Raw genomic sequence first — 72,089 nt, 5'->3', positions numbered from 1 at the left:
TAGAAAGTATAGCATACCTCCTTGATAAGGCATCCCCAACAACATTATACACTTTTCCCTTGTAATTCGAGACAAATGAAATGGATTTTAGAAAGTCAACCCATTCGACATGCCTTGAATTCAATTTGTGTTGCCCATTTATGAACTTCAAAGCTAGGTGATCTAAATGAAGGACAAATTGCTTAGGCCTTAGATAATGACTCCAATGGTCTAAATTCCTCACAATAGCATAAAATTTCTTGTTGTAGGTGTTGTACCTTCTTCTTGAGTTGTTGATCACCTCACTAAAATAGGCTATTGAGCGCTTGGATTGAGTAAGTATAGCCTCAATACCCACCCCACTTGCATCACATTCCACCTCAAACACTTGATTGAAATCAGGTAAGGCTAAAATTGGTGCTTCACAAAGTTTCTTCTTTACCACATCAAAGGCTTCATTGGTTGCCATAGTCCACTCAAAACTACCCTTCTTCATGCACTTGGTGATGGATGCCATGATAGTGCTAAAGTTGGGAACAAACCTCTTATAGAAAGATGCAAGCCCATGGAAACTCCTAACCTCCGTTATAGATGTGAGATGTGACCAACTCCTAATGGCTTCCACCTTTGATTGATCTACCATAATACCATCCTTGGAAACCACATACCTAAGAAAAATCACACTAGGAGAAAAGAACTCACACTTCTCTAATTTGGCAAATAACTTTTTTCCCTCAAAACTCCAAAAACCCGTCGCAAATGCCTTAAATGTTCCCCTTCATCCTTACTATAAACCAATATATCATCAAAGTAAACTACCACAAACCTCCCCAGGAATGGCTTCAATACTTCATAAGCCGCATAAACATACTAGGTGCATTGGACAACCCATACGGCATAACTATCCACTCAAATAACCCTCTTTTGGTGTTAAAAGATGTCTTCCATTGATCACCCTCCCTCATCCTAATCTGATGATATCCACTCCTAAGGTCTTTTTTTGAGAAAATCGTGGAGCCATGCAATTCATCCTACATGTCATCTAATCAGGGAATGTATACCTATACTTGATAGTAATGTTATTGATGGCTTTACCATTCACACACATCCTATAGGTTCCATCTTTCTTAGGTACTAATAATGCCAACACCGAACATGGGCTCATACTCTCCCTCACATACCCACAACTCACTAACTCATCAACTTGCCTTTGCAATTCTTTAGACTCCTCCGAATTATATCTATAGGCTAGCCTATTGGGTAAAGGTGCCACAGGAATAAGGTTTATATGGTGCTCAATACCCCTTAATAGTGGCAATTCGGGTGGCAATTCATTTGGGAAGACATCCTCAAACTCTTTAAGTAAGGGTTAGACTAACAGGCGAGGTTTACTCTAGGATTCACTCTCTTTTCTTTTGGTTATGAGTAGGGCAAGGACTGGTTCATGTTTAAGTAAGGCTCTCTCAATTGTGTGACCACTCAAAAATAAGTTTTCCTTTCGGTTTTCCACTATGGGTTGGGTTTTGTGTATTTGGGATGGTTTTAAGGGTGCTAGGTTATGGTTTTTCCTTTCATCCTAAAAGAATAAATGTTCTTTCTACCATCATGCATAACTCTCCTATCAAATTGTCATGGCCTACCCAACAACATATGATATGCATGTACAGGAATTATATCACAAATCACCTCATCAACATAATTAGAGCCAATAGAGAAAGGAATTACGACCTGTTTTGTGACCTGGAGTGTGCTACCATTGCTTAGCCATTGGAGCTTGTATGGCTTGGCATGACTAAGAGGGGGCAAGCTCAACTTGTCCACAAGCATTGATGATGCCACATTGGTGCAACTCCCGCTGTCAATAATGATTGAACACACCCGGCCCTGATAGTACACCTTGTTTGGAACAAATTTTCTTTTTGTTCCTCACTTGGGCAAATCTGGGAGTGCAAAACTCTCTTCAATACAAGCATATTCCCATTGTCTGCCTTCTTCATGATCTCATCCTCACTTTCGGCTTCATCATCTCGATCATCCTCCTCTTGCAAAGCCTCCTCAATTTCTTAAATCTCTTTAAGCGTCATTACCCGTTGCTTTGGGCAATTAGCTTGAAAGTGGCCATAACTATGGCATTTGAAATATTTCTTGTCCACATGGCTTTGTTTCACAAAATTGGGGGTTGCCTTGGCCGTATCCAACATCTTCTCTTTGCCTTTGTCTTTGTTGAGAGTCTTGGCCTTGTTGAAAGAAGTACCTGCTTTGTAGAATGAATTTCCCATATTAAAGTTTCGGGTTGTTGTAGATTTCATGGCCTTCCTTTGCTTCTCCACCTTGATAGACAGTTTGCACACATCCTCAAATGAACAATAAGGTTGCAATTCCACCATATTAGCAATTTCTTGGTTTAACCCTCCCAAAAATCTAGCTACGGTTTGTTCCTTAGGTTCAGGCAGCTCACTCCTTATCATTAGCCTTTCAAAATCTCTAATGTATTCCCCCACACCCTTATCCCCTTGCTTAAGAGTGTGTAGCTTTAAGTAAAGGTCTTGCTTGTGATCATCAAGCAAGAACCTTTTCTTCATCAACTTCTCCCATGACTTCACCTTATTCTTCCCCTCTTTATCCCTTTTTTTCTAACATTTTCCCACCATAAATAGGTTTAGAAAATGGTTTAGACAATTTAAGTGAAAATTTACAAATAGAAGCATATGCCAATCAAATAGGAGAGGTAAAAAATTGTCTTGCAGAAGTATATTTCCAATATGGAAACAGGTACGGGAACCTGCAAAGAGGCAAAATATCCAGGAAAGTTGCATCAAAAGAAACAAATGAAGACTTCTACTCTTGGAGTGCACTGAATAGACCGAAGAGGACTCGAATCTGAAGCACAGCCTCCTCTTTAGAAGCACCACCACCAACAACAACAACTAATATACTGTCCTCAATGCAATCACAAAGTAATGAGCTTCAAAATTATTTGGCAACCCTTAAAATGTTACCAGCAGATCCACAACAGAGAGCCAACTTTGATGTCTTAGAATATTGGAAAGCCAGAAAATGTATTTTTCTGGTATTATCAAGACTTGCCTTGGATGTTTTCGCTGTTCCTGTCTCAACTGTCTCATCTGAACAAACATTTAGTGCAATTGGAAGAATTTTAAACGAAATGAGGACTAAACTTTCTCCACAAATGATTGAAATCCTCACATGTCTTCGAGATTGGGAATGGTTGCGCCATCAAGATCAATACGAGGTTGTCGACGATACTTTAATAGAATCATTTCAATTTTGTAATGTAGATGATACGAATGAGGGAGGTCCTAGTCAACCACCCCCAAATTAGTTGTTTTGTAAATTGTAACTTGTAAATTAATTGTCAATTATTGCACTCTTTTTTCTTTACCAAGTTTTTGTCCCATTGGGTTTTTCTTGATGAGGTTTTTAACGAGGCAATAATTGTTATAATTTCTTATTTTATTTTTTGATAAATGAATAAATCTAATTTTTCTTATATTACAATTTTATTGTATTAAAATTGAATTAATATTTGAAATGCTAACAAAAAAAAAATTTAATTTAATTGAATTATTGATATTTGGAAAGTTAACTAAAAACAATTACATTTATTCATTTATAAATTGTTAATTATTCATTTGAAAAGTTAACTAAACAAAACAAAATCAAATCAAAAATCAAAAAAAGGGGCTAACCCGGCCAGGCCCGCAGCCTAACCCAGTGGGTTAGGGTTGGCTGGCCGGGCTAGGCTAGCCAATCCCCAAAAAATGGCGGGCCTAACCCGACCTGCCTTTGTTGGTGGGCAATTAGGACTAGCGTGCCAAAATCAGTAACCCGTCGTGGGCCGGGTCGAGTCGGGTCCTGCTGGGCCGGGCCGAGCTTGTTACGTTTCCAACATTGGTAGAGAAGTACACATGTTGAGTGTACGTGGTAACATGTAGTGTCCACTCTACTAATACTGGGAATCACACTTGAGGACGATGGCTAGGCCGTTAGATTGTGTGATTAGCTTGTTGGCTTACTTCACATTTGAGGTTGGTAGTGGGAGCTATCAACTGGTGTGGATTAAGTTTGTTGGCCTACCTAATCAACCCATTTCGGCTTGTTCGCCACAGCAAAGGTTTGAAATGGGCCAGATGGGGTCACAGTCCACTAGGAAAGCCAACGGGCTTTCTCGAGTTAATAGTGAGGGCTATTGGCTTGAGGAAAATAGTGGGAGTGTTTTTTAATAAAAGACCATATTAAGAATAATAAACATTATATTGACTTTACTTTTCTGAATTGTAGATTCACTTAAAAATGAGCATTATGAACTTGCGACCGATAATCGAGAAAGAAAACATGTTAGATGGATCTAATTTCTCAGACTGGTATTGTAATCTTCGGATTATACTTAAGTCCGAAAAGAAATTGTATATCCTTGATAAGCCATACATGGCTGAGCCTGATCTTGATGCCACTCAGAAAGTAAAGGATACTTATCAAAAGTTCATTGATGATGCTGATGGCGTTCAATGCTTGATGTTAGCATCAATGACACCAGTGCTACAAAAGCGGCATGAGAATATGGACGCTGCCGCCATTATTCTACACCTCAAGGAGCTTTACGAAGGGAATGCTCGACATGAGAGGTACAAGGTGTCAAAAGCACAGTTTGGAAATTGTCTGACCGAGGGAGCCCAAGTTGGCCCTCATGTGCTCAAAATGATCGAGCACATGGAGAGGCTTGAGACTTTGGGGTTTGAGTTGGATACAGAATTACAAGTGCATTTAATTCTGCAATCCTTGCTTGACTCTTATGCACTGTTCATAATGAACTTCAATATGAACGCTTGGTGAAAACCCTGTCGAAGCTTTTGAACATGCTAAGGACTGTAGAGCAAGACTTGAAGAAGTCCAAGCCTGTTTTACTAGTAGCTACCAGTAAAGGAAAGGGTAAGGGCAAGGGAAAGGGAAAGGCCAAGGCCAATCCCAAGCCCAAGCCTAAAGGACAGGATGCTCTCAAGCCTGCGGTTGGTGTTGGGAAAGGTAGGACGGTAGTCTGTTTCTATTATAGCAAGCCTAGCCACTAGAGGAAGCACTACAAGGCTTTCCTCGCAAACAAGAAGAAGTCAGATGCTTCAACTTCAAGTATGTCTATGATTGAGATTAACTTCTCTCCTTCAACATCTTGGGTCATTGACACAGGATGTGGTACTCACATTTGTACTAATGTGCAGGGACTAAGGCAGAGTAGATTACTTGCCAAGGGAGAAATGGATCTACGAGTTGGAAATGGAGCACATGTGGCTGCATTAGCTGTAGGGACTTATTGTTTATCTTTGCCTTCGAGCTTATTATTAAAACTCAAAGACTGTTTGTACCTGCAATTTCTAGAAACATTATTTCAGTATCCGCTTTGGATAATATAGGATATCGTTTTGAGATGTTAATGGATTGTTGTCCTTTAGTTTGAATGGTATTCTATTTGGAATTTGCAAGGTTATATAACGGATTATATATTCTTGATTTGAACAATAAGGATATTCTAAACGTTGAAACTAAGAAAGCTAAACATAGCTAACAAAACCATAAATACCTCTGGCATTGTAGATTGGATCATGTTAATTAGACCCGCATTGTAAAACTTCAAAGGGATAGAGTTTTAGACCCTTTTGACTTCCAGTCATTTGAGGTATGCGAGTCATGCCTTTTAGGCAACATGACCAAGTCACTTTTCACAGGACAATGTGAAAAGGCTACTGAATTGTTAGGCATCATCCATAATGATGTATGTGATCCACTAACAGTTAAAGCCAGAGGTGGATATTCCTACTTCATCACATTTACTGAAGATTTCAGTAGATATGGTTATGTCTACCTCATGAAACATAAATCTGAAGTCTTTGATAAGTTCAAAGAATTCAGGAATGAAGTACATAATATGTTAGGCAAAAGTATTAAAGCTCTTCGATCAGATCAAGGAAGTGAATACTTAAGCTCAAGGTTTTCTGAATACCTGAAGGAATGTAGGATAGTATCACAACTCACCCCTCCGTATACACCGCAACACAATGGAGTGTCTGAGAGGAGGAATAGGACCTTACTTGACATGGTTAGGCCCATGATGAGTTTTAGTGATTTACCTGCATTATTTTGGGGTTATGCCCTAGAGACTGCAACTCACATTTTGAACCGTGTGCCATCAAAGTCTATAGACAAGACTCCATTTGAACTATGGAATAGGTGAAAACCCAATTTGTCTTATCTAAGGATTTGGGGTTGCGAAGCTTATGTCAAGAAATTGATTTGAACAAGTTGGGCCCAAAATCCTACAAATGTATATTTGTGGGGTATCCTAAATAGGCCAAAGGATACTATTTCTACCATCCAGAAGAGCGTTAATTTTTTGTTGCTCGTACTGGTGTCTTCCTAGAAAAGGAATTTTTTCTAAGAAGTACTAGTGGGAGAAAAGTACAACTTGATGAAGTTCTAGAGCCGCAAGATATACTAGACAAAGGATGGGAAGATATGCCACAAGCAGAGGTTGAACATCAAGAGGAGGTTATTCCACAACTTGTGGATCAAAGTGAACCACCTCAAGTAGCATAGGAGCTACGTAGATCTGGGAGAGTATGTCATGAGCCTAAGAGATACGATTATCTTGTGACTCAACATGGTGACATACTTGTCTACCAAGACGATGAACCCAGAACCTACGAAGACACTATATCGGATCTAGATTCCATTAAATGAATTGAAGCCATGAAATCTGAGATGCACTCCATATACCAGAACCAAGTATGGTCTCTAGTGGAACCACCTGAAGGGGTAAAACCCATAAGGTGTAAATGCGTCTTCATGAAGAAGACTGACATGGATGGCAAGGTGCACACTTATAAAGCCCGACTGGTTGCCAAAGGTTTCAAGCAAATTCATGGTATTGACTATGAGGAAACCTTTTTGTCGGTTGCCATGATTAAATCCATCTAGATTATGCTTGCGATTGCTACATATCATGATTATGAGATTTGGCAAATGGATATCAAATCCGCTTTCCTGAACGGAAACCTTGAAGAGGATGTGTATATGACACAACCCAATGGTTTTGTTCTTGATGGGCAAGCTGGGAAGGTATGCAAGTTGCAGAGATCCATTTATGGACTCAAGCAAGCTTCAAGGAGCTGGAACATTCGCTTTGATGAAGCCGTAAAAGAATTCGATTTTATCAAGAACGAAGATGAGCCCTATGTTTACAAGAAAGTTAGTGGGAGCGTAGTGGCATTCCTAGTGTTGTATGTCGATGACATACTTCTGATCAGGAATGATATACCGAACTTGCAGTTGGTAAAGACTTGGTTATCCAAGTGCTTCTCCATGAAAGACTTAGGAGAAGCAGCCTAAATCCTCGGAATAAAGATCTATCGAGATAGATCACGTAGGTTACTTGGCCTAAGTCAGAGTACATACATTGACAAGGTACTGAAGAGATTCAGTATGGAAGAATCCAAGAAGGGATTTCTTCTGATGTCACATGGTGTCTATCGCTGTAAGGATATGTGTCCTAAAACACACGATGAGAGAGATAGAATGAAGAGGATCCCATATGCGTCAGCAATTGGATCCATCATGTATGCCATGTTATGTACTCGGATTGATGTCTCATGTGCGTTAAGCACTTGTAGTAGATATCAATCGGATCCAGGTGAGCGTCATTGGATAGCTGTCAAGAACATCTTTAAGTACCTGAAGAGGACTAAGGACATGTTCTTGGTTTATGGAGGGGAAGATGAGCTCACTGTAAAAGGATACAGTGATGCTAGTTTCCAACGGATAAAGATGATTATCGATCGCAATCAAGGTTTGTATTTTGTCTTAATGGGGGTGCAGTGAGCTGGAAGAGCTCCAAGCAAAGCACTGTAGCGGACTCTACAATGGAGGCTGAGTATATTGCATTATCCGATGCAACCAAGGAGGCAGTTTGGATTAAGAAGTTCGTAAACAAACTTGGTGTGGTTTCCACGATTGTTGATCCGATAGATGTCTATTGTGACAATAATGGAGCAATTGCTCAAGCAAAGGAACCACGGTCTCACCAGAAGTCCAAACACATACTCAGACGTTTTCATCTCATCAGAGAAATGGTTGAGAGGAAAGATGTACAAATCAGTAAAGGGCATACTGATAACAATCTCGTCGATCCACTGACGAAGCCTCTATCGCAGCAAAAGTCTGAAATACACTTAAGGTCATTCGGTATTAAATACATGAATGATTGGCTATAGTGCAAGTGGGAGATTGTTAGAGTATGTGCCCTAGAGCCAATCAATTATTGTAAAATTGATTATGTAATAAATGTTTATTTATCAATAAAAGGCATATTCTTCTATATCATGTATGTAATTTATGCGTGTTTCCTACAACATGCAATATGTAGCAAGTATACTAATCGCACAAGTAATAGAGTGATGAGTAGAGTATCGTTCCCACGAGGATAGTGTTACTAAGTACCGATTTCCCTAGTTTCGGTCCTAATTGAAGAAACATTAAATTGGATTGATGGAAAATTAACAACTAAATACAAATTAGCAAAATATAAATCCAACAACTTAACTAATTAAACAATGCTAAAAAAATGCTAGGGTGTTGATTTCACCTAGATACGCTAACCCAAATCATAGAATCCATTACCCAAGTTCTAATTCCTTGATTGAAAATCGAATTCCGTAAGTTGTAAAACATACCTTGTCAGGCTATATTTCCCTACTTATCCCTATTAAGCTTCCGCACCCAACAAATTGAAAATTAATAGTTCAAAGTCCTTTAAGCTTTATGGAATTCTATCTAGATTTCATAGATCGCTAAACCTATCTCTAGCATTTGCTAATCTACGGTATTTATCCCAAGAGGCACAATCACAAATCACTTCTCAGACTCATTATGAACAACAAACATTAGAATGGTGATCAAGCATCCAAAAGTCATTAAGCAAAGAGATAAACACTCAATCATGAAATTAAAACTTAAAGTAAATCAATTCATATAAATTTGAATCATTGTATCAAGATTACATCAAACCCTAGCTAAACAACTCAGTTCATACACAAAAACGAAATAAAATAACAAAAGCCAATTGAATCAAGATTCATCATTGAAAAACAAACAAAAGATGGAGAAATCTTCTCTAATTTGAAGCCCAAATCTTCAATAATCTTCTCCTTCCATGAGCTGGCTCCCAAATGACGAACCAAGACTTTTTTTCTCTTCCTCTTCGCTCTAATTTATACCTCTCTCACTTAAGGACGAAGCCCTAGCAAGCCAAAACGCGTCGTTTTATTTTTAAATCTGACACAAAGCTTCGCCGTGGTGAAGAATTTCAGGCCAAATATGAGCATGATAGAATCTGAATCTGGAAAATTGTTAAACATATGAATTGTAGCCCTTTAAATTATCTTTCCGGTAGTTCAAGAATCAGCACAATCAGAGGTCTACAACTCAATTTATGGCAAAAATACTGAAGTATGTCCAAAGACATTTTTCTTTAGTTCCCAGCGTACTTTTCACGACTTCAAGCCAAGTTTTCACCATTTTCCAGTCAGTAAAACCCAAAACATGAAAGTTGTATCTCTTCTTCTTAGCTTTCCAAAGCTTCTTAATTCAGGTCATTCCGAGTTTCCAAGCTCAAGTTACACAATTTACGCTCAAAACTGTTATTTATGCTCAAAATCATCGTTTAGGCCTGCAAAGACAAATTAATAGAATTAGGTAGCAATTATGGCCCAAATTGTATGAAAAGTATCATAAATCCTATCAAAATTCAATGCAAAATCATAGTATAAAATATGATTATCATTAATGATATATGTCCTTAGAATGGTAGAACCGTGACGAGAGTATCAAGTGTTTCAAATCTTGATAGTGAGAACCCTATGATCACATATGGTGGCCATTCTAGAAACGTATGTGGCCCTAATATTATTCTGACCAAGGACACAGATAATACGATAAGACTATCATAATGTTGAACAACCCTGTTGAAAGGCAGTGACTGATCTCACTTGTCAAGGTTGTTTTTTGACAACCTGGTGTAACGCATGGGTGCTTACTAGAGGCAAGTTCACTGGACAGACTCACCAGAGGATTCCATATGGATGGTAACCGCAGTGCCTATAGAATAAATCCTCTAACAGATGGTGGTGCATGTGATCTTTAGACTTGAGATCACCGGAGCGTTTTGTGCACCAATTGGTGTAGTTTGACACTAGCCCAACGTAGTTCTATTCAGAGCTATCAATACGGTAGTGATTGGCTACATTGAGAGTGTATCAAGACTATGGTGGATCGACAAAGGATTCATCACTCCTGGGTACGGGAGAAGTTATCTCATTGGGTAATTCAGTAAATGGCAATGACACTAAATCTGTGGCCACAATAGGATTGAGTTTATGCTCAATCCAATTTAATATTCCTGTCATTGGTCCATAACTGAATACAAAATGTCGAGGATATCTGAGGTTGACACTATTTCTGTACCTCAATCTCGATGAGATAACAGTTGATGAAAGGATTTGATTGCATGGTAATCATACCGTTGATAAGTTGTGGTTTTGCTGAATCTGAATATATCAGGTGGCCATGATGCCTTGCTAGGGGCCAATCTTGGTCTGTGTGTAGTGAGACAATTAATTGGTGTTAATCGCAATACTACACACTGCCGATATAATGAGGAGCCTACGGGTCACACACTTAGAATATAATTTAAGAATCAATCTGTGAGAAGGGTATTTTCATCTTTCAGGACGAAAGGATATTTTGGTAATCTCACAGTACAATTAAATTTGCTGAGGTTGTTGCCTGTATTTAATTTTAATATTAAAATTAAATTAGAGAGATTATATTTAAATATATCTATGTATATATTTAAACGAATTATTATTATTAATTGAATGTTAATATATTATTATATATTAATTGATTTTAATTATAATAATAATTAATTAATTAAAATACCATAAAAGGTGTGTTTGGTTACAAGGGTGAACTAGGGTAGCGAAATCGATTTCAAAGACATTGAAGGAGCCTCCTACGTTCGTAAGTAAATCTGAATCCTTGTATGGATTTGTTATTATACTGATTTTATAATATATGTAAACACTATAATCTGTACCCAGATTTTTGGGATTATGTAATTGATCAATTTGTTTTTTAAACTCTGATTTTTTTCGCTACGCAAATCTGATCAGTTACTTACAAGTGCAACGGTAACTTTACTGTTTTAAAATAATTTTAGGTAATACTAGGTTGACAAACTCTTCTCACTAACTTTTTCTCACAAATGCAACATGTCAACTTGCAATGGGTCCTGCCTATCCAATAATAGGTCCTGTCTGACCAAATGCAAGCTAACTAATTGCGAACTGTCATGTCGCGTTAGTAAAAGTGTTTGTCAGCCTATCTTTATTCATAATTTTTTAATTTATAACTAAAATGACAAATTAGTAATTTATGTTCACAGATAAAGTTGAGGATATATTCATCAATTCATTATTACAGTGTAGGTATAGTGGTAATTGTCTATGCTGACATTACATTAAACAATTAAAACTAAAAGGTCAAATAGTAAAAGATATTATAGTCTTTTGTTCCCACTATATCCCTGTCAAATAATAAATTCACTAACGAAGGTGGAAAAATAAAAAATGTTAGTTTCTAAAACCAAAGGTGGGAAAATGTATATTCACCAAACTTTGGATTGGAAAATGTCATTCAACCGTTTAAGTAATTAATATTTAATATAAAAGTTACAATCTTAAATTACTTTTTTTTGAAAGTTGGTTATCTTTTTAAAGGTGAAAATCTACACTGCCACTATGATTCAAGGGCATCACAGTGAACTAATCCTCAGCCTTCAAGTTAATGATCAAGTAAGCTTTTAGTAGTCATCTTTATTAGAAATCAAGGTAAATCAAACTCTTGAATAATACCCTCGTAGTAGTTAGTGCCGTCATTTTTTCAAAATTTAGGGACACGTCAACTTTTTTTCTATTAACATAAATACCCTCACTTTTCAAAAGTTGTTCAAAAATTGGAGTGGTGTCCTTGACTTTAATTGATTTCCTAGCATACACAATAGTTTCCTAACTGCTTTACTATTTACTTTACCTTTTTTTTTTTTTTTTTTTTTGCAATGTTCTAAAAACCAGACCGAGCCTTGACCTGGTCAAGGGCCCGATTCTTGGGTTGATCGGTCTGACCTATTGAACCAATCAATCAAATTGGTGACTTCAGTAATTCCAGCATATTTGAAATCCAACAAATATACCCATGCAAAATTACACATTAGTCCCTTCAAGTTTGAATTCCAACAAAAACACCCCTGTAAAATACGCATGTGTTCCTACAGGTTTGAAATCCAACAAATACACCACTTCAATCTAGGCAATCGCACGAAGAGATTAGTGGCCACAACGACAGTCGGCAGTCAATTAGAGTTTAGGATGATGTGGCTTTTAATGTAGAGATGAAGGCGATTCTTATGGTGGTGTCAGGGAGGTCGAATGGTGCCAAAAGCTATGTGAATGAGGGAGGAAGATTGTCAGTCATGTGAACAAAAGGTGGACGATGAGTGACAAACGGAAGGTGCACTGGGATTGAAAATGGTAAGGTTTTGTCATGGAGGTGACGGTGAAGCTAATAGTGGTGTCAGGAAGGTTGAACAATGCCAAAATCAGGCCGAATTGACTTGCGGTTAGACCGGCAATTTGGCACTATTCCACCGATCCAACCGCAAGTCAATCCTGCCTGATTGCTATTAGATTGCTATTACCGGGTTAAGGGTAAAATGGACCGGAGAGGGCGTCAGTTCTCGGTACGACCAACCGATTCAGTCTGGTTTTCAGAACATTATTTTTTTGTGGAGATAACAATAAGGATTATTACCTCACACCTCCCTTGAGGTTTCAATTTTTACTTACACCCCAAAGGTACGAAAAATTACACTGACCCCTTTTACATTTGAAGAATTATTCGATACCTCCCTTCATTGGCCTTAATTGATAGATTTGTTTTGTCTGGTCTACTTCATTTACCTCTTATAAGATCTATTAATATGACACTCATCCATTTCGTTTTAAAAGTATTTAAAACACCCTTGTTGTTAGTGATATGCTATGGTTCCATCCAATTTCTAAATTAAAAGTCTATTTTACCTTTCCATTACTTACTAACTCAACAAAATTCTTAAATCACATTTATATAATACATTTAAAAAAATTTAAGTAAAAACGATTAAATTAAAAAATGATTTTTTTTTTTGTAAAATGAAGTATTTTCCTTAAAAAATAATTAAAATAAAAATTATAAACAAATAATGAATTATTTGATTACGAAATTAATGTTTTATAAAACCAATAAGGTAGGAGAAAGGGAAAGGATAAAATAGACTTCTAATTTTAAAATTTAATGGAACCTTAACATATCTTTAAGGGCAAGGGTGTTTTTAATTCTTTTGAAATAAAATGTAATTAATCTCATAGGATTAAATAAAATAAAGCAAATGAAAGAAATTTATCAATTAAGGCCAATGAGGGAAGGTATTGGTAATCTTCAAATGTGGAACGAGGTCAGGGTAAATTTTTATACCTTTAGGGTGCGTTTGGTTAGGGCTAAAGGAAGATAACACCGGTAATCTATCTTTTATTCTAGACATTCTCATGTTTGGCTATCAAGTAATAAAAGATTTCGGTAATATTGCAAAGCCAACAGTGTTTATTGTAGGTGATATAGGGGGTAATCAGACTACCGTCTCAAGGGGTGTTATTAAAAGATTACCGAGGTAATCTACTATTCATACCAATTTTACCCTTAATTAAAAAACATTTCAAACACAAATGCCCTCATATGTCTACCAAATAACAATTAGCCCAACTATGTAAAATGACTTCTATTACTTCAAAATTAATTTTTTGGACATAAATGCCCCTCACTATTGATATTAATACCACCCAAAAACCCTAGCCGCTGCAAAGGACTATCGGTAGTCAGCCACTACTATCGATCGCCGCTAACATCATCAGAACAATGCACAACCAACTGGATCTGGCCGGTAGTGCATCGATCTATCCGTTTTCGACCAGATCAAAGGTTGAAAACGGCCAGATGGCTGTGTATTTGGCCAAACCAGACCAAATCTATTCTGAACATTAGCGGTCGTGGATTTGGCTGAAAATGGCCACATCGATGCACGACCAGCCAAATCTAGCAGATCGTGCACCATTCTAGTGACTGCGACAACGGCTGACGGTGGTGGCTGGCAACTAGCAATCGTATGTAATGGCTGGGGGTTTTTTTTTTTAATTTAAACTTTTGTTATTGGAGGGTTTTTTAGCTAGATCTTCAAATGTAGGGGGTTCAAAGAATTTTATTAAATAATAATAATAAAAATGAAGGGCAATTCAGTAAAAGCCTCTATCGATAATATTTTATTATTTCCAACCAAACATATTAATATAACATTCTTCTATAATATTTAAGGTAATCTATCTCAGTGATAATCCTACCTTTTTAATAATAAAACATTCCTTGTGCCAAACGCAACCTTAGGGTGTCAATGTTTTAATTGAAACCTCAAGGGAGGTGTGGCATAACCGTCCTAACAAATAATTTAAAAGGCACTCCAACATTAAATTGGATTAACTTTTTCGTATTTGATTGATGTGAATTGGGTGGAATTGGCTCCAATTAAATTCAATACATTCAATCCAGTGTTTGGTGTAACATCAGATTAAATATATAATTATTTATTAAAATAAATATTTGATCATTTGAAAAACTAAGTGATTTAAATATGTTAAAAAAATAAATAAATGGTGATAAATCCTTTTTAAAAATTCTAAAAGTAAAAAAAAAAAAAAAAATAGAACTAGTTGACGGAGATGATCGTCGTCTTTAATCGTACGTGTCAAATTTCGAGTCCAACCAAGTACATATTATCTATTTTGAGGCTAAACCCACATAGGTTTATTTTTGTATTTCATACAAGATTCCTTCACTCAAAACACGTCTACTTAATAACAATGACTCAACCCTTATAAACTAAATCCCAAGCTTATTCGCTAGGCAATGTGGCATGAGACAAACTCCCCACTTTATTGACCTTGCACCTTCATGAGGTCATCATACTCATCCAATCTGGTAGCGAGTCTACTCTGATACTAATTGTCAAATCTCAGGTACAATCAAGTTGATATTACCCACTTTGGGGTCATACACATACGAGTTTGCTTTTGAGCTTCCTAAAAGCATCCTTCATCATAAACACATTTACTTAGTTATGAGGGTTCATGCCTTATAAACTGAATCACATGCTCTGCCAAGCAATATGGAATGTGACAGCGTGTCTTGCAACATTGTCATCACTGTGTGTGATCTACCCTACGATGCAAATAGGGAAACAGCTAGTGACGATTTTTCTTCCAAAAAAGTTGATCATCCATATTATCCAATTTAGAGTCACGAGAGTGGGCTAGTAGGGTGAAAACTTTCATTAATTGGTATCATTTGTATGCAGGATCGTAAAAAGCATGTAAATAACAAAAATCATGTAATGAAATAATTTTAAAATAATTGCAAATAAAATACCAGAATTTTGAATCTAAAGCTTTTAATAGAAATAGTAATAAACTTGAATACTTACAATGAAAGTTTGACGAAGAACACTTTTATTGATCAAAATATTTTACTAGTGTTTGAAGGCTTTTTATTGAACACACTTAGAACAAGTTATTGCTCACTCTGGTGACTCTAAAACTCTAAAAACTCTTTGAACAACTTCTCACCTTTTAAGAGTAGTCATACCATATTGACGGTTAGGATGAAAAACATGTTGGATTTGCGAAAATGAGTTAAATATTATTTATTTTGACATTAAATATATTACCATTGTTTATTGCAGATGTAAAAAATACAAAGCTAACTACCATAACCTTCACTTCGGATACAGAGAGATATAATATTGCTGGTTCTTTTTGTTGTTTTTTGTTTTACCAAGCAAAGTATATCTACGATGGGTAGTCTCTCAAGAAATCAGATTGTTTGGGTTACATAAATTCATTGCCATTGATTCAATGTAATCCAATGGCTTAAAAATTGCTTAATTGGCATTATAAATTAACTAACTTCTCATCCAAATCCATTACATTAAATCAATGACTATGAATTTATGTCACAAATCTGTGTAAAAAAAATTGTGGTAGAATAGCCTAACCCAATTTTAAATTATAGAGTTATCTTTTACTAATTAACTTGTAATGCCTTCGATTGTGTATAAAATATACATATATAATAATTTATACTTAAGATTTTAACTTCCATCACTATTCTTTGTTACAAGTAAGCAATGTTATCATATTCATTCCTTCACAGATCCCCATTACCATCCTCATTCTCATCCCTATGCAATCAACAAAGTAAACACTACCTTTATTCACTTTTTTGTAATTACTTCAATCAATGATAATTATATGTTCCTTCTAACAAAAACACTCTCAAACATCCTACCAATGTAATTCTCTATAAATATACATCTTGAATTAACTTGTACTAAGAGTAAGAGTGAAGTTTTCAATGTTTCAAAACACCTTTAACAGATTCAAATAAAGAGCTTAACCTTTCTTGATAGCTTCTATATTTCCTAGCATCAAAGTGGGGAAAAATTGACCCTACATGCCGCATCCAAGTAATCCTGAAATTCAATTCAGCCGCCAACTTAGCCTATTGCCTGATAGGACCTTGTAGAATTTTCCGATGGAAGTTGTCAAGCATCAATAAATGCTACAGTCTTTCTTTCACCACTGTTCTTATGACATTATTGCTGTTCCAAACTAGAACCAATGACTTCTTGTGCACTGGCTGTCTACGAGCCTCTGACAAACATCTTGCTAACGTCACACTGCTTAAGAAGTACCTGTTAACATACTGTACAGATTTTGGAATGTTAGAATCCAAATCTAATGCATTGCTGAAAGAACATAGGGAAAAAGGCTCGACTCTATATTGTATTCAAAACTGGACACTGTTTGCCTCAAGTGAAGTCTCATTCTGGCTGAAGGGTATAACTAAAACTCGACTAGGATGGAACAGATTAGAGAACATAAGCCAACTAGACGTCGTAAAATTGTTATCTCCAATTCTCAACTGTCAAAAGAAAAAATTCCAAACCTCTAATAGTGAATTATATTCGGTAGGAAAATCGTATATTCTAAATCATGCATATCTTTGTTTGAAGTGTAAAATTGGAGTCTATTACCCAGTGCGTGTACATGATTATATGTGCGCATCATCTTATTTCCTGCCAATAGACTTAAGCAATATGTGAAGCAAAAAAGGAAATAATCCTTTTGTAACTTACATCTGGAATGTCAAAATCACCATCTCTCGCATCACACATATCTAATGAAATTTTCCGCAGCATTGGCATCTGTGGTCATTATAAAAGGAACATCAATTTATAATGATAGTTGAAACTTGCTTCAAGAAAAGAGAAAAGCATAAATGAGCAATTAACATTGGATATATGTACCTACCTTTTCCGAAGCATCAAGAATGAAGTTTCTCGGTATACCTGGGCCCTGTATGTTCAAGTAAGCTACAAATGTCAAAATTTTGAAATGATAGATTAAAATCCAAATTGATTTAAGCATCAAATATTCAGTTTTAGTTTTCCCTAAAAAGAAAAGAGTGAAACAACTAAGATCATAAAACTGAGAATTATTTGAACATCATACCATTGAGGATAATTTATTGTAATTTATGAGTAATATATAAGATAAATATCTCTCTGGAGACTGAATATTAATTTCTTTTAAAGAAATTGTTGATGCAGTGATACCTTGCTGGAAATGCATCAATTCTACAGGTTGCAATTTGAATATTTTTGGCACCAGTTGAAGGTTGTTCTCTGCAGTTGGTCTGTCATGCATGGCTGCAGTGTTGTGATGCAGTTTAGTTGAATGGCTTAGGTGTAATTAAGTCATTAATATGATGTATTTTGAGTATGATTTATTGGTTGTTAGAATTTAAATTCAAATTTGTAAATGTCTGCTGTAGTTGTTGTAGCAGTGGATGATTTGGTTAAGTTTTGTATATATTGTCAGTCTAAATGAAAATGAATTTGCACACTCTTGTTTTTTGCTGCTCCTTTTCTTTTCTTTGCGTTCTCCGGCCAAGAACCATCAGAAATGATATAGACATGAAAAAAAAATCATAGCAAAAAATGTGATGGGTTTAAGCCACAGACGCATAAATGAACAATGCATTTCTAAACAGGGTCCACATAGTTAAATCAAGTCCTCCCTAAAAGAAGCCAATCACAAACAAACTAAACTATGTTCTTCATATTCTACATGGACCTCCCGGTACTTCTTGAACATAGATCATAAGAAAATCATAAAAAGGCTTCCACTGAAGGGCTAGGGAGCCCCTAAAAAGCAATTACTAGAAATTCAAGACATCAGTGTACAATCCTCCATTGTTCTAGCCGTATGTTAATAAATACTTCAACTGATTGTGAATAAAAAAAAATGCATGTAAAACACAAGAGAAAGCAGCAATTGAAGGCTCACATTATGACGCAGTAAGAGATCTTCAAGAGCTATGCAATTTAAAAGAGAAGAAACCCCATCTACCGTTATATCTCCACATTCCTGAGAAAAAAAATGATTATATATGGAAAAAAATACGAGCACTAATGAGTAAGAATAGAAACTAATTGTCAGTTTAGCTTAATGAGTTTGTAACAAGATGAGCAAACTCTTGTGAGGTATAGATCACATATACCCTTACAAAACTCACTTAAATGAGAGTCATCATAAGGCCATTACAATGAGAGTCAAGATCAAGCAAATTATCATCAACTGCACTAACCTGAAAAAACCAAGTCTTCACCGATAGTATACATGTTACGATTTGAAATTTGGCCAAAACAACAATTGATTAATAAGGATTAAAGACAGTCTTTGATTATATCAAACTTTTAAAAGATAAAAAAAACAAGAAAAATGGCTAAAAAAAACTCATATTTAATATGCTGAAGAAATTTTTTACAAAAGATGCCTCCTCAAATGCACACACTTGTCCTTATATAGGTTAAGGGTGGAACTCAAAGAAAGACGTCAAACATAATGAAATAAAAAAATAAGAATCTTAACAAGGTGAACCGGCCCCACCAAACCCAAAAGAAAGACTTGTACACATTAAATACAAATTGGAAAGACCCTTGTGTCCTCGATACCAATGAAGGCAAACCAATCCCAAATAATTCTGCCAACAGAGCGAAAGATAATCATGAACTTTGGGCCTCCATAAAGATCATAATTAGGATCTAACCCATGATCATGTAAAATGGAGTCCATAAAATCAAAAAAAGGCCAAGAGAATTCTAGACTTAATTTCTTCTTGAGAAAGTCATTTCCTCTTTTCTTTGATGATGGAAGAGATATCAAGTATCATTGAATTGGTTTTCTTATCTTCCTCCCTATCAGAATGGCCTTTCTATCCTAATTTAATAAGAGAAGGCCTAAAATTTTACGCTTCAAGGCTAGATCATCAAATTTTGGCCACCAACTTTGATTGCTCTAACGANCTACACGTGAGGGGAGATGATTTATTATCATCTCGATGTTTTTATCTTGATGTAAATATGTTTTGATCTTGTAATTTCTTAAAGTTTGTAAATTATAAGTTTAGATCCTGTCTGATATTTTATATGCATGTTTTGGATATTATTATTATTATCCTTATACAGATTTTTTCTAAATACAACTCGTTCTCCAGACATATATCCACAAGATTCTCATTGAGGGATATTCAGAGGATACCTGACTGGAGGGGGGTTTTACAACGACCAACTGGATCTGGCCGGTAGTGATCGATTTGTCCATTTTCAACCAGATCGAAGGTTGAAAACGGCCAGATGGCCGTGTATTTGGCCGAACCCGACCAAATCTATTCTGGACATTAGCGGTCGTGGATCTGGTTGAAAATGGCCACATCGATGCACGACCGACCAAATATGGCCTGTCGTGCACTATTCTAGTGACTGCAACAATGGCCGACAATGGTGGCTAGTAACTAACAATCGTCTATAATGGTTGGGGGTTTTTTTTTAATTTAAACTTTTGTTGTTGGGGTGTTTTAGCTAAATCTTCAAATGTAGGGGGTTCAAAGTAGTTTTATTTAATAATAATAATAATAATAATAATAATAATATTAATATTATTATTATTATTATTATTAAAAAGGAAAGGTAATTCAGTAAAAGCCTCTGTCAATAATATTTTATTCTTTCCAACCAAATATTTTAATTATTTATACCCATTAATCTAACCAAACATATTAATATAACATTCTTCTGTAATATTCAAGGTAATCTATCTTAGTGATAATCATACCTTTTTAATAATAAAACATTCCTCGTGCCAAATGCNCATCAAATTTTGGCCACCAACTTTGATTGCTCTAACGAGCTTAGAAACAATTGGAGTACTTGGAACTTGCTCATTAATTTCATATTCCCATTTAAAAATCCAAGGAATGTTATATGTAAAAAACGTATTAAGGATGAATATTCACACTGTTTTTTTCCATAGAATAAAAGGATACATATTTATATACACTTGTAGTGTTCTAAGCTAGGTAGGTGATCAATTCCTATTAGGATACAAGATCAATGTGATCCCTATAATCCAGGATATCAATGTGATCCCTATAATCTAGGAAGTTATCTACATATGTAACACTCCCCCTCAAGCTGCAGTATAGATATCAATCATACCCAGCTTGTTACAAAGATAATCAACTCGAATCCCAGTTAGAGCCTTTGTGAAGATATCTCCCAATTGTTCTCCAGTCTTCACGTACGTAGTGGAAATCAGACCTTGCTGTAGTTTCTCACAGACGAAATGGCAATCGATCTCAATGTGTTTTGTTCATTCATGGAACACTGGATTAGATGCAATATGAAAAGCCGCTTGGTTATCACACCATAATTTCGCTGGTACTGAAGTTTCAAGGCCTATTTTAGTCAGGAACTGATATATCCACATTATTTCACAAACAGTTTGTGCCATAGCCCTATATTCTGACTCTGCACTTGATCGTGACACGACATTCTACTTCTTTCTCTTTCATGATATTAAATTTCCTCCGACAAAGAAACAATAGCCTAATGTGGATCTTCAATCTACCTTAGAACCTGCCCAATCTACATCTAAAAAACATTCAATATGTGAGTGACTATGATTGGCATATAATATACCATGTCCAAGGCCTCTTTTCAAATAACACAAGATCTGCTCCAAAGCCGCCCAATGATGAACTGTTGGAGAGGCCATAAACTGACTGACAACACTTACTGAATATGCAATATCTGGACGAGTCACCGTAAGATAGTTTAACTTCCTAACCAATCTTCTATATTTCTCAAGATCTCCAAATAGTTCACCATCTTTCGTAAGCTGCATATTAGGAACCATCGGAGCACTATATGGCTTTGCCCCCAATTTTCCTGTCTCAGTTAATAAGTCGAGCACATATTTCCTCTGAGAGAGGAATATACCTCGTTTGCTCCTTGTAACTTCAACCCCCAAGAAATACTTCAATATCCCTAAGTATTTCGTGTGGAATTGGGTATGGAGAAAAGACTTAAGAGATGTGATGCCCACACTATCACTCCCAGTAATAACAATATCATCCACATACAACTAGAAGAATGATGTCAGTTTCAAACTGTTTGTAGAAAACAGAATGGTCAGTTTTACATTTTAGTATACCAAATCTCTCAACAGCCTGACTAAACTTTCCAAACCAAGCACGAGAACTCTGTTTTAAACCATACAGAGATTTGCAAAGATAACATACTTTCTCATACTCCCCCTGAGCAACAAACCCAGGAGCTTGCTCCATATAAACCTCTTCCTGAAGATCGTCGTGAAGAAAAGCATTATTGATGTCTAGCTGATGCAAAGGCCAATCATAAGTAGCTGCCATAGAGATAAACAGCCGAATGGAGTTGAACTTAGCCACATGGGAAAAAGTATCAGAATAATCAACTCCGTAGGTCTGAGCATATCCTTTAGCAACCAGACGAGCTTTTAGCCGAGCAACTGACCCATCTAGATTAACTTTAACTGTAAACACCCATTTGCCTGTTTAACTGAAGGTAAATCTACCAATTTCCAAGTACCATTGTCATCTAAGGCATTCATTTCCTCTATCATGGCATTACGCCAACCAGGATGAGAAAGGGCTTCATGAACAGTTTTAGGGATATTAATAGAATCAAGGGAAGCAATAAAGGAGCATGATGAATGTGACAAATGATCATAAGAAACACAAGAAGAAACAGGATAAGTACACTATCATTTACCTTTTCGCAATGCAATAGGAAGATCATCACTTGAAACAGGATCGGATGACGAAGAAGTTGGTGCCGGACATGAAGCAGGAGGAGGTGGCCGACGAGAGTAGACTTTGATAGGAGTAGGATCAGAGATAGGAGCCGATGCAGATATCGGTGTAGGGGAAGTGAAGATATAAACTAACAATTCATTATTATCATCATCCTTCTGACGATCTGCAGAAGAAGAGGGAAAGTATGGTGTTTCTTCTAAAAAGGCAACATCAATGGAAACAAGATATTTATTAAGACTTGGACAGTAACACCGATATCCTTTCTGAAGTCAAGAATAACCAAGAAAGAAACATTTTAATGACTGGGGATCTCATTTAGTGACTGACTGTCTAACATCCCGAACAAAGCAAGTGCTACTAAATACCCTAGGTTCAAGAGGAAATAATGTTTTGTTAGGAAAAAGAATACTGTACGGGGTCTCACCATGAAGGACAGAAGACGGCATGCGGTTAATCAAAAAGCAGGCGATGGAAACTGCATCAGCCCATAATGATTTAGGAGCATTCATTTGGAATAATAACGCTCTGGCAGTTTCAAGAAGATGTTTGTTTTTCCGTTCTGCTATTCCATTTTGAGATGGATTATCAACACATGAAGTTTGATGAAGAATGCCATTCTGAGTCATGTAATTTTGAAAAGAAACTGACAGATATTCTTTTACATTATCACTACGCAATATATGAACAGAAACATTGAATTGAGTTTTAATCTCAATACAAAACGCACAGAAATAAGAAAACAAATCAGAACAATTTTTCATTAAGAATAACCAAGCCATACAAGAGTAATCGTCCACAAATGTAACAAAATATCGAAAACTAGTTTTAGACAGAACTGGACAGGGACCCCAAACATCAGAGTGAACTAACTCAAAAGGAGAATTAGCTCTTTTATTGACTATAAGACTAGAACTGACACGATGATGTTTAGCAAACTAACATGACTCACATTCTAATGTAGACACTTTATTAAACTGAGGACACAATCTCTTCAGTGAAAGAAGAGATGGATGGCCCAAACGACAATGTGCTTGAAACGGGGATGCAACGCCAGAACAAGCGACGGGTGTAGATTTTGGTCTGTCAAGAATATATAAACCTCCAAATTCATGTCCTTTACCAATAATCTTCTTCGTCGTAAGATCCTGAAACAAGCAATAATCGGGAAAGAATAAAACACAACAGTTAAGAGCACGAGTAAGTTGGCTAACAGAAATCAAATTGAAAGAAAAATCTGGTAAATGTAAGACATTTGATAAGGGAAGCTGTATGGTAGGGGTAACTGTGCCAGACCCAATGATGTAGGATGGTGACCCATCTGCTAAAGTCACATTCGAAAGGGTTTTTGATTGATAAGTAGCAAAGAGACTAGGATTACCTGACATGTCATCTGTTGCACCAGAGTCGATGACGAATTTGGAGGATGAGGAAAGGAGACATGTATTTGGCTTACCTGAGTCAGCCAAAGCTGTGATAGGAGTAGATAAAGCTTTTAATGATTCCTGGTACAATGAAAACTTGGCAAATTCATCAGCAGAGATAAGAACTGATTAATCAAAAGTATCATTGGTGGATGCAACATGGGCAAAGGTATTTCTATTATTTATGTTATGAAGCTTTCTACAATCACGCTTCATGTGTCTTGGCTTATGGCAATAGTGACACACAATTCCTCCCATATTACTATTTGACCCTCCTCATTCGTTGCCACTTCCAAATTGTGATCGCCCAGATTCATAGTCGTTCTTTTGACTGACAAGAACACCACTAAACTGAACCGGTGAGGTACCTTCTATGCGAAGTACCCTACTAAAGACATCCTGCAACGAAGAAATCTCTAGACTGGCTAGAACCTGCGACTTAGCAGTCTCAAATTCAGAAGAAAGACCTGCAAGAAAACTCATGACTGTCATTTGCTCCCGTTGTTTTTATTGAACTTTGACATCAACACTGAAGGGTAACAACATGTTCAACACTTCATAAGTCTTCTTAAACTCCATAAAATAAGGTGTAAGAGACTTGTCTTGTTTCTCTGCACGGTAGAATGTCTTACACACTTCATAAATATGAGAAACATTCCATTTTCCAAAATACAGAAACTCCAAATAATTCATTAGTTCTTTGATAAACTCACAATGATTAATTATGCCAAGTATCTCACCGTCAATAGAGTTTCCGTATTTGTAGAATCAATCGAGCATCATCCCGGAGCCATGCCTTTTTTGAATCATCCTTAGGTGGATCATCAATCATATGATCATCTTTATCAATACTCCGCAAATACAGTATAACAGTTTTAGGCCAATCATGATAATTAGTTATACCAATGAGCTTATGTTCTGTAATTTTTGACATCATCGGTATCATTTCCATCACTGACTTTGTATCAGACATGTCTTAAACAAACTATAATCCCAATGCACACCAACAAACGGTTAAAACAAAGTAACCAAACTTTAGTGACACACCAAATCAATCAACAACCACCACCAACCAGAGACCAGAGCACAGCAAAAATCCAATAACCAAACAAAAACAAAATTATGAAAAAAAATCACAACCAAATCCGCAGAAATATCCAAATAAAGAACAGCAGTAGCCAGTGAGAGATTACCCAATCCAGCACGAAAATGTGCTGTATAAGTGCCAGCGAAGTAGACGAACAGAACCGGAGGAGAAGTCAACAGTGGACGCGCTCTCACGCGCCGACGCGTGGTACTGTTGACCGAAGTTTCGGGTGGCGCATGGAGCTCACGCGCGGGGATTCTGATGGCTATAACTCGGGGTTTTGCCGATCGACAACTTCTGATTCTCCCTAGGGTGGCGGTGTCAAACAAATCTCACCCTAAACAGGTGTTCCCAATTTGAAACCCAAACCCTAATTATTCCTAATTTGAAACTCAAACCCTAATTACCTTTTAAGGCTTTGATACCATGTAAAAAACGTATTAAGGATGAATATTCACACTGTTTTTTTTTTTCATAGAATAAAAAGATACATATTTATATACACTTGTAGAGTTCTAAGCTAGGTAGGTGATCAATTCCTATTATGATACAAGATCAATGTGATCCCTATAATCCAGGATATCAATGTGATCCCTATAATCTAGAAAGCTATCTACATATGTAACATTATAAAAGGCGAAGAATTGAGCAATAGCTTCATCCTTAGTCGGTATTACCTAGCCATTAAGGTTCTAAAATTTTTGAAACGGAGGCTTGACTTCTAGAGGAAGAATTTCTTGTGAGGCTCCCCAAAAAAAAAATCCATTCCTTAAACCAATTTAGAAACTCATTGTTATGATTTATTAAATCAAATCTGAAAAAACCAAATGAGAGAGTTTTGAATTTTGATACATAAGAAAATACTTTCATGCCTAAATGTAATACTTTCATATTTGATTTAAAAAATCATAACAATGAGTTCCTAAATTGGTTTAAGGAATAGTTCTTTCTCCGGGGAGCCTCGGAAGAAATTCTTCCTCTGAAAGTCAAGCCTCTGCTTCAAAAAATTTGTAACCTTAATGACCAAGTAATACGAACTAAAAATGGGAGTATGAAGTTGATGAGCAAGTTCCAGGTACTTCAATTGTTTCTAAGCTCCTTAGAGCAATCAAAGTTCGTTAGAGGCCAAAATTTGATAATCTAACCTTAAAGCCTAAAAATTTTAGGCCTCGTCTCATTAAATTGGGGCACAACGACCATTTTGAAAGGGAGGAAGAAGAGAATTGATTCCATGATACTTGATAGCTCATCCATTGTCAAAGAAAAGGCGAACGAGCTTTCTCAAGAAGAAATTAAGTCAAGAATTCTCTCAGCCCTTTCTGATGATATGAACTCTTCTTTACATGGTCTTGGGTGAGATCCTGATTGTAATCCTTATGGAAGCCCAATGGCTCGAAGTCCATGATTGTCTCTCTCTCTATTGGCAGAATATTTGGAACCGGTTCAACTCCACCAATATCCACGACACGAGAGGCCCTTTAGTTTGAATTTTATCTATAAAAGTCTTTCTTTTGGGTTTGGTGCTACCGTTAAGATTCTTATCTTTTATTTCGTTATATTTGAAGTGGTGTCTTTCAGTTTTGCCCTTTTTTTCTATATAACAACAAGAGCTAACTTTCGAGGAGACATCTTTTGTTAAAATTTATTTTCAAATATTAAATGTATGCTTCAAGTTTGTTTCTAATAAATGTGAGTTTTCTTTTAGCCATTTTTATTGTTTATTTTATCTTTTACTATTGTTTAAAGTTTGTTACTAAATACAAACATACATATGTATGTATATATATTATTATGATTTGTCAAAATCTATTGAATTATTCCACTGCTCAGTATTTGGTGTCCTATTATAATAACTTTATCAATTTAATGTTGTGTTATACACTATAAAAACTAAAATCTATAATGCCTGTCTCATTAACTGATTATTTATATATCAAAGCCTCTTAGGTCATGCTTAGAATATTTTCACGTGAAGAAATAAAAAAACAGAACTGAAAATGACAAACCTCCAGATGGATAGAAATCAATCCCGGCCATCCTTGTGAGATAATCAGTTGAGAATCTGCAAAAAGAAGACAAAACAATAAGGAACATAAAAAGGGGCAAAAAAAAATCCATCACTTGTGAATATTAGCATCAGTTTACAACTATGTACGAAAAAAAGAGCTGTATTATAAAAATTCATTGCCATCTCTAGCACACAAAAATATTTCTATTTCTTGCCAATAATATAACCCACAAGATAGCTGATGTCTCACAGTTCCACAATACTGGGTTTTTCTACCACCACTGAAAAAAACAAAACTTTTCAAAAAGCAGACTAACACATGATTACCGGAAAACCTAAGACACACAGCAGCCAGAAATTCACGGTGGTGAGAATGAGATCAATATTAAACAACAGACTGGACTTTCCAGGCAGAATCAGAGACACCTGGAACGGCACGAATTCTGGGGTATTCAGCTTTGAAGGTTTTTGGTAATTTTGGAAAGGTTCTTTCAGCACAATTTTAGTTTTTGTGGGAAGTATTCAGAAGTCGTTTTAGTGTTTGAAAGTATTTACCAATGTGAACGAAGTTGGGTTATGATAGTGAACTGATGTAGGACCAATAGGATTGAAATAAGAGACGAAAAATTAAATGAGGGAAATCTAGAAGAACAAGAAACAGGAAAATCAGAAAGTCAAGCGAAAAAGAGATTTGGAGTATTTGTACTTCAATCTTCAATTCAATCAAGCCTACCACAAACAGAAATTTGGCCATATATATAGAGATCAAACCAAATAAAATAAGAACATACATCCCTACGTAAAAAGTTAAAATTAAGCAACCTAACTAAATTCTACTTCAATAACAAAACTAAAAACAACTACAGCTAAGAAATTATCTGAATGAAAAGTTTTAATTGAAGAGCACTAAGTTGTATGTGAGTAGACTAGACAACAAAGATGGAACTAGAGTTAGTCTATCCCTTCATAAAGAAAGGTCCTCTTCCACCCTTACAATCATGTTGTTGAAGTGCACAATTCTATATTAGGATATTAGGATTGTAATCAATTTATATTAGGATTGTAATCGATATATAATAAGAACAAAATCTGTAAAATGGGAAGTTAGATTATTCATTTCCTAGATTAAATTATTTATTTCCTAGATTAGTTCTTTACTTTTCTATACATTGATGTATTATTTTTTATCAATATACAAGTAATAAAAACACACTATTTAGTTCTCTCTGATTTTTACATGGTATCAGTGCCAGGTTGTCAGAAATTTTAAATTTTTTGTTTCGGCGACGATTAGGCGTCTCTCTCCGGTGGTCAAAACCTCCATCTGACCATACACATCTCATCTTCTCCATCTCGCTGGTAGAACCTCACAAAGATCGACGTCATCGGCCGCTACACGCGCCTCCACAGGCAATGTTTCTTTCTGGCATATCCAACTCCGATCTTTTTTTCCGACGAGCATCAATTCTCACCGCCGACACCAGCTTGCTCAGAAGACGATGGCGAGCAAAACCCACTAAGGTTCTACTGCCTTCGACGTCAAACTCCAACAGCTTCACCAGATTCTACCGTTGTCCTCGCCGGATCTTCTGCTAATTTTTTTTTCAAACAACCTGTTATGTCTTCATCTGTTTGTTTGATCCGTGTTACCTCTAGTTCTGGTTTTCGATCAAATTTGCTAGTTATCATGGTTACTTCCAGCTCAAGCTCCACTTCCGGTGGTTTTTCCTTCTTGTCTCTCCCACTAATCACCACTGATAAGTTGATTGGGAGTGCAAATTATTCTTCTTGGACTGCCTCTGTCGAGTTATGGTGTACGGGTCAATATCTAAAGGATCACTTGACCACAAAGGTTGTCGACATCACATCAGATAAGTCTTCTTGTATCAAAACTGATGTTTTATTGTGTAGCCTATTATGGCAGTCAATTGACACTAATCTGCATCTCATTTATAAAACATATAGCACATGTTGTGAGTAAACCTAGCAAAACGGGCAGGTGGGGCGAGTTGGGTCAGGTCAGGTCAATACAGGTATGGGTCTCATAGGTACGGGCCCAATACAAGTCAAATTGTACGAGTCCAAAATATTGGGCCCATACCCAACCCTATGCAGGTACGGGTGGACCCGCGAGTGCCCTTTTTTCTCTCTCCAATTTTCATTTTTTGTATTTTCACCCCCAACATTTTTCAATTATGACAATTACACCCCAAAATTCCTGCATTTTTAATTTTTTACAAAATTCACAATGAGTTCTTTTAGTTGCCTTGAAAAGATCACCCATATCCAAAATTCATCAAGTAGCCAGTTTAAATATATTGACATTAAATTGAAAACTCAAAAGCACTCTATAACAGCTCCGCACTAAAAGATGGGTATGTTCATTCATATAATTTATGCCCTTAATTATTCGTTGTTTTGAGTCTAAATCCAAAAATCTCCATTCTCCAAAAACCCCCTTAATTAGCAGTCAAACCATGATTAATTAACTTAATCTTTTTCTCTTCTTTGGACACACAACAATCAAGTGAATTAACTTGCGTATTATCTCATAGGCAAAGAGTCACAATCAGTCAATCACAAAGCAAAGAGTCACGATCACAAAGGCAATTAAAGTCAAGCTTTTCACTCATAGTCTCATAGGTGTCACAATCACAAAGCCCAAAGGCAATTAAAGTCAGGCAAGTAAAGTTCAAAACTTTATTTCCATTTTAGACTCTTCTGTCAAACCCGAAAGAGGGAAACACAAACACACACAAAGCACTTGCGCTTGCTCGTGCTAGTGGTGGTACTCACAGGAGACAGAGACATTCCGGCAACATTCCAGGGAAGTTGTTTTAGTGACAAAACCAAGAGAAAAACAGAAAAAGAAAAAGACTTTGGGTTGAGGAAGACAGGGGTCAGTGGGTGAGTCATGAGTGTGAGAGTGAGAGACGAGAGTGAGTGAGTTACATACCTTGGATGAGCGGGATTGATTTTGCGAGGTGGAGAGTTTGGAGACTGTCGACAACTGACGTGGAGTTGCGTTAGAGAAGAAGATATACGTTTGCGAGATTGATTTTGGGAGGGGAGTTGCGTTAGAGAAGAATGAATATCAGAAGAAGACGGCTAGGAGAGTGAGTGAGTGAGTGAGTGAGTTAGGGATTTGGAAATGAAGAACAGAATAAGACTAGTCTGGAGTGGGAAACGCGATAACAAAGTTACAAAAGGGGATTTAAAAAAAAAAAAAAAGGGTACCCGCAGGCACCCGCAAGTTAACTCGCATAACCGGTTGGAAATACAGGTAGGGTCAGGTACGAGTCTGACAAAAACGGGTCCAATTTCATGGACCCGTGCCCTATATAATTTTCCCAGGTTTAAGGTCAACCCATAGGTTTAGACCCGTTTTGCCAGGTCAAGTTGTGAGATATGGAGTCAGGCTAAACTACTATATACCAATGATATTCAACGCTTGTATTCCGTTGTGTCCAATCTCCTTCATCTAAAACAACAGAATATGAGTATGTCAGATTTTCTTGGTAAGATGGCCTCCCTCAAGGCAGAGTACAATCTTCTCCTACCAGTTGGTAAATTTGCTGCAGAAGATCTAGCACAACGAGACAAATTCTTCATGGATCTAACCGTTGCTACTATTAGTCCTGATCTCACTCCTATACAAGATCAGATTTTAGCTAGCACTACTATGCCATCTCTTGATGAAATATTTGCTAGGTTACTTCGAGTTTCATCCCTAAGTACTGTCCCCAGTTCTACTATTGTTGACTCTTATGCTCTGGCTTCTTGGTCTCAAACTACTTATAAATTAGAGCAGGGAGATCGTGGTCAAAGCGGACGACCTGAGTGTAGTTACTGTTATCGTTGGGACCATACTAGGGGAAAATGTTACAAATTACATGGTCACCCTACTCGGACCGCTAATGTTGCTCAGGTTGACCTTCGTTCTGACTCTTCTGAAGGACACACGCAACCATCATTAACTCTCATTGGGGCTAATTATGAAGAATACCTTAAGTTTCAGGCAAATAAGCAGTCTTCTTAGTCTATTGCCTCTATCGCTCAATCAGGTAATTCAATTGCATGCCTTACTCAGTCTTCTTCTCTTGGACCTTGGGTTCTTGACTCGAGTGCCTCTGATCACATTTCTAGTAACCCTCAATTACTTTCTCATTTCACTAATGTTGCATCTTTACCATCCGTTACTTTAGCCAATGGCTCCAAAGCTGTTGTTAAAGTTGTAGGTCATGCCAAACCATTTCCATCCTTAGAATTAGACTCTGTTCTCTATATTCCCAATTGTCCATTTAATCTTGTGTCTATCAATAAACTTACCCGCTCTTTAAATTGTTCTATATCTTTTGATACCGACTCTATTGTTATATAAAATCAAGGCACAGGACGGATGATTAACGTAGGACATGAGTCACAAGGCCTCTATCATCTCCATCTACCATCTATAGCATGCACTGTCTCTAAATCACCAACACTCATAATCGTTTGGGTCATACCAGCTTAGTAAAGCTTAAAAAGATGCATCTTGGTCTATCTAATTTATCGTCTTTAAATTGTGAGTCATGTTAGCTTGGAAAACATTCTCGTAGCACCTTTCTAAAGCATGTCAATAAACATGTTGTGTCCCCTCTTGAGTTAGTTCATTCAGATGTGTGGGGACCTTGTCATGTGTCATCTGATTTAGGTTTTCAGTACTTTGTTACCATTATTGATGATTACTCACACTGCACTTGGTTATTCCTAATGAAAACTCATTCCGAGTTATTTTCCATCTTTGAATCTTTTTGTACGGAAATTAAGACTCAATTTAATTCCATTATTCGAGTATTACACAGTGATAATACTCGGCAAGTATTTCTCTAATCCCTTCACTAAATTCATGACTTCTCAGAATCCTTCACTAGTCCTCTTGTGCTTATACCCCACAACAAAATGGGGTTGTTAATCGTAAAAACAGACATCTCATTAAAACTGCTCGTACCCTACTTTTACATAATAAAGTCCCTTTCCGTTTTTGGGAGGATGCTGTTTTGACCGCTTGTTTCTTAATAAATCAGATGTCTTCTTTTGTCCTCAGAGACAAGGTACCTCATTCCATTTTAATTCCTAATCAATCGTTGTATTCTATCCCTCCTCATGTCTTTGGGTGCACATGCTTTGTCCATGTTTTCCCTCCTGGTGAGAACAAACAAGAAGCCAAATCTACTAAGTGCATTTTCTTAGGGTATTCACGTCTTCAGAAAGGATATAAGTGTTATTCTCCATCAACACATCAATATTTTCTCTCTGCTGATGTTACGGTTTTTGAGTCATCTCCATTCTTTTCTCCTTCTACCGTAGATTGTGAGTCAATAACCAAGGTCCTTCCCATACCGTACATTACCAATATTCTTGAGTCTGTCATAGCCCCAAAATCTTCTACTACCTAGTCTCCCATTATAGACCATAGTCTTGTTCCATTTATAGGTACTACTCATGATCCTGCTAGTGTCCCTGAGGCTCCCGTCGATGGCAATCCTGCTCCTGATTCCTCCAATACCACAGTCTTCTCTCCTGATGATCAGTTTCCCATTGCCATTCGTAAAGGTATGTGGTCTACTCGCAACCCTTATCCGATCTATAATTTTTTATGTTATCATCGTTTATCTTCATCATATTATGCATTTGTGTCCACACTTTCATCTGTTTCTGTCCCTTCAAATGTTCATGAGGCAATCTCTAATCCTGGATGGCATCGGGCAATGGTTGATGAGATGACTGTTCTGCAGCATAATCACACATGGGAGTTAGTTCCATTACCTCCAGGACCTTCGACTGTTGGGTGTCGCTAGATTTACACAGTCAAAGTTGGTCATGATGATCAGGTTGATCGCTTAAAGGCCCGATTAGTTGACAAGGGCTACACTCAGATATATGGGATGGATTATTTTAATATTTTTTCCCCGATTGCTAAGATGTCTTCTGTCCGCTTATTCTTAGCAATGGCTGCTATTCAACATTGGCCTCTACATCAATTGGATATTAAGAATGTCTTTCTTCATGGAGAATTTCAGGAAGATATTGATATAGAGCAACCTCTTGGGTTTGTTGCTCAAGGGGAGTCTACCTTGGTATGTGTAAAATAAACACAATGAATATTCACACTTCTCATTCATACCTTAAAAGGATACATATTTATATACACTTGTAGTGTTCTAAACTAGATAGATGATCAATCTAAATTAGGATAGAAGTGATCTCTATAATCAAGGATTTTAATATGATCCCTATCATCTAGGAAGTCATATACATCTGTAACACACCCCCTCAAGCTGGAGTATAGATATCAATCATACCCAACTTGTTACAAAGATAATCAACTCGAATCCTAGTTAGAGCCTTTATAAAGATATCTCCTAATTGTTCTCCAGTCTTCACATACCTAGTGGAAATCAGACCTTGCTGTAGTTTCTCACGGACGAAATGGCAATCGATCTCAATGTATTTTGTTCGTTCATGGAACACTGGATTAGATGCAATATGAAGAGTTGCTTGGTTATCACACCATAATTTCGCTGGTACTGAAGTTTCAAGGCCTATTTCAGTCAAGAACTGATATATCCACATTATTTCACAAACAGCTTGTGCCATAGCCCTATATTCCGACTTTGCACTTGATCGTGACACGACATTCTGCTTCTTGCTCCTCCATGATATTAAATTTCCTCCGACAAAGACACAATAGCCTGATGTGGATTTTCTACCTACCTTGGAACCTGCCCAATCTGCATCTGAGAAACATTCAATATGACAGTGACTATGATTGGCATATAATATACTGCGCCCAGGGGCTCTTTTCAAATAACACAAGATCTGCTCCAAAGTCGCCCAATGATGAACTGTTGGCGAGGCCATAAACTGACTGACAACCCTTACTGAATATGCAATATCTGGACAAGTCACCGTAAGATAGTTCAGCTTCCTGACCAATCTTCTATATTTCTCAGATCTCCAATTAGTTCACCATTTTTCGTAAGCTGCATATTAGGAACCATCAGAACACTACATGGCTTTGCCCCCAATTTCCCTGTCTCAGTTAATAAGTCCAGCACATATTTCCTCTAAGAGAGGAATATACCTCGTTTGCTCCTTGTAACTTCAACCCCCAAGAAATACTTCAATATCCCTAAGTCTTTTGTGTGGAACTGGGTATGGAGAAAAGACTTAAGAGATGTGATGCCCACACTATCACTCTCAGTAATAACAATATCATCCACATACACAACTAGAAGAATGATGTCAGTTTCAGACCGTTTGTAGAAAACAGAATGGTCAGTTTTACATTTCAGCATACCAAATCTCTCAACAGCCTGACTAAACTTTCCAAACCAAGCACGAGGACTTTGTTTTAAACCATACAGAGATTTGCGAAGATAATATACTTTCTCATACTCCCCTTGAGCAACAAACCTAGGAGGTTGCTCCATATATACCTCTTCCTGAAGATCGCCGTGAAGAAAAGTATTCTTGATGTCTAGCTGATGCAAAGGCCAATCATAAGTAGCTGCCATAAAGATAAACAGCCGAATAGAGGTAAACTTAGCCACAAAGGAAAAAGTATCAGAATAATCAACTCCGTAAGTCTGAGCATATCCTTTAGCAACCAGACGAGCTTTTAGTCGAGCAACTGACCCATCTGGATTAACTTTAACTGTAAACACCCATTTGCATCCAATTGCCTGTTTCCCTGAAGGTAAATCTACCAATTTCCAAGTACCATTGTCATCTAAGGCATTCATTTCCTCTATCATTGCATTACGCCAACCAGGATGAGAAAGGGCTTCATGAACAGTTTTAGGGATAGTAATAGAATCAAGGGAAGCAATAAAGGAACATGATGAATGTGACAAATGATCATAAGAAACACAAGAAGAAACAGGATAAGTACACTGTCGTTTACCTTTTCGCAATGCAATAGGAAGATCATCTAGATCGGATGACGAAGAAGTTGGTGCTGGACATGAAACTGGAGGAGCTGGACGATAAGAGTAAACTTTGACAGGAGCAGGAGCAGAATCAGAGATAGGAGCCGATGTAGGAAGCGTAGGAATAGTGACAGGGTCAGAGACAGATGTCAGTTCAGATATCGATGCAGAGGAAGTGAAGGTATAAACTAACAAATCATCATTATCATCATCCTTCGGACGATCTGCAGGAGAAGAGGGAAAGTATGGTGTTTCTTCTAGAAAGGTAACATCAATGGAAACAAGATACTTATTAAGACTTGAACAATAACACTGATATCCTTTCTAAAGTCGAGAATAACCAAGAAAGACACATTTTAATGACTTGGGATCTAATTTAGTGACTGATGGTCGAACATCCCGAACAAAGCAAGTGCTACCAAATACCCTAGGTTCAAGAGGAAATAATGCTTTGTTAGGAAAAAGAATACTGTACGGGGTCTCACCATGAAGGACAGAAGACGGCATGCGATTAATCAAAAAACAGGCAGTGGAAACGGCATCAGCCCATAATGGTTTAGGAACATTCATTTAGAATAATAAGGCTCTAGCAGTTTCAAGAAGATATATGTTTTTCCATTCTGCTATTCTTTTTTGAGATGGAGTATCAACACATGAAGTTTGATGAAGAATGTCATTCTGAGTCATGTAATTTTGAAAAGAAACTGATAGATATTCTTTTGCATTATCACTGCGCAATGTATAAACAGAAACATTGAATTGAGTTTTAATCTCAGTACAAAAACCACATAATTAAGAAAACAAATCAAAATGATTTTTCATTAAGAATAACCAAGTCATACGAGAGTAATCATCCACAAATGTAACAAAATATCTAAAACCAGTTTTAGACAGAACTGGACAGGGACCTTAAACATCAGAGTAAACTAACACAAATGGAGAATTAGCCCTTTTATTGACTCTAGGACTAAAACTGACACGATGATGTTTAGCAAACTGACATGACTCACACTCTAATGTAGACACTTTATTAAACTGCGGACACAATCTCTTCAGTAAAGGAAGAGATGGATGGCCCAAACAACAATGTGCTTGAAACGGGGATGCAACACTAGAACAAGCGAGAGGTGTAGATTTTGGTCTGTCGAGAATGTATAAACCTCCAGATTCATGTCTTTTACCAATAATCTTCTTCGTTGTAAGATCCTGAAACAAGCAATAATCGGGAAAGAATAAAACACAACAGTTAAGAGCACGAGTAAGTTGGCTAACAGAAATCAAATGGAAAGAAAAATCTGGTAAATGTAAGACATTTGACAAGGGAAGCTGTGGAGTAAGGGTAACTGTGCCAGACCCAAGAACGTACGATAGTGACCCATCTGCTAAAGTCACATTCGAAAGGGTTTTTGATTGATAAGTAGCAAAGAGACTGGGATTACCTGACATGTGATCTGTTGCAGCAGAGTCAATGGCGAATTTGGAGGATGAGGAAATGAGACATATATTTGGCTTACCTGAGTCAGTCATAGCCGTGACAAGAGTAGGTGAAGCCTTTAATGATTCCTGGTACAATGAAAACTTGGCAAATTCATCTGCAGAGATAAAAAATGACTGATCCGAAGTATCATTGGTGGATGCAACATGGTCAGAGGGATTTCTTCTATTTCTGTTCTGAAGCTTTCTACAATCACGCTTCATGTGTCCTGGCTTATGGCAATAGTGACACAATTCCTCCCATATTACTATTTGACCATCCTCCTTTGTTGCCACCTCCAAATTGTGATCACCCAGATTCATAGTCATTCTTTTGACTGACAAGAGCACTACTAAACTGAACCGATGGGGTACCTTCTGTGCGAAGTACCCTACTAAAGACATCTTACAATGAAGAGATCTCTGGACTGGCTAGAACCTGAGACTTAGCAGTCTCAAATTCAGAAGGAAGACCTGCAAGAAAACTCATGACTGCCATTTCCTCCCGTTGTTTTTGTTGAACTTTGACATCAACACTGAAGGGTAACAACATGTTCAACACTTCATAAGCCTTTTTAAACTCCATAAAATAAGCTGTAAGATACTTATCTTGTTTCTCTGCACGGTAGAATGTCTTACACACTTCATAAATATGAGAAACATTCCCTTTTCTAGAATACAGAAACTCTAAATAATTCATCAGTTCTTTAATAAACTCACAATGATTAATTAGGCCAAGTACCTTACCGTCAATGGAGTTCCGTATTTGTAGAATCAACCAAGCATCATCCCGGAGCCATGTCTTTTTCGAATCATCCTCAGATGGATCATCAGTCATATGATCATCTTTATCAATACTCCGCAAATACAGTATAATAGTTTTACGTCAATCACGGTAATTAGTTATACCGATAAGCTTATGTTCTGTAATTTTCGACATCGTCGGTATCATTTCCATCACTGGCTTTGTATCAGACATGTCTTAAACAGATGATAATCCCAATGCACACCAACAAACAGTTAAAACAAAGCAAACTAACTAAATTTCAGTGACACACCAAATCAATCAACAGTCACCACCAACCAGAGGCCACAGCAAGCAAAAAACCAATAACCAAACGAAAACAAAGTGCCGAAAGATCACAACTAAGTCCTCAGAAATATCCAAACAAAGAACAGTAGTGAACCAGTAAGAGATTACCCAATCCAACACAAAAATGTGATGTACAAGTACCGACAAAGCAGACGAAGAGAATCGGAGGAGAAGTCAGCTGTGCACGTGCTCTCACGCACCGGCGCATGTTACATTTCACCAGAGTTTCGGGTGGCGCATGCATCTCACGCGCGGTGATTCTGATGGCCGGAACTCAGGGTTTTGCTGATCGGAGGCTTCTGAATCTCCCTTGGGTGGCAGTGTTGAACAAATCTCAACCTAAACAGGTTTTCCCAATTTGAAACCCAAACCCTAATTTCCCAATTTTGAGACCCAAACCCTAATTTCTTTTCTGGCTCTGATACCATGTAAGATAAACGTAATGAATGTTCACCACTTCTCATTCATAGCTTAAAAGGATACATATTTATATACATTTGTAGTGTTCTAAACTAGGTAGGTGATCAATCTAAATTAGGATAGAAGTGATCCTTATAATCAAGGATTTTAATGTGATTCCTATCATCTAGGAAGTCAATACATCTGTAACAGTATGCAAACTTTGTCGTTCTCCGTATGGTTTGAAACAGTCTCCTTGTGTCTGGTTTGGACGATTCAGTACTATTATCCAAGAGTTTGGTATGATTCGATGCAAGTCTGATCATTCTGTCTTTTATAAACATACATCACCAGGGCAATGTACCTATCTGGTTGTCTATGTTGATGATATTGTCATTACAGGAAGTGATCAAGATGGTATTGAACAATTGAAGAAGCATTTATTCAGACACTTTCAGACTAAAGATTTAGGACTTCTTAAATACTTTATTGCTATAGAAGTTGCTCAGTCCAAATCTGGTATGGTTATCTCTCAAAGAAAGTATGCACTAGATATTGTTGAAGAGACAGGAATGTCAGATTACAAACCAATTGACTCTCCTATGGATCCTAATTTAAAACTCTCACCTAAACAAGGGGAGTTGTTGGCTGATCCTAGAAGATACCAAAGACTAGTTGATAAACTTAATTATCTCACTATTATACAACCTGATATTTTCTTTTCTGTTAGTGTTGTAAGTCAGTTCCTATAGTCTCAATGTGATAGTCATTGGATTTTAAGGTATATAAAGGGTTCACCAGGCAAAGGCTTGTTATATGAGAACAAGGGTAATTCGCATATTGTTAAATATTTTGATGCTAATTGGGCAGGGTCTCCATCTGATAGACATTCTACTTCGGGTTTTTGTGTTCTTATTAGAGGAAACCTAGTGACTTGAAAAAGTAAGAAGCAAGTTGTTGTTGCCTGATCAACTGCAGATGCTGAATATTGTGCAATGGCCTTAGCTACTTGAGAGCTTCTTTGGTTAAAGCAACTAATCCAAGAGTTGAAATTTATAGAAGTGTCACAAATGAAGTTACTCTGTGATAATCAAGCTGCTCTCTATATTGCCTCTAATCCAGTATTTCATGAGAGGACTAAGCACATAGAAATTTATTGTCATTTTATTTAGAAAAAGTTTTATCTGGATGTATTACCACTAGTCATATCAGTTCTAACGACCAGTTAGCAGACATCCTCACTAAATCTCTCAAAAGTTCGCGCATTGATTTTATCTGTTGCAAGCTTGATGCATATGACTTATATGCTCCAGCTTGAGGCAGAGTGTTGAAGTGTATAATTCTATATTAGGATATTAAGATTGTAATCAATTTATATTATGATATTAGGATTGTAATCAATTTATATTATGATATTAGGATTGTAATCAATATATATTAAGACAAAATATGTAGCATAGGAAGTTAGATTATTCATTTCCTAAATTAGATTCTTTGCTTCCTAGATTAGTTTTTTATTTTCCTATATATTGATCTATTATTTTTTATCAATATACAAGTAATAAAAACACACTATTTAGTTCTCTCTGATTTTCACACGTCTCTATTCTTTCCACTGCCAGGTTCCAAAACCTAAACCTCTCAAATTTCTACCCAAAGGAAGGGCCAAATGCTTCAACATCGAGGAGCCAACTTCAACCAATTGATTTTGTGAAAGGGATCAAGTTTTGCCAGTAATTTGCTATAGATTCCTACTATCAAAGAAATAAAATAAAAAGCAACTGTTTATGAGCAGAGGAATGAAGCCATCAATAAAGGGTCGCATTCTGCTTTTTATCTTCAAACTGTCTGGGAAATTCAGCCAAAATTTAGAAGGGAAGAAGACATATGTACACGTGGATGGGATGCATTCCAAATGATAATTACTGACCTGCATTAAGAAGAGTACATCCTAGCAATGAAAGCTCAACCAAGTTTGCAAAGTGTTGTATCAAAATAACCAAATCATCATTGGTCATCCAAGGAGTTACCCGATCAAGCCTCAATTTTCTCAGGTTTGGTAGAGAAAACTTGAAGCTTGATATGGACATATCACCAAGACAGTAGCACAAAGATAAAGCTCGCAACTGCTTCAAGGATGTCATGATTCTATCCATGATAGAATCAGATATCACCTGTAAAGAGAGCAGAAGCTCAACATATTTAATTTGAATGACTAAACAATATGATAGTAAACAACATCTAACAGAAAAAGGTAAACACATACAGGAACTGCAGAGGTCACCTCTAAACAGTCTCACCAAGAAAATAAATCCACATTTCATATTTTATTTGCTATTGCAAATGTTAAAATTATCTTATAATTTCTTTGTTCTAAGGATTTAGAAAAAGTGAAAATGGAATCTTAAACAAATAAAAATCATCAAGAAGACAACTCAACCCTCATCTCAATAAATATGTGAGATGCCAAAAGGCAACATATTGCTGGCTGATGGGAGCTAGCACCATCAATTACTTGAAGCTGCCCTTGAAAAATTAGATAGCACGGGGAGGACTAACCAACTCCCTCATTAATGCTATATGAGGCCAAAAACACCTCATATCCGCTCAGCAATTGTGTGGACACTGCAGTATACTTAAAAAATTAAATTTTGCCTCTCCCTAACATCTCAACCTTTTAGAATTTGGTTAACAAAATTTCCAACAAGTGGTGTTAAAGTGGGGAAACAAGTTCACGACTCAAACCAGGGCTAAGGGGAGATCGGTGGCTCATGACCACTAGTATCACCCTAACACTTGAAGCATCTCCGAAAAATAAAGCATGGGAAGGGCTAACCACCTCCACCTGTCGACATAGATGGACCCAGGATTGACCCTCTGAACTTTGCTAATTTTTTGACAAGTTATACCAATTGAACCCCTACTATAAATAAATATTATCAAACCCTAGCCTATTTTGACAGGTTGTGTCTCTATGAAAAATAAAAATGTATTTGATGGTATTGATAATGAGTTGTGATATAACACTTCCAAAATATGAGTACTTGTAAAGAACAATTAGTTACAAAGAACATTATAAATGAATACCAATATTTGGTCCTTGTTATTGAAAAAAAAAAATTTATTCTATTATAGCTATAAATTTAACCCTCGGTATTGGATTTCTGACACCATCTGTATCGTCTATACTATACAGGTAAAACCATGTAGCCCTTCATGTTTGCTTGTCGCTTAGTGTGGGTTCTACACTATCCTAAAGAATTAAATTTTGGCTCTAACTCAAAACCAATTATTTCATAAGAGAAACAAAAAGGCATGATATTTTTGTAGCTTCAAAAATATACTAGAAGTTTCCCACAATGAGCAGTCTCAAAGAGATATCTACGTATGTCAAATTGTTTCAATCATGCGAGAACTTATCATATGTTTATAAAATGTGACTCCGAGACAGAATGCTGCAAACATTTAGTTTAACACTCAAACTCAAAAATTAGAACTTTAATTAATGGAAAAAAAAATCTAAAAGCTCTAAGTTTTGGGACAAGTTCTAGCAGATAAAGGCAAGCCAACCAAAGCATGAAGATGAGTAGCAATGAAAATACCAGAAAGAAAAACCAATGCATGCCATCGAGATGGATTCATCATACATCTGGTAGATCTAGTGGTTTCAAGTTTCAAACAATTCTTCATTAGCTTGAGAACATGGAAGCACATAATTTTGTAGAGTCAATATCAAAGACCAAGTTTAGTTGACCATTTGATTGGGGCAAATAAAAACTCCAAAAGATATCCAAGATAGAGGTTAACAACCAAATTACAAAGTTACCCCTCAAAAGATTTGAAAAACGCTAAAGCTAAATTAGCTATTTCATCTCCTTTGTGAAAGTAGTTATGCAGATTACCTTTCATTAAGAACAATCAATGGATAGCAATTATTAGAAGTTTATACGGTATTCAACCAAATGGATGGAACTCCATAGCTATATATTTCAAATCTAAAAGGAGCTCTTTGAAATCCATTTCAAATAAGCTTCGTTCTTTGATCAATTTTATTGAATTAGAGTTTGGAAATGAGATAACATCTGCTTTTAGTTAGATAATTGGCTAGACGAAGAATGCTTGCAAGATCAATATCTAAACCTTTTCAGATTATGCATTAACAGCTTTACCATTATCCATGATTCCTTGATCATTTCTCAATCAAATTGGAAATAAAATTTAACTTCAAGAAGAATTTGAATTAGAAAAATCTTAAGAGTACTCAACTCTTATAGGGTTGATTGACAATGTGTACATGCTGAGACTTAAGGATGATAGGATATCATGGAAGCTTGATTCCTCAGTCTGCTACACTTATAAATCTTATTTTGAAAATTTGTGTGAAGAAACTTCCAATGAAGATTTCAAGCAATTCAATATGATGTAGAAGGCTCATGTTCCCCGAAATTTAAAATCTTTGGTTTTATAGTGGCTTTGGGAAAAGTCAGCAAAGCAGAAGTTATTCAAAAGGCACCCAACACTTTCCCTTCTTGGTGTGTTAGCGGCAAAAAGGATTAATAGACAATAGATCATCTCTTTTTCCATCGGACAAAAGCTTCACTCTTATTGTAACGCTTAAGAAATGGCCATACTCCCTTGGGGTATTCTGAGATCCTATTCTTCTACTCTAGCTGAACATTATTTTGTACTTAGTAAAGGAAAGAAGGCCAAGACGCTTTGAAAATGTGAGGTGCTAATTTTTTTGGGTTCATTTAGCATGAAGAAATAACAGGACTTCTGAAGATGCAAAGGGAGAAAATTCTGGTTTGCTGTGGGATAAAGTGGTTTTTCTTTTTTTTTTTCCTTTTTTTTTTTTTTTTTTCCACTTAATGTTTGACTCGATTTCAAACACTTCAACTATTCGTACTTTATTCATTTCAAAGAAAATGGGATCTTAGGCTGATTCAGTCTTAATTTTGGGTCAAGATTTGGGGTTGTTTTCATTGCATAGCTCCACTTCAGTCAAATTTCTTTCTGCATAGCCTATAAGGAAATATTCATGACATTTTTTATGTAGTTTTTGTTCTCCAAAGGTGATCCGACTTCTTCAATAGATACCTGATCCACTAGTGTATTTCTCTCTTTCATTAATGAATAAAATTACTTACTCTTTCCTATAAATTTTAAATTAACAAATAAGAGTTAGCTTTCCTCAATCTCCCATGGCAATAAACAACCTTCCAATATGCTTGCATATAGGTTCAAAGTCATAAGGATCTACAAGGTGAGCATAATGATTTCACAAACTTCTATTATTAAACAGTGATCCAAAACTGGAAGGAAGGGTAGATTTTAACCTTCTATATTGCATATATATGAGAAAAGTCATAGGGCATAATATTGGCATTACCCACAAAGTATCTCATATTTATAAGTAATACCTGAAAATGAAGAATAACGAACTCTAGCATAGGACAAGTTGTAGGCAGCAGTCTCAGTGCATCTTCACCCAATGTTCCACCCAAACCCACAGCTATTGACTTAAGTGAAATAATTGCAGGTTTCAGAGCTTCCAGCGAGAAATTAGAGAAACCCCATCCCAAAGCAATGCCTTCTAATTTGCATGTCCTGCCTAATTCAAAAAACAGATCCTTACATGGATGTGAGAAAGAAAATTCTGTCCCTCCAATGTAACTTCCCTGTTGAAACAAATATTTACATCCTCTTGCATGTAAATGCTTCAAACCAGAATTCCCACGAATAATATGAGCTAAAGCAGCTCCAGATATCTGCAATTGTGCAAGCACAATTTAATTTTGTTAGAAAAAATTAAATTATTCACGACTACAGCATACACATTATAGATGAATTCACGACTACAGCATACACCTTAGATGAATGACAATAACAAGGACATTCCACTTTATGCATTTTTCATTTGCCTAATATTGTCGAACACCAAGACCACTTCATCTAAACCCACAAACAAATCCATCTGAAACTTTTAAGTATCTTATCAAATATCATTCATAATTGATTAGATAGATCACTAACACATAGCAAAAACATTTGCGGCAAAATGGAGCAATATTTCACAACTTATACAAGCACGAAATAATCATTTATTTATTTTTTTTAAATCCAATATAAACCTGGTTAACTCTTATTTTAACAAATGAATGTAACCATTAAATTAGACACTTCTTCCACAAGTTAAAATGTAATTGTTCAGAACAGCTATTTAGAAGAATTTACCTGTTTCAAGGCCAAGGCAAATAATAAAAAGTTGTGTTAAAAATGCAAGGGTAGATAAAATTTTCATTGACCATCGTTTGTTACGTTTTTGCTCTTTGAAGGTTCAAACTGGTTAATATCTAAACATTAAAAAGGGAGCAATTTTTTACACATTTGACACTGTCCTTAAGTCTCTTAGGTAAATAGGCACCAAGTTCCAAAAATCCGATGACTAACCATAGTATTAGAAACATCAAGCAACTCCAAGGAAGACCCTGAGAAATTATAAAGTGCTTCATCTACAAGGTGAGTGTCACTCAAGCAAAGACTCTTCAACATTGCTGTTTGACTCATGAGCTCTATGAGAGATGTTTCGTCAACACCTGAAAAAATATGACTGGTCAAATATTTAGTTTCAATTACATCTTATGTGTTATGACTGCTCAATCAATTTTTAAAAACCAAGAAGCATAATAAGAAAGAGCAGCAATCATAAAACTGCAAAAGCTTTTTCAGAAACTCTTTGACTACAGCAGTCTATGAGACAAGTATTCTTATAAAAGCTCCCTGTTCAGTCAAGGTGGTTGTGAAAAACTGAGAACTAATTGTAATTATTATTATATGTATTCATAAATTATAAATCAATATATAGGAAAATAAAGAACTAATCTATGAAACAAATAATTTAATCTAGGAAATGAATAATCTAACTTCCTATTTTACATATTTGTTCTTAATATATACTAATTACAATCCTAATATCCTATTATAGATTTATACACTTAATCATGCAATATCTGTAAGATTTTACATGATTATCTACAACACTCTCCCTCAAGATAGAGCATAGATATTAATGATGCCCAGCTTGTTACAAATATAATCAATCCGAACCCCATTCAAAGCTTTAGTGAAAACATCTCCTAGTTGCTCTTCAGTCTTACATATCCTGTAGAGATTAAACCTTGCTGTATTTTCTCACGAACGAAATGACAGTCAATTTCAATGTGCTTAGTTCGTTCATGAAATACGGGATTAGAAGCCATATGAAGAACGGCTTGGCTATCACACCACAATTTCGCTAGCAAAGATGCCATAAGACCAACTTCAGTCAAAAACTTATATATCCATATTACTTCACACACAGGCTAGGTCATAACCCTATATTCCGATTCTGCACTAGACCGGGACACAACAGTTTGCTTCTTACTTTTCCATGAGACCAAATTTCCATCAACAAAAACACATTAGCCCGTAGTGGATCTCCTATCTATCTTGGAACCCGCCCAATCTGCATCAGAGAAGCACTCAATATTATTATGTCCATGATTTTCGTACAAAATACCACGTCCTGGAACTCCTTTCAGATAACGCAGAATCTGCTCTAACACTGCCGAATGGTCAACCGTAGGAGAAGACATGATTTGACTTACTACACTGACAGAGTATGCAATATCAGGCGAGTGACTGTTAGATAGTTCAACTTTTCAACCAGTCTTCTATACCTCTCAGGATCTTCAAACAGTTCACCATCTTTGGTAAGTTGCGAATTAGGAAACATTGGCGTACTGCATGGCTTAACTCCCAATTTTTCTGTCTCAGTTAATAAGTCAAATACATATTTCCTTTGAGAGAGGAAGATGCCTTTCTAGCTCTTGTTACCTCAACCCCCAAGAAATACTTCAACACTCCTAAATCTTTTGTATGAAACTAGGTGTGAAGAAAGGACTTAAGTAATGAAATCCCTACAGTGTCACTCCAAGTGATGATAATGTCGTCAACATATACGGCAAGAAGAATAATGTCAACTGCCGATTGTTTGAAAAAGACTGAATGATCAGACTTGCTCTTTGTAATTTCGAACTTTTCAACTACCTGACTGAACTTTCCAAACCAAGCACGTGGACTATATTTCAAACCATATAACGATTTGCAAAGATGACAAGCTTTCCCATACTCTCCCTAAGCAACAAACCCAAGTGGTTGCTCCATACAGACTTCTTCCTGAAGGTCACCATGTAAAAAGACATTTTTTATGTCCAACTGATGTAATGGCCAAGAATGAGTAGCCGCCATGGAGATAAATAAGCAAACAGAAGTCAATTTAGCCACAAGGGAAAAAGTGTCAGAATAATCCACTCCATAAGTTTGAACATAGCCTTTAGCTACAAGACGAGCTTTAAGCCTAGCCACTGACCCATCAAGATTTACTTTAACAGGAAACACCCATTTGCATCCAATAGGTCTCTTTCTAATAGGTAAGTCAACCAAGGTCTAGGTACCATTAACATCTAAAGCATTCATCTCTTATATCATAGCATCACGCCAGCCATGATGAGATAAGGCTTCATGAACAGTTGTAGGAAGTGAGACAAGAGTCTAGTGATGCCACAAAAGAAGAAGAAGAAGATGATAGGTGATCATAAGAAACAAATGAAGAGATAGGATAAGTACACTGACGTTTACATTTCCAAAGAGCAATAGGAAGATCAAGATCACTCAAGGCTGGATCCAACGACGAAGAGTCATGGGCAGGACATGAATTCTGAGGGTCTTCCTGACGAGGAACATAGGTATCGAGATCACTGGAGACTGGATCTGACGACGAAGGGACTGGTACAGGAGGTTCCTGTCAACGAGAATAGACAATGCGAATTGGAGGTAGTGGACAGACAGGAGGTGGTGCCAGAAGGAACAGTAGGTGGGGAAGCCTCAGGTGTAGGAGTAACCGATAGGGATGTGGCAGTGTAGATTAGTAAGTCATCGTCCTCCCCCTGACTTTTATAGGTAGACGAAGTAGGAAAAAAATGGGTGTTTTCTAAGAAAGTAACATCAGGTGACACCAGATATCTATTAAGACTAGGACAATAGCATCGATGTCCCTTCTAAAGACAAGAATAACCTAGAAAAACACATTTAAGAGATTTGGGATCTAACTTGGTTACCTGGGGTTAAACATCACGAACAAAACAAGTACTACCAAATATCTTTGGTGCAATAGGAAACAAAGGTTTAAACGAGAAGAGGACACTACAAGGAGTGGAACCATTCAGAATAGATGAAGGCGTGCGTTTAATTAAAAAACAGGTTGTGGAAACTGCATCGGCCCAAAACTGTTTAAGAATTTGCATTTGAAATAATAGGGCTCAAGCAGTTTCAAGAAGTTGCCTATTTTTGCTCTCCGTACTCCATTTTGGGACGGTGTGTCAACACAAGAGGATTGATGAAGAATGACATGTTGACTCATATAAGACTGAAAAGAACTCAAAAATATTATTTGGCATTATCGCTTCTTAATGTCTAGACATAAGTATTAAATTGAGTTTTAACTTTAGCACAAAAGATAGAAAAATGAAAGAACAATTCAGAACAATTTTTCATTAAATAAAGTCAAGTTACACGAGAGTTGTCATCAACAAAGGTAACAAAATATTTAAATCCAGGTTTAGACATAATAGAACACGGACCCCAAACATCTGAATGAACTAATTCAAAAGGGACACTAACCCGTTTATTGACTCTTGGACTTGAAGGAAGACGATGGTGTTTGGTAAATTAACATGACTCAAAATCTAACAAAGATAAATTATTAAAATGAGGACATAATTTCTTTAACAATGGTAAAAAAGGATATCATAACCGAAAATGAGCCTCAAAAGGGATCAAAATACTAGAACATGAAATGGTTCTAGGCACCTGTGTGTCAAGGATGTAGAGTCAGTAAATCACACAAGATGACACCACAAATATAACCAAAGACAAAGAAGGTGCAAATAGCAGACCCAAAAAATTTACACAAATCTTTCTCAAGTTGACTCAAGTCACTGTTTTATCAAGCAAATATCAAAGACTTGAAAGTTGCCACCGCTATAATGTTGCAGAACAAAAATACTATATCCACCGAACAATTGCACTAAACAATTGCACCGGAACACGTAGAGGCCGCCACATTGGACAATTGAATACTGACATAAATGGAATGGACCCCCGTCCATATAATATGGACGGGAGTCCATGTAAGTGAACGGCCGTCCATATTTGATGAACGGCCGTTCACTAGAAAAAAATTTAATAACGTGTCTAGTGTGAGTCACGGGACACGTAGGTCGGTACAAGATTTCAGTGTAAAAACCCTGGTGTCCGTAGCATTGTTGTAATCAGAAACTATTTCCAAGGTCTTTTCTACAGAATTCAAAGTTTTATTTTTTGATTTGGCAATTAATATCCCCAAGTAGGAAAACTACCAGGTGTCTTGAACATCAAAGGAAAATACTTCAAAGGACATAAAAGAAATTTCTCCTCGCTTTCATCCATTGTCACAAGGCTTTGAATTATAGAAAAATTTAAATACAATAAAGGTTCAATCTCAACAAATTTGTAAAATGGAGAAAGTGAAAGTAAGGAAATACTCACCCTTGCAGCAACCCATATGCAGTTTTTGAAGATTAGATGCCCTCTTTCCAAAATGACCAGTAGAATTACCAAATTTAGGAGCAGCAGAGCAAAGAGCCAGAATTGAATTCATACCAAAAGAAGTATCACAAACTACAATAGAATGAAGTTCAATACACCTGCATATGACATTTGATATGCCAACATCTGTTACTGCAATACACCCTTTAATGTTCAGGTAACCTAAAGAAACACAGTATTTTGAGATAAACTCCAGATCCGAATCTGACATAAAAGTTAAAAAAAAAGGTTAGTAGAATGGTTGATGGCTGAAGCCATAATAAGCTCATATGCATGGAGAAAACAAGAGTTTAGTAATATGAATGCAAACATGCAATGAATGTAAAAAGGCACTAAATTGGAGCTTCCATTTTAATCCATCAAAGATTGTACAGAAGAGTGGGTAGTTAAATATCATAATAAAAATTATATCCATAAATCATTCTATTTCACCAAAGTAGCTCATACAAGAGTATATCCCATTCCACAAAAATACCCAGGATAGAAATAATAAGGTGCACTGCTTTTAAATCCTTACCTTCAATAGAATCCTTTAGCAGAACTAATAGTACAATGAACTGGCAAATTAGGACATTCAGGTCAGAAACATGGCCAAGGTAAAGTATCACCGTTTACCAAATAGATTTTCTATACTCCATTAACCTTTATTATGGCAATTTCAAACAGTATGCATGATACCTCTGATTCCATGAAGAAAACTATACTTAGAAGAAATGATAAACTACTTTTACTTAGTCAAGTAAAGGCGCTACAAACAAGTATCTCACCACATATGTCAGTTCAACCCTCAATGGTTAATGTGTGATGGTTGACAGTGATGATCCAGAAGGTCAGATACATAGCAACGGCAAAGTATCCCCATTTCTAAACAGATTTTCTATTATCCATTAAGCCTTATTAAGGCAATTTCAAACAGTATGCATGATGCCTCTAATTCCGTAAAGAGAACCATGCTTCAACGAAATAATAAACTCCTTTTACTAAATACAGTAAAAGCGCTACAAAAAAAATCTTACCGCATATGTCGGTTCGACCCTCAATGGTGAGATATGTGATGTTTGACAGTGATGTTCCTGAATGATAGCACGATGTCACATCCCAACACTTATTTGAAACTAGTGGTAGAGCCAGATTTGAGGAAAGGACTGATACTTGTGTTGGTATGATTGGAGAAATATCAACAGACAAGTCAACTTCAGAGACCAGAGGGCACTTATGCACCAATTTAATGAAACTGGTTGTCTTGATGCTCAAAAGATAAGCTGCTTTTATTGTTTTCAGTGATGGAAATGATCTGGAGAAGCACTCAATGGCATATTCAAGATGCAGCCTATGACATTTGGAAATATTAACCTCCTGTAATGCTTCAAAAGATAAAGTTGGCGGCAAGCACTCGGATATCCGCCAATGATCTTTGTCAGGATGTTCAAGGTTTATCAAATACTTCTTTATAATCTTCCTCAATGTTGAGTCCATACTATGAGAAGAATGAAGCACAGACAGGAGAAGAATGGCTGACGTTACTTGAGGACAGCTAGAAAAGTCCACTTTCTGCAAAGAGAAATAAATATCTAAGTTGTAACATCAAGAAAATTAAGTCAAAAGACCAAGGATGAAATCAATTAGGCTACCAATATCAACTCACCGGCATGACTTATAGAAATACTCTTTAAATGGCCTTTTATTTTGTTGTACATAATCATGCAAAATCTTACAGATATTGCATGATTAAGTGTATAAATCTATTATAGGATATTAGGATTGTAATCAATATATATTAAGAACAAATCTATAAAATAGGAAGTTAGATTATTCATTTGCTAGATTGGATTATTTGATTCCTAGATTAGTTCTTTGTTTTCCTATATATTGATGTATAATTTATCAATACATATAATAACAATTACAATCAGTTCTCTGTTTTTCACATGATATCAGAGCAATTCTAGGTTGTTTCTCAATTTCGTTTTCTTTTTCTCTGCCCAAATGAGCATTATTTGTGAGTCATCCTAGAAAGTGGCCTTTTTTTTTTTCTCATCCCTGCCTAGGAAGAAACCCCTCCTGCCGATCGACCATTCCCTGAAGTCCGGTCACCGAAGGAGCAGCGCGTGAGTCACGCGTCACCTTTTTCATCTACGGCAGTCTTCACGCGCCGGCATGTGGGGGCGCGTGGGGCGAAGGACAGTGCTCCGATCACCCTTCCCGGCTTCGTCTTGATATTTCTGGCAAGTCTGTGTGATCAGTTCCTCAGTATCTCAGCCAGGTCAGATCAGTTTTGTTGATTTCTATTGGTATCAGATTTCATTCTTTGAAGAGTTTTGTTGGCTATTTGTGTTGAGGTCAGTTTGCTGATTTTCATCTATCAGTTGTGTTGGCTATTTGTGTTAAGATCAATTTTTCGTCTTCTTACCATGGCTAATAAGCCTATAACTAATATGGTTCATATAATGTCAAAAATTACAGAACATAAGTTTAATGTGTCTGATAACTATTTTGATTGGAGTAAGACAATTCGTCTCTACCTGCGAATCATTGGTAAAGATGATCATCTCACAAAAGATTCGTCTGAAGATGATTCAAAGCAAACATGGTTGAGAGAGGATGCCCGGTTGTTCTTGCAGATACAGAACTCCAACAATAGTGAGGTACTTGGTTTAATTAATCCTTGTGAATATGTAAAGGAATTGATGGACTATCTAGATTTTTTATATTCTAGGACAAGGAATGTTTCTCGTATTTTTTATGTATGCAAAGCCTTTTATCAAGCTGAGAAACAAGATAGGTATCTTACGACCTATTTTATAGACTTTAAAAGGATATATGAAGAACTTAACGTCCTTTTTACCAGTGAGTGCTGATGTGAAAGTTCAACAAGCTCAACGAGAGAAAATGGCGGTTATGAGTTTCCTAGCTGGACTCCCTTCTGAGTTTGAATCTGCTAAATCTTAAGTTCTCGCCAGTTCTAAGATCACCTCCCTCCAAGACGTATTTACTAGGGTTCTTCGTACAGAAAGCACTCCATTTGTTCAGTCGAGTAGTGCTCTTGTAAGTCAAAATAATGACATTGGGCCTTCATATAACAGGAGTAATAATAGAGGAGGGGTTCGAATAATCGTGATAATCAGAGTCAAGAGTCATGAGGGATTGTGTGCTACTACTATCATGAACCCAGTCATACAAAGTGCATGTGTAGAAAGTTGCAAAATAAGGCCCAGAAAACTCGGTCTGCTCATGTGGCCACTACTGATACTTCTGAGAAGACGGTTATGATTTCAGCTGATGAGTTTGCCAAGTTTTCTCAGTATCAAGAATCATTGAAGTCCTTATCTACTTCCATCACTGCTCTCGCCGAGTCAGGTAAACCAAACACGTCTTATTTCCTCATCCTCCAAGTGGGTCATTGATTCTGGTGCCACAGATCATATGACAAGTAATCTTAGTCTTTTTTCAACATATCGGTCACATAATTCCTTGTCTAATGTTACTTTAGCTGATGGGTCAACTTCTTGTGTTCTTGGGTCTGGGTCTGTTAACCCTATTCCGTTAATTTCCCTATCCTCTGTATTGAGTCTACCACAGTTCGCTTTTAATTTAATTTCTGTGAGTAAACTCACTCATGCTCTTAAATGTTGCATCTCATTTTTCCCTAATCATTGCCTATTTCAAGATCTTACGACAAAGCAGATTATTGGTAAAGGATATGAACCTGGAGGCTCTACATCCTTGACACACAAGTGCCTAGAACCATTGCTTGTTCCAGTATTTCGACCCCTTTTGAGGCGCATTATCAGTTAGGACATCCTTTTTCACCATTGTTACAGAAACTATGTCCTCAGTTTAATAATTTATCTTCATTAAATTGTGAGTCATGTCAATTTGTCAAACACCATCGTCTTCCTTCAAGTCCAAGAGTCAATAAACGGGCTAGTGTCCCTTTTGAATTAGTTCATTCAGATGTTTGGGGTATGCGTTCTATTATGTCTAAACCTATATTTAAAAATTTTGTTACTTTTGTTGATGACAACCCTCGTGTAACTTGGCTTTATTTAATGAAAAATCGTTCTGAGTTGTTTTCTCATTTTTCTGCCTTTTGTGCTAAAGTTAAAACTCAATTTAATACTTCTGTCCAGACATTAAGAAGCAATAATGCCACATAATATTTTTCGAGTTCTTTTCAGTCTTATATGAATCAGCATGGCATTCTTCATCAATCCTCTTGTGCTGACACATCGTCCCAAAATAGAGTAGCCGAGAGGAAAAATAGGCACCTTATTGAAACCGCCCAAGCCCTATTATTACAAATGCAAGTTCCTAAACAGTTTTGGGCCGACGCAGTTTCCACGGGCTATTTTCTAATTAACTGCATGCCTTCATCTATTCTGAATGGTTCCACTCCTTATAGTGTCCTATTCCCGTCTAAACCTTTGTTTCCTATTGCATCAAAGATATTTGGTAGTACTTGTTTTGTTCGTGATGTTCAACCCCAGATAACCAAGTTAGATCCCAAATCTCTTAAATGTGTTTTTCTAGGTTACTCTCGCCTTCAGAAGGGATATCGATGCTATTATCCTAGTCTTAATAGATATCTGGTGTCACCTGATGTTACTTTCTTAGAAAATACCCATTTTTTTCCTACTTCGTCTACCTATAAAAGTCAGGGGGAGGACGATGACTTACTAATCTACACTGCCACATCCCTATCGGTTACTCCTACACCTGAGACTTCCCCACCTACTGTTCCTTCTGGCACCACCTCCTATCTGTCCACTACCTCCAATTCGGACTGTCTATTCTCGTCAACAGGAACCTCCTGTACCAGTCCCTTCGTCGTCAGATCCAATCTCCAGTGATCTCGATACCTATGTTCCTCGTCAAGAAGACCCTCAGAATTCATGTCCTGCCCAAGACTCTTCGTCGTTGGATCTAGCCTTGAGTGATCTTGATCTTCCTATTGCTCTTCGGAAATGTAAATGTCAGTGTACTTATCCTATCTCTTCATTTGTTTCTTATGATCACATATCATATTCTTCTTGTTCTTTTGTGGCATCACTAGACTCTGTCTCTCTTCCTGCAACTATTCATGAAGTCTTATCTCATCATGGCTAACGTGATGCTATGATAGAAGAGATGAATGTTTTAGATGTTAATGGTACCTGGACCTTGGTTGACTTACCTACTAGAAAGAGACCTATTGGATGCAAATGGATGTTTGCTGTTAAAGTAAATCCTGATGGGTCAGTGGCTAGGCTTAAAGCTCGTCTTGTAGCTAAAGGTTATGCTCAAACTTATGGAGTGGATTATTCTGACACTTTTTCCCCTGTGGCTAAATTGACTTCTGTTCACTTCTTTATCTCTATGGCGGCTACTCATTCTTAGCCATTACATCAGTTGAACATAAAAAATGTCTTTTTACATGGTGACCTTCAAGAAGAAGTCTATGTGGAGCAACCACCTGGGTTTGTTGCTCAGGGGGAGTATGGGAAAGTTTTCATCTTCGCAAATCGTTGTATGGTTTGAAACAGAGTCCACGTGCTTAGTTTGGAAAGTTCAGTCAAATAGTTGAAAAGTTTAGAATGACAAAGAGCAAGTCTGATCACAAAGTCTTTTACAAACAATCGGCAATTGGCATTAGTCTTCTTATCGTATATGTTGACGACATTATCATCACTGGAAGTGACACTGTAGGGATTTCATTACTTAAGTCTTTTCTTCACACCCAGTTTCATACAAAAGATTTAGGAGTGTTGAAGCATTTCTTGGGGGTTGAGGTAACAAGGAGCAAGAAAGGCATATTCCTCTCTCAAAGGAAATATGTACTCGACTTATTAACTGAGACAGGAAAATTGAGAGCTAAGCCGTGCAGTACGCCAATGTTTCCTAATTCGCAACTTACCAAAGATGGTGAACTGTTTGAAGATCCTGAGAGGTATAAAAGACTAGTTAGAAAGTTAAACTATCTAACAGTCACTCGTCCTGATATTGCGTACTCTGTCAGTGTAGTAAGTCAATTCATGTCTTCTCCTACGGTTGACCATTGGGCAACGTTAAAACAGATTCTGAGTTATCTGAAAGGAGGTCCAGGACGTGGTATTTTGTACGGAAATCATGGACATAATAATATTGAGTGCTTCTCTGATGCAGATTGGGCAGGTTCCAAGATAGATAAGAGATCCACTACAGGCTACTGTGTTTTTATTGGTGGAAATTTGGTCTCATGGAAAAGTAAGAAGCAAACTGTTGTGTCTCGGTCTAGTGCAGAATCGGAATATAGGGCTATGGCCCAGTCTATGTGTGAAGTAATATACTCTATCAGTGTAGTAAGTCAATTCATGTCTTCTCCTACGGTTGACCATTGGGAAACGTTAGAGCAGATTCTGTGTAATCTGAAAGGAGCTCCAAGACGTGGTATTTTGTACGGAAATCATTGACATAGTAATATTGAGTGCTTCTCTAATGCAGATTGGGCGGGTTCCAAGATAGATAGGAGATCCACTACAGGCTACTGTGTTTTTGTTGGTGGAAATTTGGTCTCATGGAAAAGTAAAAAGCAAACTATTGTGTCCCAGTCTAGTGCAGAATCGGAATATAGGGTTATGGCCCAGTCTCTATGTGAAGTAATATGGATATATCAGTTTCCTGTATTTCATAAACGAACTAAGCACATTGAAATTGATTGTCATTTCATTCATGAGAAAATATAACAAGGTTTAATCTCTACAGGATATGTAAAGATTGGAGAGCAACTAGGAGATGTTTTCACTAAAGCTTTGAATGGGGTTCGGATTGATTATATTTATAACAAGTTGGGCATAATTAACATCTATGCTCCATCTTGAAGAGGAGCGTTGTAGATAATCATACAAAATCTTACAGATATTGCATGATTAAGTGTATAAATCTATAATAAGATATTAGGATTGTAATCAATATATATTAAGAACAAATCTGTAAAATAGAAAGTTAGATTATTCATTTCCTAGATTAGATTATTTGTTTCCTAGATTAGTTCTTTATTTTCCTATATATTGATGTATAATTTATCAATACATATAATAAAAATTACAACCAATTCTCTGTTTTTCACACATTTCAACATGAACCTGATCGAGTATATACTTTCCTTCCTTCTCTCTCCCTCTCTCAAATGAGTTTCATTAAGTACTGGAGTAAAGAATATGTACCCTTTCTCCTGAAATATAATTAAAAGAAAATGTTTAACTTATCTGAAATAAAGAATGCCTTCTTCAACATTCCCTAAGTGTAACCAAAGTGGATAACAAAAGACAGATGAGAGAAAACTAAATGAGGTACAACGATAACTCCAAGTTCCATCATATGAAAGCTTCAAATCCGTGTCAAGGAGAAAGTTAATCACCATATAAACAACTTTTCACAAAAAGAAGTGGCAATTCGAAACTTGTCATTTTGCAAATACTTTGTTTAAAGATACCATATGATGATTACAGTAGGATTTAACTCTAGTACTCTTCCTGAGAATGGGTTCAGAATGGAGAATTTGCTCCCATTTTGTTCATAACAATTACAGTGAACCAATTCATCTGATGATAGTACTAGGATTTCACTCCAGTAAGGTTCAGAATACAGAAAATGATAACAATTTAGTTCATAACAATAAAATTTGAGCTGCCAAAGTACAACTGAAAGTGTTTGCCAAAACACACCTTGACAACATTCTATTACAGTTAATTGAGAACCTGTGAAAACAAACTCCATCTGAGAGAGAGAGAGAGAGAGAGAGAGAGAGAGAGAGAGAGAGAGAGGAGGACAAGGGAGGGGGGGTGGGGGGGCCGGGGTAACATTTAAAATTTAGCTTCCTTTTCCCTATTTCACAAAACAAAGTTTCAGAGAATAATGCCCATGTATGCATAAAAATATGACAGAAAAGCATCCCGGTATGCAACTGCTGCATGGCCCAGTGCATAGGCTGCTCTAAACCCCATTCAAATGAACCCTCAATAGAAAGCAAAAGTCATTTCGTGGCCTCAAGACTCATCAAAAATAGCAAAGTGAATACCTCTGAGTATTCTGTCAACCGAATACGAAGATGATTCAGGTCCACGTCTCCTAAGGCATTTATTAAGCCTGTCGGAGGAATTTTCACTAGTCTTAAAATTGAGTCAACACTTTCATCAGCAAGCTTAGAGAAATAGCATGACCTTCTTTTCCCTGAAATAGAAACCAGTTCAACAAAAAGCATTATCAGATTAGATGAATTAAAAAAGGACTCAGACTGTTGCAAGAAAAACATTTAGAAGCCAGCCTACCTGCAGCAAACCACAATGGCAGAATGCTTATTCGAATCTGTAAAACACAATAAAGAAGGATTTTAATGATAAAATCATAATCAAATAAAAGATTTAACAAATTGGCTCACATACCAGGGGCCATCATTTTAATATGTTCTCTTACCTAGATACATTAGTGTTGGTAAGCCAACTTAATCAATTCATAACTTTTTTATTTTTGAGAGGCAGATGATGAGCTCAACAAATTTGATTAGATCATGCAAAATAGGACATTGCCAAAATTTAATATCCATCTATCATGCAAGAGTGAGATTGATCAACATGTTGTCATTTGAGGAAACCTTTTTTTTTATATACATGCAGTACACTTTGATCATATAGTTCACAGAACCTTTTTTTTTTGGTTTTTTTCCATTTCATGGTTCTGCATAATTTCAGTTACTCCTACATACAACTTTTTTCTGGGGAAAAAGTTAGTGGCATTTGGGGAGCGTATAATTACCCAAACCTGGAGACCCAGAGCTGGCAGGCGTTAGCTTAGGTTTTAGCCATAAAAACATTGCTGCAGGTTTATTTTGGAAACCAATATTTCCTGGTTGGATTTAGGCCAGCCCAAAATGACCCAGATTTCAAAGACTTGGTTGCCACATTATGATAAGGTGTCAGATTAACACACTGACAAAGGGGCAGAAAGAAAGTTGTTGACTCCACTCAGTATCGGGCGTTCTCCATTGAAGCATGGGCAATTTTACTTTTCATCTTCCATGTTTGACATTCCACCAAAAAAATTCACCAATAAACTAGATGTCTCTCATATTTTTCATACCTCACAATCTATTTTATAATGAATGTCTGAAAGAATAAACTGTAAGTTCAACAGAGAATTCTTGATCATGTTAATCTCGTATTTATCCTTCCAACCCCACCCCATTTCCCACCGTGGAGAATACTAATTTCAGGTCCCAAATTCAAACCCAGAACATAAACAAATAAATAAAAATCAATGCTTGCCTCCTTCAGAATTCCAGTCAAATTTTCTTTAGTTCTGATTGAGCAATCCATCTGCTCTGTATTTGCATCTAGCCAAACTAAAAGTGCATCAGAAAGATGCATCTCACTGTGAAAGATTAGTGTGGCATCAGAATTTCAGATAATATATCATAAAAGGTCTATCTGGTATTTAAATTATAGCTGACTGACCTGTCCACAGTCAAACAGGGATGCTTTACACACTCAAATAACAGATTGAAGGGAATATTTACAAAATCTCTATTAGACATGGCCCACATCTGCAAAGTAAAACCATTATCTATCAACTGACTTTACATGGCAGTTGCTCAAAAGCTAAATGTAATCGATTACATACAAAATTTCTCGCTAGATATCTTGCACATAATTCAGGAACAAAATCGTTGGCTGCAACATATAGCAAGTTTATCTATTAGGGTGGATACTAATATTTCAAAATCAAACATAATACTCATCAGTAGCATGAAATTTCATTTTGTGTTCATCAATTTTAACAATTTTCAAATATCTCGTACTTCTTACCATTCTCTAAACCAAAGTTCCACATATGAATCAAATCATCACATTGTATCTGTGGTGGCCCAGAGTTTTTGGACAAAAATACCTCAGAAAACCAAGCTCTACACTTCTCTAGAAGCATCTCCACTCCAAAATAAAGCGCACCCTAGAAATGCGGCATGTGAATTATACACAATTTTTAAGCAATAAGGGAACTTATAACGGCCTTGTTATATAAAGTTATAGCAACAATCTAAAAGACTTGAAACTTGATAAAAAATAACGTGTAAGAAATACCTCAAAAAGAGGGAGAAAATTATTTAATGCAACATTTAATGGGCAGCCATATATACACTGCAGAATATTCAAAAATGTTTCAAGGTTCCACTGGACCACAATATTGTCCAAGCTTGACTCACTGCAAGATTTATACCCAAATTAGAAAGCAGCCATGAGCTAATCATACGCAACTCAACAGTTGAAACCTTAAAGGTTCCCATCGGTTACTAAATTTCAAAATGAAAAAAAAAAAGATCCAAAGCCTAATCATAAAACTAACTAATATCAGAAAAGCCGCCCAAGCTTATGTCAATTTTAGGGGCCATTTGGTTACAGAAAAAGTTGCAGGAAAGCATGAAAAATAGAAATTGTTAAACAAAAAATTTTACATTACCTCTTTAAAATAGGTATTTTGAGTCATTACTTTTTTTTCATTTTATTCTCTCTCTCTCTCTCTCTCTCTCTCTCTCTTTTTGATAGATAAATAAAACTAATTGAAAACCATTAACCATAAAAGCAAACCGGTTGGCAAATTTAGTTACAATAATTTTCTATAAAGAAGTAAAGCCTACAAGGAAAATTAACGATACATAATTAGATATGTAATCAATGCAGTTCAAACTTTACCTAAAACTTCCACCAAGAAGACCATGAAAATACGAAGATTGTTCAGTGAGCCTGTAAACAAGTACTCAAGATAAGTTAATCCATAAATATAAATAAATCCTGATCATTTAATTCAAAAAAAAAAAAAGAGAGATGAATGAGAAGTGAAAGTGACTAGCCTATTCCGATAAGCACGAATTCTGACTGTTTGATAACGGAGAATTGTAACTAAATCCCAGCTTTGGATATCATCGGTTGAAATGAGAATTTCTCTATCTTTTTCGGCTTCCACTTCGATTGGATTAAGATTCGTGCATACGAGAATGACAAAATCATCGCCTGAGCTTGAGGCCATAAGCGACTGTTGGTCGCTAAAACATAAACTAGAGAAAGTTTCAATGAGGAGACGTGTTTGGTTGATGAGAAAGTGCGAGAAAAGAAAGTAAAAATGATTTTAGGTTTTGATTTTAGAGAGCGTGCTTCTCACATTTTCAATCGAAAGCGCGCGAATCTAACCTCAACTTTTACCAGGCCCTGAAACTGTCGGTCATCGGCCACCATATTAGTGCCTGAATACTGTAGATCTGAAACTTGAAATTGTCCACCGGACAAGAGTTCCACATCCACTAGAGCATCTCCGATCAAAAAACACCAAATCTGTGCATTTTTTACATCAAATTGATGTCAATTTTAGTATACTTCACTATTACATCTTTAATATATTGTAACAAATATTACATCAAAACAAATATCCCTCAAAATATGTTTTTCGATTTTTTTAATAATAATCAACCATTAATCTATTTCACTAATTATTTATATATATGTTAATTAAATATTAATAATAATATTTTTATTAAATAATAATAACTTTAAAAATTATACTAATTTAATAAAATTAAACATTTATTTAATTAAATAAACATTACATTTAATATAAAATATCATAAAAAAACAACAACAATAACAATACAAAAGTAAAATTTCATATCGATAGTAATTTAATTTCCGAATTAGTATATTATTCCCACAAATGATCAATTAATGCATTTCAAAGAGCATGGTAAGCCTCTGTATTCTTGATTTGTCTATGTCGAGCAAAAAAGTTTTGAAATCGAACATTTTGAAATCTGATTTGAATTCCATAACTGATCCAAGCCTGCATAAGTTTTTTCGAAATGAGCAATTAAGAATTATGCAAAAAAGAGTTCAACGATAAGGTCAAAGATCTCAAAATAGCTATAGTTCTTTTCAATATATTGATGATTTTAGAAGATCCAAAACTAATCTACCGGAATACTAAGGCTCCGTTTGATTCACTTTTTTGCAGTTTTTAGAAATTTTTTTTGAAAAAAGTTAAAAAAAGTTGAATTGGGCGGGTATTACGATGTAAGATTTGAAAATTAATAAAAATACCCCCTATGTTTGTTTATTTATTAAACATCCCTATAGTAAAACTTTGAAAGTTAACAAAAATACCCCCAACTCACCCATTGAATAATCACAACTGGCCACCACCACCGGAGGTTGGTCGGAGTCACCGTTTTGACGCATGACCGGCTGGATCTTGCCAGTCGTGCGCCGATATGGCCTTTGCCGACCAGATCCACGGTGGATTTGGCCGGCAAAGGCTAGATCTACCGCTAGATCTGGCCATTGAAGACTAGATCTGGCCGCATTTGCTCTTCAACGACGGCCAAAGATACTGTCATCGTTGATGGTCAACGACGACCATATGTTAGCCGTCGTTGACTTCTAGTTACAGCCAAAGATCTGGCCGTCAACGGGCAGATCTTTTGCCTTAGATCTGGCCTTTTCCGACCAGATCCACCGTGGATCTGGCCGAAAAAGGCTAGATCGGCGTACTACCGGCCAGATTCAGCCGGTAGTGCGCCATTATATCATATTCCGACCAACTTCCGACAGTAGTGGCCGGAATCTGGTATAATGTGGGTTTATGGGTGTTCTTGCAATTTCGAAAAAAATATTCAGAGGTATTTAATTAAATTAACAAATTTAGGGGGTTTAAAAAAAAATTGAATAATATTGGATAATATTTTTAAGTTTTTTGACATTTTACTGTTTAACTTTTTTGGGAATACTAATAATAGTATTCTCAAAAACCAACCAAACGGAGCCTAAATTGTTATTTTAGTTTGTGTTGCACTTTCTTTTAATTTTAGTGTTTTTAAATTAGTGTTAATTTTTATTTTGAGTTATTGTAGTTTAATATCTGTATTGAATAAAGTTTTGTTTTTAATTTTTCATTATTTTTTTAATTATTATAAATAATAATCAAATTAACATAAATACAAATAACAAAAATAAAAAATAGATGAATAGTGGCACACCAAATTGGTGTGGTTGAATAGTGTTACACCAAATTTGGTGTGATACTATTCACTTATACCAATTTGGTGTTAGGTTGGAGCACTTTTTCCACAAGGCGTTGGGTTGGAGATGCCCTTAGTGTTGAACGACTCAAACCCCAGTTAGCGTGTCAAAGACTCAAAAACTATGGAGTTAATTTACTCTTTTAACATCCGACCACCCTGATACTTATCTCACAAGTTTATTGCTTAATAATAAGTTTCACTGGCAAAGTATAGACAATGGGTAATACTATACTCGTGAAACCTTTTCATTATTTTTCTTTTAGATCGTAATAAGTCTTGTATGTCCAATAATAAGTCTTGTTGACCAATTGCAATTTATCATGTCATATTTGTAAGATAAAATTAATGTAAAAGGTTTATTAACCTATCTTTATCAATAAATAATAGAGTATCATTTTTTTTTTTCTTTTTAATCTATAAAATTGGGCTTACCTATTAGATTTATTTAATATAATAATTAAAATTTCAAATTAACAAAGAGAGAACAACATCTAAGTTATTGATTTATGGCCTATTTTTATGAATTTATTTTATTATCTTTTAAAACTATTGAAAATAATTATTTTTCAAAAGACGAATAAACATTCGATAGGTTTGTCTAAAAACAGTAATTTAAAAATGTAAAAATAAAAAAATGTTTGATGTATTAATTTTAAAACAATTTCTAAAACTTAAAAAATATAATATATAATCACATTTGATCATATAAAATAATTAAAATGGATCATAATTTGAGATACATAAAGAGATGTAATGTAAGTGTAAAAATTAAAGGAAAAAAATAAATGTGTGAAAGACTAATGGAGGTTTAAATTTCTTGCAAGTTATGTTTAAGAGAGAAAATATTTATATTAAAAATATGACATACAGTAAAACCTCTCTATAGTGATACTTCATATAGGAATAAACTCTACATAATCATAAAAAATTCTAGTCCCAATTTGGGATAATTATAAATAAAAATAAACTCCACATTGTAATAAGTTATAATTTTTCTAATTCCCATCTTAAGGAAAGTTGCCTCCACATAGTAATAATTATCTGTATATTACCAAAAAATATATGTTATGTTACATTAAAGGTTTAAGATGAAATAAAATATTTGTTTAAAGTTGTTTGAGACAATGATTTATATTTTATAGTAGTTACCACATCTTTTACCTTGCTAATATGTAATAACTTGCTAGCATGGACACCTTCTTATTGAAGCGAAAATATTTTTAGCTTTTTAAGCATGTTTAGAGCTTCATGTCACGAAACTTTTTGTATTTCCATACTATCATCCTTATGATTATTTTCTTTATCTTCTTGTTTAATTGTAGCAATGATTTCTTCTTCGGTTAAAGCATCCATAATTTGTTGCTCATTTGGATGATCGAGAAAGACATTAATATCCAGGGACGGATCTAGCCTCTTTTTGGGTGGGCCATGGCCAACCCTCAGTTTTTTTTTTTTTAAATACTAATATGTATAATTTCTAGATTTTAGCCCAGCCTAACAAAAATATTAATATATAATTAATTTTTATTTTGGCCCACCCTAACAGAAATTTCTGGATCTGCTACTGTTAATATCCATTCGATTAGTGTAGTGAAATTGTCGATTCTGATCACTCAATTTTGCAATGACTCTTCTATGTTCTTGTCGAATCTAATCACCCAATTTTACAATGACTCTTTTATTTTCCTCGTCCACTTTATTTGTAACTTGCAATTCATTGAAATCGGGGGTCCTAATTTTGCAATGCTTAAAACCATTGGCAATTGTCTCTGGCTTCACATCAATTATCAATTGACCATGTATCAACTGCATATATAGTTCCATTAATGACACTTATCTTTGTTGGTTCCAAGACACGATCTTTTATCAATTTCAAAAGTAAGCAATTGAAGCACTGAATTGAAATCATAATACTGTACTACTAAAACATGAATTAAAAAATAAGAAATCAAAACTATAATTTTTGTAACTACACCTCCATTAAGTTATAGTCTCCTTATAGTAATAAAATTAGTTAGTCCCACCATTATGACTATAGAGAGGTTTTACTGTATTTATCTTTTCTACAAATGTATACAGTATATGTATTGATGAGTTTGCTTTCTTTTGTTTATTTTTTCATGAGAATAAAAAGCAAAAACATAAACAAACACATTTTTCAAAGGGTCGAAAAAAGAAANTAATATCCTATTATAGATTTATACACTTAATCATGCAATATCTGTAAGATTTTGCATGATTATCTACAACAGTTACTTTAGCTGATGGGTCAACTTCTTGTGCTCTTGGGTCTGGGTCTGTTAACCCTACTTCGTTAATTTCCTTATCCTCTGTATTGAGTCTACCACGGTTCGCTTGTAATTTAATTTAAGTAAGTAAACTCACTCGTGCTCTTAAATGTTGCAACTTATTTCTCCCTAATCATTCCCTATTTCAGGATCTTACAACAAAGCAGATCATTGGTAAAGGACATGAATCTGGAGGGCTCTACATCCTTGACACACAAGTACCCAGAACCATTGCACGTTCCAATATTTTGACCCCTTTTGAGCCACATTGTCGGTTAGGACATCCTTGAGAGGTATAGAAGACTGGTTGGAAAGTTGAACTATCTAACAGTCACTCGTCCTGATATTGCGTACTCTGTCAGTGTAGTAAGTTAATTCATGTCTTCTCCTACGGTTGACCATTGGGCAGCGTTAGAGCAGATTCTGTGTTATCTGAAAGGAACTCCATGACGTATTTTGTACGGAAATCATGGACATAATAATATTGAGTGCTTCTCTGATGCAGATTCGGCAGGTTCCAAGATAGATAGGAGATCCATTACGAGCTACTGTGTTTTTGTCGGTAGAAATTTGGTCTCATGAAAAAGTAAGAAGCAAATTGTTGTGTCCCAGTCTAGTGCAGAATCGGAATATAGGGCTATGGCCCAATCTGTGTATGAAGTAATATGGATATATCAGTTTCCCGTATTTCATGAACGAACTAAGCACATTGAAATTGATTGTCATTTCATTCGTGACAAAATATAGCAAGGTTTAATGCTATAGGATATGTGAAGATTAGAGAGCAACTAGGAGTTGTTTTCACTAAAACTTTAAATGGGGTTCGGATTGATTATATTTGTAACAAGTTGGGCATGATTAACATCTATGCTCCATCTTGAAGAGGAGTGTTGTAGATAATCATGCAAAATCTTACAAATATTGCATGATTAAGTGTCTAAATCTATAATAAGATATTAGAATTGTAATCAATATATATTAAAAACAAATCTGTAAAATAGAAGTTGATTATTCATTCCTAGATTAAATTATTTTGTTCCTAGATTAGGTCTTATTTTCCTATATATTGACGTATAATTTATCAATACATATAATAAAAATTACAATCAGTTCTGTTTTTCACACATTTCAACATGAACCTGATCGAGTATATACTTTCTTCCTTCTCTCCCCTCTCTCAAATGAGTTTCAAGTACTGGAGTAAAGAATGTACCCTTTCATAATATAATTTGAGAAAAGGTTAACTTGTCTGAAAAAAAGAATGCCTTCTTCAAACTCCAAATGTAAACAAGTGGATAACAAAAGACAGATGAGAGAAAACTAAGAGGTACCAGACAACTCCAAGTTCCATCACATGAAAGCTTCAAATCCATGTCAAGGAGAAAGTAATGTGAACTCACCTATAAAACAACTTTTCACAAAAAGAAGTGGCAATTCGAAATTGTCATTTTGCAAATACTTTGTTTAAAGATACCCTATGATGATAGTAGGATTTAACTCTAGTACTCTTCCTGAGAATGGGTCAGAATGGAGAATTTTCCATTTTGTTCATAACAATTACAGTGAACCAATTCATCTGATGATGTACTAGGATTTCACCTCCAGTAAGGTTCCGAATCAGAATATGATAACAATTTAGTTCATAACAATAAATTTGAGCTGCCAAAGTACAACTGAAAGTGTTTGCCAAAACACACCTTGAAACATTCTATACAGTTAATTGAGAACCTGTGAAAACAAACCATGAGAGAGAGAGAGAGAGAGGAGGGACAAGGGTGGGGGGTAACATTTAAAATTTAGCTTCCTTTCCCTATTTCACAAAACAAAGTTTCAGAGAATAATGCCTATGTATGCATAACAATATGACAGAAAGAATCCCGATATGCAATGCTGCATGGCCCAGTGCATAGGCTGCTCTAACCCCATTCAAATGAACCCCAATAGAAAGCAAAAGTCATTTCGTGGCCTCAAGACTCATCAAAATAGCAAAGTGAATACCTCTGAGGATTCTGTCAACCGAATACGAAGATGATTCAGGTCCACGTCTCTAAGGCATTTATTAAGCGCTGTCGGAGGAATTTTCACTAGTTTAAAATGAGTCAACACTTTCATCAGCAAGCTTAGAGAAATAGCATGACCTTCTTTTCCCTGAAATAGAAACCAGTTCAACAAAAAGCATTATCAGATTAGATGAATTAGAAAAGGACTCAGACTGTTGCAAGAAAAACATTTAGAAGCCAGCCTACCTGCAGCAAACCACAATGGCAGATGCTTATTCGAATCTGTAAAACACAATAAAGAGGATTTTATGATAAAATCATAATCAATAAAAGATTTAACAAATTGGCTCAAATACCAGGGGCCATCATTTTAATAGTTCTCTTACCTAGAACATTAGTGTTGGTAAGCCAACTTAATCAATTTAAACTTTTTATTTTAAGAGGCAGAGATGAGCTCAACAAATTTGATTAGATCATGCAAAATAGGACATTGCCAAAATTTAATATCCATCTATCATGCAAGAGTGAGATTGATCAACATGTTGTCATTTGTGGAAACCTTTTTTTTTATATACATGCAGTACACTTTGATCATATAGTTCACAGAACCTTTTTTTTTTTTTTTTCCCATTTCGTGTTCTGCATATTTTCAGTTACTCCACATTACAAATTTTTCTCGGGGGAAAAAGTTAGTGGCATTTGGGAAGGGTAAATTACCCAAACCTGGCAGACCCAGAGCTGGCGGTTAGCTTAGGTTTTAGCCATAAAAACATTGCTGCAGGTTATTTTGGAAACCAATATTTCCTGGTTGGATTAGGCCAGCCCAAATGACCCAGATTTCAAAAGTATGGTTGCCACAATATGATAAGGTGTCAGATTACACACACTGACAAAGGGGCAGAAAGAAAGTTGTTGAGTCCACTCAGTATCGGGCATTTCTCATTGAAGCATGGGCAATTTTACTTTTTCATCTTCCATGTTTGACATTCCACCAAAAAAATTCACCAATAAACAGATGTCTCTCATATTTGTCATACCTCACAATCTATTTATAATGAATGTCTGAAAGAATAAACTGTAAGTTCAACAGAGAATTCTTGATCATGTTAATCTCGTATTTACCTTCCAACCCCACCCCATTTCCACCGTGGAGAATACTAATTTCAGGTCTTACCTCCTCAGAATTCCAGTCAAATTTTCTTTAGTTTGATTGAGCAATCCATCTGCTCAGTTTTGCATCGAGCCAAACTAAAAGTGCATCAGAAAAGATGCATCTCACTGTGAAAGTTAGTGTGGCATCAGAATTTCAAATATATCATAAAAGGTCTATCTGGTATTAAATATAGCTGACTGACCTGTCCACAGTCAAACAGGGATGCTTTACACACTCAATAACAGATTGAAGGGAATTTTACAAAATCTCTATTAGACATGGCCCACATCTGCAAAGTAAAACCATTATCTATCAACTGACTTTACATGGCAGTTGCTCAAAAGCTAAAGGTAATCGATTACATACAAAATTTCTCGCTAGATATCTTGCACATATTCAGGAACAAAACGTTGGCTGCAACATATAGCAAGTTTATCTATTAGGGTGGATACTAATATTTCAAAATCAAACTAATACTCAACGTAGCATGAAATTTCATTTTTTGTTATCAATTTTAACAATTTTCAATATCTCGTACTTCTTACCATTCTCTAAACCAAAGTTCCACATATGAATCAATCATCACATTGTATCTGTGGTGGCCCAGAGTTTTGGACAAAATACCTCAGAAAAACCAAGCTCTACCTTCTCTAGAAGCATCTCCCCTCCAAAATAAAGCGCACCCTAGAAATGCGGCATGTGAATTATACACAATTTTTAAGCATAAGGGAACTTTAACGGCCTGTTATATAAAGTTATAGCAACAATCTAAAAGACTTGAAATTGATGAAAAAAACGTGTAAGAAATACCTCAAAAAGAGGGAGAAAATTATTTAATGCAACATTTATGGGCAGCCATATATACACTGCAGAATATTCAAAAAGTTTCAAGGTTCCACTGGACCACAATATTGGCAAGCTTGACTCACTGCAAGATTTATACCCAAATTAGAAAGCAGCCATGAGCTAATCTACGCAACTCAACAGTTGAAACCTTAAAGGTTCAATCGGTTACTAAATTTCAAAATGAAAAAAAAAAAAAAAAAAGATCCAAAGCCTAATCATAAAAAATAACTAATATCAGAAAAGCCGCCCAAGCTTATGTCAATTTTAGGGGCCATTGGTTACAAAAAAAGTTGCAGGAAAGCATTAAAATAGAAATGTTAAACAAAAAATTTACATTACCTCTTTAAATATGCATTTTGAGTCATTACTTTTTTTTCATTTTATTCTCTCTCTCTCTCTTTTTTTTTTTTTTCTGATAGATAAATTAAACAAATTGAAAACCATTACCAAAAAGCAAACCGGTTGGCAAATAAGTTACAATAATTTTCTATAAAGAACTAAAGCCTACAAGGAAAAATTACGATAAATAGATATGTAATCAATGCAGTTCAAAATTACCTAAAACTTCCACAAGAAGACCATGAAAGTACGAAGATTGTTCAGTGAGCCTGTAAACAAGTACTCAAGATAAGTTAATCCATAATATAAATAAATCTGATCATTAATTCAAAAAAAAAAAAAAGAGATGAATGAGAAGTGAAAGTGACTAGCCTATTCCGATAAGCACGAATTCTGACTGTTTGATAACGGAGAATTGTAACTAAATCCCAGCTTTGGATATCATCGGTTGAAATGAGAATTTCTCTATCTTTTTCGACTTCCACTTCGATTGGATTAAGATTCGTGCATACGAGAATGACAAAATCATCGCCTGAGCTTGAGGCCATAAGCGACTGTTGGTCGCTAAAACATAAACTAGAGAAAGTTTCAATGAGGAGACGTGTTTGGTTGATGAGAAAGTGCGAGAAAAGAAAGTAAAAATGATTTTAGGTTTTGATTTTAGAGAGCGTGCTTCTCACATTTTCAATCGAAAGCGGGCCGAATCTAACCTCAACTATTACCGGGCCCTGGAACTGTCGGTCATGGGCCACCATATTAGTGCCTGAATACCGTAGATCTGAAACTTGAAATTGTCCGCCGGACAGGAGTTCCACACCTATTAGATCATCTCTAGCACCAACACCAAATCGGTGCAGGTTTTACATCAAATTGGTGTAAATTTTAGTCAATTTTACTATTGTATCTTCAATCTATTGTGCTAAATATTACATAAAAAAAATATTTTTTAAAATATTCTATATTTTTTTTCTTTTTATTAATAATTAATCATTAATCTATTTTCCTAATTATTTTTTATATATTAATTAAATATTAATAATGATATTTTTATTAAATAATAATAATTTTAAAAATTATACTAATTTAATAAAATTAAGCATTTATTTAATCAAATAAACATTATATTTAATATAAAAAATACTACATTTAATATAAAATGCCATAAAAAAAAAGACGACAACAACACAAAAGTAAAATTTTATATTGATAGTAATTTAATTTTCCGAATTAGTATATTTTTCCCAGAAATGATCAATTAATACATTTCAAAGAGCATGGTGGGCCTTTGTATCCTTGATTTGTCTATGTCAAGCAAGAAAGTTTTTAAATCAGACATTTTGAAATCGGATTTGAATTACATAACCGATCCAAGCCTGCGTGAGTTTTTCAAAATGAGCAATTAAGAATTATGCAAAAAAGAGTTCAACAACAAAATCAAGGATCTCAAAATAGCTTTAGTTCTTTTTAATATTTTGATGATCTTAGAGGATCCGAAACTAATCTACCAGAATACTAAATTTTTAGTTTATGTTGCATTTTCTTTTAATTTTAGTGTTTTTAAATTAGTGTTAATTTTTATTTTGAGTTATTGTAGTTTAATATTTGCATTAATAAAGTTTTGTTTTTAATTTTATTATTTTTTTAATTATATAATTATTATAAGTTTATTATTATAAATAATAATCAAATTAACAAAAATACAATTAACAAAAATAAGAAAATAAAATATATTTTATAATAGATAAATAGTGTCACACCAAATTGGTGTTGATGAATAGTATTACACCAAATTTGATGTGATACTATTCACTTACACCAACTTTTTCCACAAGGCGTTAGGTTGGAGCACTTTTTCCACAAGGTGTTGGGTTGAAGATGCCCTTAGTGTTGAACGACTCAAACCCCTGTTAGCGTGTCAAAGACTCAAAAACTCTAGAGTTAATTTACTCTTTTAACATCCGACCACCATGATACTTATCTCACAAGTTTATTGCTTAATAGTAAGTTTTACTGGCAAAGTATAGACAATGGGTAATACTATACCTGCGAAACCTTTTTATTATTTTTCTTTTAGATTGTAATAAGTCTTGTATGTCCAATAATAAGTCTTGTTGACCAATTATAATTTATCACGTCATATTTGTAAGATAAAATTAACGTAAAAGGTTTAACCTATCTTTATCAATAGATAATAGAGTATCATTTTTTTTTCTTTTTCATCTATAAAATTGGGCTTACCTATTAGATTTATTTAATCTAATAATTAAAAATTCAAATTAACAAAGAGAGAATAACATCTAAGTTATTGATTTATGGCCTATTTTTATGAATTTATTTTATTATCTTTTAAAACTATTGAAAATAATTATTTTTCAAAAGACGAATAAACATTCGATAGGTTTGTCTAAAAACAGTAATTTAAAAATGTAAAAATAAAAAAATATTTGATGTATTAATTTGAAAACAATTTTCTAAAACTTACAAAATATCATATATAATCACATTTGATCATATAAAATAATTAAAATGGATCATAATTTGAGATACATAAAGAGATGTAATGTAAGTGTAAAAATTAAAGGAAAAAAATAAATGTGTGAAAGACTAATGGAGGTTTAAATTTCTTGTAAGTTATGCTTAAGAGAGAAAATATTTATATTAAAAATATGACATTTATCCTTTCTACAAATGTATACAGTGTATGTATTGATGAGTTTGCTTTCTTTTGTTTATTTTTTCATGAGAATAAAAAGCAAAAACATAAACAAACACATTTTTCAAAGGGTCGAAAAAAGAAAAAAGAAAATTGGATACATGGTTGCGTTATTTCACCACTATCTTATCCCTATTCCAAATACAAATGCACGTTTGTTTTCCTATTTTCAAAATCATATCCTAAATTAAGAAACCATTTTTAAACTCTCTAGGTTTGTTAATTGACAAAAACATCCCTAACAAAAAAAATTTACAAATTGACAAAAACACCCCCACCCACCCATAGTTACCAAATTCCGGCAACCACCGTTGGTGGTGGCCGAAATCTATCACAATGGCACACTACCAGCCGAAACTAGCCAAGAATGCATCGATCTGGCCTTTTCCGACCAGATCTAGCCGTCAACGACGGCTATATCTTTGGTCGTCGTTGACCAGCCAGATCTGGCCGTAGATATGGCCTTTTCTGGCCAGATCTGTGGTGGATTTGGTCGGAAAAGGCCAAATCGGAGCATGACTGGCCAGATACGGCTAGTCGTGCGCCGTAATGCCAGATTCTGACAATGGTGGCCGAAATCTGGCAACTATGGGTGGGTATGGGTGTTTTTGTCATTTTACAAAAAATTTATATATTGGGGTGTTTTGTTAAATTAGCAAACCTAGAGGTTTTTTTTTTGTTAATTTTTAAATTCTACCTTGTAATAATCATCATACTCTACTTATCAATAATATTTCAAAAATACTACTCAACATACTAAAACAAACACGCACGCCCAAAAGAACTTAACTTTAGTACCAGATTAAAAAATTAATTAAAAAATGTTAAAATACTAGCAATAATTTGGTAATGTATGTGAATAGCCTTGATTTAAACATACCCATATTAATCTGCAAAACTTATAATAAGTCCTAAAATAGTAAAATGTGCCTATCAGATTTATTATTTGAACCTTTAATTAGAGCTTTTTATTTAAATTTAAACTATCTCAACACATAATACTTATTTTAATTTAATAAAATTATCTATTTCGGTAAAAAATAATACTACACTTATAAAATTTTCATACAAAGATATATATACAAAGTAATATGA

General features: G+C 35.6%; 1 protein-coding gene and 1 pseudogene across 7 annotated transcripts; both read right to left on the bottom strand.

Annotated features, from left to right (window-relative positions):
- Positions 1-16,452: 16,452 nt before the first annotated feature.
- On the bottom strand, positions 16,453-59,972 carry LOC116111487 (BTB/POZ domain-containing protein FBL11). Of its 7 annotated transcripts, none has more exons than XM_031397660.1 (21): positions 59,747-59,971; positions 59,439-59,642; positions 59,281-59,331; positions 58,672-58,792; positions 58,399-58,540; positions 58,214-58,263; positions 58,048-58,136; positions 57,859-57,964; positions 56,866-56,902; positions 56,616-56,767; positions 55,701-55,769; positions 49,597-50,131; positions 48,521-48,784; positions 44,345-44,490; positions 43,315-43,662; positions 39,825-40,068; positions 26,955-27,010; positions 18,594-18,674; positions 17,556-17,600; positions 17,381-17,449; positions 16,453-16,947 (listed from the first exon to the last, which is right to left on the bottom strand). In XM_031397660.1, exons 1-21 carry the CDS (start codon positions 59,818-59,820, stop codon positions 16,804-16,806), a joined length of 3,027 nt encoding a protein of 1,008 aa, XP_031253520.1. In that variant the 5' UTR covers positions 59,821-59,971; the 3' UTR covers positions 16,453-16,803. The 7 variants fall into 7 exon arrangements, 6 of the variants coding, with proteins under 6 accessions (XP_031253520.1, XP_031253522.1, XP_031253521.1 ...); XR_004125079.1 differs by lacking the exon at positions 16,453-16,947 and adding an exon at positions 17,861-17,953 and having other exon boundaries at positions 17,405-17,449; positions 59,747-59,972; XM_031397662.1 differs by lacking the exon at positions 18,594-18,674.
- On the bottom strand, positions 36,144-39,258 carry LOC116111490 (annotated as a pseudogene).
- Positions 59,973-72,089: the final 12,117 nt, after the last annotated feature.

This window comes from Pistacia vera, unplaced genomic scaffold, assembly GCF_008641045.1.
Source record: "Pistacia vera cultivar Batoury unplaced genomic scaffold, PisVer_v2 Contig64, whole genome shotgun sequence".
Taxonomy (NCBI): Eukaryota; Viridiplantae; Streptophyta; class Magnoliopsida; order Sapindales; family Anacardiaceae; genus Pistacia; species Pistacia vera.
This window is presented reverse-complemented; position numbering and strand designations above follow the sequence as displayed.

What these genes read in the sequence shown, in the direction of transcription:
- LOC116111487 (XM_031397660.1), bottom strand. Translation starts at nt 59,820, where the DNA reads ATGGTGGCCGATGACCGACAGTTTCAGGGCCTGGTAAAAGTTGAGGTT. An exon ending in ATTTTCTCCCTCTTTTTGAG is followed by an intron (nt 58,541 to 58,671) that starts GTATTTCTTACA and finishes CCGCATTTCTAG; the next exon opens with GGTGCGCTTTATTTTGGAGT. An exon ending in GAGAGGGAGAGAGAAGGAAG is followed by an intron (nt 50,132 to 55,700) that starts GAAAGTATATAC and finishes TTCTCTTTGCAG; the next exon opens with AAAGTGGACTTTTCTAGCTG.